At 42.1% G+C, this 72,089-nt stretch overlaps 1 protein-coding gene across 2 annotated transcripts; it reads left to right on the forward strand.

Moving 5' to 3' along the window:
* The first annotated feature begins 11,795 nt into the window (after window positions 1-11,795).
* LOC121582727 (zinc finger and BTB domain-containing protein 7C-like) lies at window positions 11,796-34,992 on the forward strand. 2 transcript variants are annotated; one of them, XM_041898783.2, is made up of 3 exons: window positions 11,796-11,976; window positions 29,212-30,583; window positions 32,847-34,992. In XM_041898783.2, the coding sequence occupies exons 2-3, from the start codon at window positions 29,232-29,234 to the stop codon at window positions 33,535-33,537; spliced, it is 2,043 nt and encodes a 680-aa protein (XP_041754717.1). In that variant the 5' UTR covers window positions 11,796-11,976; window positions 29,212-29,231; the 3' UTR covers window positions 33,538-34,992. The 2 variants fall into 2 exon arrangements, with proteins under 2 accessions (XP_041754717.1, XP_041754718.1); XM_041898784.2 differs by lacking the exon at window positions 11,796-11,976 and adding an exon at window positions 23,849-24,222.
* Window positions 34,993-72,089: the final 37,097 nt, after the last annotated feature.

Here is a 72,089-nt window from a genome sequence, read left to right on the forward strand (position 1 = left end):
AAATACTCAATTGTTGAGAAAGAGTGTCTGGTGGTGAAGTGGGCGCTAGACACTCTCAAGTATTATCTGTTAGGTACCCACTTCACCCTGGTCACGGACCATGCTCCCCTGGTCTGGATGGCCAGGGGAAAAGACACAAACGATCGGGTCACCAGGTGGTTCTTGTCCCTTCAGCGCTTCTCTTTTTCTGTTGTGCACAGGTCAGGGGCGAAGCATGGAAACGCGGATGCCCTATCGAGAAGGGGGACAGACGTTGCACTGATGACCCGGGGGCGTACAGCAGGTCAGCCCCACCAGGGGGGAGACTCGTCGAGGCCTGGTAACAGATGGAGTATACATCACGAGGCGGTGGCTCCATCTGCTGGACGTGCCAGGTCTCGACGGGCACCCCGGACAAGACTAATTGGGGCTGATTGTTAACTGACAAGTTAACTTTTTGTAATATTAGTGCACTATTTATTTTATTGTGCTTAATCGCATTGTCTGAAAGTGTTCAAAATACACTGAAAACATCCAAAATACATAATCAATACAGCTAAAAACAAGAATGTGATGTCAAAACAAGTTGACATCGAGGTTAAAGGTGTGACTTATTAATTTACCTGATTTTGCTAACCGTTATTTTGGACAAAATCAAGACATCAATATTCTTGTAATGCTTTTTATATAAAAAGCCTTAAATGACAGTTCAATTTGATCAAATATTTTTTTTTTTTTACATGATTTGTTCATACATATTTGTACATACATGTGTCTGAAAACCACATATTTTTTCTTACGTGTTTTTTCATGTGATTTCTTTTCATGTTTTTTGTTGTTGTTGTAAGGGCAGTAGCCACTCCTCGCTCTCCTCGCCTGGCTATTTTAACAGCTCTCCACAGCTAACCCACAATCATATTCACTGACCAGTCCAGCCCTCTCCTCCCCATAATCATTATGTAGGATATTGATAGTCAACACTGATGATTATGTACTGAATATATATTATATTGTCCCCACATGTAGCCACTTCAATCTGGAAACAGTAAGCAAATAATCATGGGTAACTACTGTACAAGTCTGTTTGATAATGACAGAGGTAGAGGTGAAGTCCCGGCTGACTGACCTACAACTGCCCTGGTGTAGATTACTGGTTTATTCTGTATTTTTAAGCTTCATTTACTTCATAGCGGTCCACAATACCCACAATATCCCCTTCATGCTCAGAATGAAAAATATTATGTGGATCCATCTTGTACTGTCTGTATACAGCACCAGTCAAAAGTTTGGACACACCTACTCAGTCAAGGGTTTTTCTTTATTTTTACTATTTTCTACATTGTAGAATAATAGTGAAGACATCAAAATGATGAAATAACACATATGAAATCATGTAGTAACCAAAAAATATATTTTATATTTCAGATTCTTCAAAGTAACCACCTTTTGCCTTGATGACAGCTTTGCACACTCTTGGCATTCTCTCAACCAGCTCCATGAGGAATGCTTTTCCAACAGTCTTGAAGGAGTTCCCACATATGCTGAGCACTTGTTTGCTGCTTTTCCTTCACTCTGCGGTCCAACTCATCCCAAACCATCTCAATTGGGTTGAGGTTGGGTGATTGTGGAGGCCAGGTCATCTGATGCAGCACTCCATCACTCTCCTTCTTGGTCAAATAGCCCTTACACAGCCTGGAGGTGTGTTTTGGGTCATTGTTCTGTTGAAAAACAAATGATAGTCCCACTAAGCGCAAACCAGATGGGATGGCGTATTGCTGCAGAATGCTGTGGTAGCCATGCTGGTTAAGTGTGCCTTGAATTCTAAATGAATCACTGACGGTGTCACCAGCAAAGCACCCCAACACTATCACACCTCCTCCTCCATGCGTCACGGTGGGAACCACACATGCGGAGGTCATCCGTTCACCTACTCTGCGTCTCACAAAGACATGGCGGTTGGAACCAAAAATCTCAAATTTGGACTCATCAGACCAAAGGACAGATTTTTACCGGTCTAATGTCCATTGCTCGTGTTTCTTGGCCCAAGCAAGTCTCTTCTTCTTATTGGTGTCCTTTAGTAGTGGTTTCTTTGCAGCAATTCGACCATGAAGGCCTGATTCACGCAGTCTCCTCTGAACAGTTGATGTTGAGATGTGTCTGTTACTTGAACTCTGTGAAGCATTTATTTCGGCTGCAATCAGAGGTGCAGTTAACTCTAATGAACTTATCCTCTGCAGCAGAGGTAACTCTGGGTCTTCCTTTCCTGTGGTGGTCCTGATGAGAGCCAGTTTTATCATAGCGCTTGATGGTTTTTGCGACTGCACTTGAAGAAACGTTCAAAGATCTTGAAGTTTTCCGGATTGACTGACCTTCATGTCTTAAAGTAATGCTGGACTGACGTTTCTCTTTGCTTATTTGAGCTATTCTTACCATAATATGGACTTGGTCTTTTACCAAATAGGGCTATCTTCTGTATACCCCCCCTACCTTGTCACAACACAACCGATAACAAAATAACTAATCATGTAAGCATACTGTGTCCATAATAAGTATAAAGGTTGTAGGTTGGGAGCTTTTGTGAAAGAGCACAGTGAGAAAGATATGGCATATAGAAGCAAACCGGATGGACATCATGAAAATGATCGGAGAGGTTGAGAGTAGAAGAAGTTCAGGAGAAAAAACAAACAAAATATAATTATTGTAAAATTGACTGTGTCCATAAAATGTATATAGTAAGAATAAGCTGGAAGTAGAGGCCTAAGCATTGTTGTTCACTAGTTTACTCCAATTAGGGACAGGGTGGTGGGGTTGGAAAGTAATAAAGGGGAATATATATATATTTTTTAAAGGATACAGTGGGGAAAAAAAGTATTTAGTCAGCCACCAATTGTGCAAGTTCTCCCACTTAAAAAGATGAGAGAGGCCTGTAATTTTCATCATAGGTACACATCAACTATGACAGACAAAATGAGAAAACAAAATCCAGAAAATCACATTGTAGGATTTTTTATGAATTCATTTGCAAATTATGGTGGAAAATAAGTATTTGGTCACCTACAAACAAGCAAGATTTCTGGCTCTCACAGACCTGTAACTTCTTCTTTAAGAGGCTCCTCTGTCCTCCACTCGTTACCTGTATTAATGGCACCTGTTTGAACTTGTTATCAGTATAAAAGACACCTGTCCACAACCTCAAACAGTCACACTCCAAACTCCACTATGGCCAAGACCAAAGAGCTGTCAAAGGACACCAGAAACAAAAATTGTAGACCTGCACCAGGCTGGGAAGACTGAATCTGCAATAGGTAAGCAGCTTGGTTTGAAGAAATCAACTGTGGGAGCAATTATTAGGAAATGGAAGACATACAAGACCATTGATAATCTCCCTCGATCTGGGGCTCCACGCAAGATCTCGCCCCGTGGGGTCAAAATGATCACAAGAACGGTGAGCAAAAATCCCAGAACCACACGGGGGGACCTAGTGAATGACCTGCAGAGAGCTGGGACCAAAGTAACAAAGCCTACCATCAGTAACACACTACGCCACCAGGGACTCAAATTCTGCAGTGCCAGACGTGTCCCGCTGCTTAAGCCAGTACATGTCCAGGCCCGTCTGAAGTTTGCTAGAGTGCATTTGGATGATCCAGAAGAGGATTGGGAGAATGTCATATGGTCAGATGAAACCAAAATAGAACTTTTTGGTAAAAACTAAACTCGTCGTGTTTGGAGGACAAAGAATGCTGAGTTGCATCCAAAGAACACCATACCTACTGTGAAGCATGGGGGTGGAAACATCATGCTTTGGGGCTGTTTTTCTGCAAAGGGACCAGGACGACTGATACGTGTAAAGGAAAGAATGAATGGGGCCATGTATCGTGAGATTTTGAGTGAAAACCTCCTTCCATCAGCAAGGGCATTGAAGATGAAATGTGGCTGGGTCTTTCAGCATGACAATGATCCTAAACACACCGCCCGGGCAACGAAGGAGTGGCTTCGTAAGAAGCATTTCAAGGTCCTGGAGTGGCCTAGCCAGTCTCCAGATCTCAACCCCATAGAAAATCTTTGGAGGGAGTTGAAAGTCTGTGTTGCCCAGCGACAGCCCCAAAACATCACTGCTCTAGAGGAGATCTGCATGGAGGAATGGGCCAAAATACCAGCAACAGTGTGTGAAAACCTTGTGAAGACTTACAGAAAACGTTTGACCTGTGTCATTGCCAACAAAGGGTTTATAACAAAGTATTGAGAAACTTTTGTTATTGACCAAATACTTATTTTCCACCATAATTTGCAAATAAATTCATTAAAAATCCTACAATGTGATTTTCTGGATTTTTTTTTCTCATTTTGTCTGTCATAGTTGATGTGTACCTATGATGAAAAGTACAGGCCTCTCTCATCTTTTTAAGTGGGAGAACTTGCACAATTGGTGGCTGACTAAATACTTTTTTCCCCACTGTATGTATGTGTATGTATGTATATGTATGTATGTATGTATATGTGTATGTGTGTATGTGTGTATGTATGTATGTATGTATGTATGTATGTATGTATATATATATATATATATATATATATATATATATATATAAAAACATGGGGGATTGGAAGTGATGCAGACAATTACATTGATGGAAGTTACAATCTATCTGCAATATTAAGTTGATCTACCCCCAAATTATAATAATTTGTAAAAAATAATGCTGGACTGTCATTTCTCTTCGCATATTTGAGCTGTTCCTGACATAATATGGACTTGGTATTTTACCAAATAGGGCTATCTTCTGTATACCACCCCTACCTTGTCACAACACAACTGATTGGCTCAGACACATTAAGAAGGAAAGAAATTCCACAATTTTACTTTTAACAAGGCACACCTGTTTATTGAAATGCATTCCAGGTGACTACCTCATGAAGCTGGTTGAGAGAATGCCAAGAGTGTGTAAAGCTGTCATCAAGGCAAAGGGTGGCTACTTTGAAGAATCTCAAATATAAAATATTTATTGATTTGTTTAACACTTTTTTGGTTACGACATGATTCCATATGTGTTATTTCATCATTTTGATGTCCTCACTATTATTCTACAATGTAGAAAATAGTAAAAATAAAGAAAAACCCTGGAATGAGTAGGTTTGTCCAAACCTTTGACTGGTACTGAATGTTCAATATCATGGCTGAGGACACTAACTGCACAAAACAGTAAAGAAAATGTTAGAATCCCTTTTTACAGGGTGTCTTCGAATTCTGTTAACCCCCTCATCTTTTAATCAGATTTATGAAAGAAAATAACCTTTCTTTCTTGTGGGAAAAAAAGTTATGACTATCAGACAATTGCCTCTTTTCTGAAAAGTGTGTCTTGTTGATTTGTGCAGCTCTGAGAAGATGAGATAGAGATGCTCTGATAAAGATCACCTCTCCTCCTGGGCCTGTTTCTAAACCACAACAACGAGGTGATGGTACAGTGAGGCCTGATAACAAACACTATAACCTTTAGAGATCTCTCTATTAACACAGACTCACATCCTGTCTCCCCATCACATGAGATCATTCTCTTACAGAGAACTGAGAAAATACCTCATGAGAGTTAAAAGAGTGAATGGGTATGATTATAACAATGTGGGGAATACTAAATAAAGTTAGAAAATAAATGTTTCATGATCGTCAAAGTGTTGAAGTCACATACAGTTTAAAATAAATAGTTGACCTTATTCATAAGTTACATACAGTATACTCTCGCTGTCTGGAGAGGGGAATTATCTTGGTCTGTCAATCACAAGATTATGGGAGGGACATGCTCCCTGGTCCCCATTGCCTGTGGTTCAGTAATAGGGCATACTTATCAAATACCATGTTTATCACATTGTATATCTAAATACTGTACATTAACTCATGTCCATACATTCAAATAAGTCCAGCCTGGTATATATATTCTCTCAACCACATGCAATGACAGGGCTAAGTTGATACAAGTGCTCCCTCCCTCCCTCTGTCTCTCCCTCCCTCCTGCAGCTGCCCACCCTACCCCTCCTCCAGCTACAGGGTGGGTAGGATGTATGTTGAGAGAGGGGCTCTGTGAAACTGTGTAGGAGAGGCTAAGAAAAACATTCCGGCCTGGCAGCAATATCGTTGGAGAGGAGGAGTGGAGGAGTATAGGGAGGGGGTAAACAAGGAAGAGAGAGAAAGAGGGCCAGGGCTGGTGGATGGAGTGGTGGGAGGTGAGGCGGGTGAGGGTGTGGATGCAGGGGGGTGAGGTAATAACTCGGGGAGAGAGCGTGTGGTTAGATCACATTCCTCTCCCTGTCTTCTCATGCCATGGGTTGTGGGCCTGGCTGGGAGAGAGGGAGGGAGGGAGCTGCTGGTGTGAACCAGTCCGACCACTCCGGGGCGTAGCCTTGGCATTGCCTCACTGAGAACTGTTTCAGCTCTATCCTACCCCTCCCTCTCTCCTCTCTTTCTCTACCCCTCCCCTCCCTCTTCCCCCCCCCCCTCTCACTCTATCTCTCTCACTCACTCTTTCTCACCTCTCATCTTTTGTAAGGGTGACATTGGTTTCCTAGCCAGACTTTGCTCGTGGTGGTGGATAAGGACCTGTTTTGCCGGGTTCTGTTGAGATTATGGTACATGGGACAATGTCTATGGCACATACCGGTACATATTGTTGCTTAGCATAGATGTGAATTGTACTGGTTTCACCCCTACTCCAATAGCAACACACCCTGGATAGCTTTAGGGCACCTAGTCACGAAACCCTCAGGGAGAGGGAGTTGGGTGTGTTCCACTTGACATGTCTATTGGTTAAGGAAGAGGATGTGGACTTTGTCATCTTGACTCTATAACCAGTACCACAGGATGGAATAGAGACAACTCCGTGAAACTCTGAAAGACATAGCCAACTTCGGAATGACATAGCCAACTTCGGAAAGACAGCTATCTTCAGAAAGAGATAGTCAACTTCAGATAGACAACTCCATACATTTCTGAAATAACAAAGCTACTTAGCCCACATTCTCAAACACTTCCCAAACAGTCTGGCTTTTTACAAGCGTATATTGTGTGATCTCCAGAATTACTAAGCCTATAGCACCCCTATTGAATAATAAACCTGACCTGAACTGTATGTACACGGCCATACTGTAATCCTCTCTTCCTTGACATGACACCTGTCATACTGTAACTATTAACCACATTTATGTGAATTAAAGTTGCCCCAATGGTGGCAGGTTGTCTGACTATGATAAGAATGTAGACACTGCACTTCACAGGTACTGCCATCCTTAAGGACAGGTTGTTTAAATACACTCTGCTGTCAGTCTTAGGTGAGTGTAGGAGTTAGGTGATGCCAGGTGAGTCCAGGGGCAAGGTGGGACAGTTGGCAGGTATGGGAGAGAAGCAGGGAGCAGAGTGTTTACCTTGGGTGTGTCTCTCAGCTCGACAACATCCTTACCCTCACCCACCCTTATCTTATACCCTACCATCACCCTACCCCTCACCCACCTACCCTTACCTTATACCCTGCACTCAACCTACCCCTACGCTCTCCCTACCTCTCACCGTACCCCCTACCATACCCTCACCCCAGCTCACCTTACCCTCAAAGACTGGGCTAACTGAGAAAGAGAGAATTTTAATAGTCCATTCTCTGTGCAGTTATTGTCCTTGGTTTGTGACCAGTCATTGAAAAGCCAACAGAAGTTAGACAGGAGTTTGAGACCTTGCTGAGGGGTTTTACGTTAATCAGTGTAGTAGAGTAGGACCACCGGTAATTGCATTGTTTTAAATGACTGTGATGAGAGGGACTCATTACTTTATCAATGTTTCACACTTGAATTACTGAACTTTGGAAATGTATTTGTAGAAGTTACAACAAGCAACAATTGGATAATAAACACATTTCATTTGAAGCGGACATTCTTGTTTGTGTGCTATTGTATTACATTAAGTATTTTTTATAATGCACAGCACACCAGGGCCCAAATTCACAAAACCTTCTTAGGAAGACATTTCTTCTTAACTGCAATTTTTTCCTTAACTATAGACTTAAGAAGAAAGTTAACCAAAGTTGCTATTCCTCAAAAGGGTTATTGGAAATGTTCTTTTTTTATGTTTCTCCTTAAGCAAAAAGTTAAGAAGAAATTAGATTCTTGAAAATAAAGTTATTGGAAATGTTCTTAATTCCAAGATAGCTAAACCCTTGTCTTAAACTCAGGGCAGTGAGAGAAAAGCTAATGAAAGCAATTGAACATGTTAAATTCACTCACAAACTTCATCTGAAAGTTTCAGTATTGATTATTTTAAACCCAAGAACATGTTTTAGAATAGTAATCTCAGTAAGAAATATGCTAACATGATTGCCTTTTCAAGCTATCCAACAAACATCTTAAGAAGATTTGTAAGAAGATATTTGAGAAGTTTGTAAGAAAATCATTAAATCTTAAGATATTATTGAGGAATTGCACTTACGAACTGTCTTCTTAAGAAGCTTCTTATGTTTTTGCGTAAGAAGTGTTTTGTGAATCTGGGCCCTGTTTTCTAAGGTAAGCAATGAAAACCAAACATCAGTTTTTGGGGCCATTTAATTGCAGTGCCCAACCTGATAAGGCCTCTCCCTTATATGTCTCTGTGCTTTGCGAGGATAATACTATGAGACATAATCTAGGTTTCCATCCAATTGGCGACAGGTTTTCATGTGAATATTCAAAACTCAGCATGAAGAAAATATGTGAATTTTTCCACCAGTTGGTGTGTTTCCACCAAACGGACTTGTTGCAAATAAAAATCATTGCATGATGACGTAGTGCACACAAAATGTACTTTTTCACTTAAGTTTTCATGTACCAAATAAAAATAGAAAGTTCAATGTGTTTCCATCACATTTTCAACTTAAATAGCAAATGTGCCTTCTCTGGTCTTGGCATGTGCGCTCTAGCCAACAGCTTGCAGATACAGTGCGGGGAGGCTGTGCGGGTAGGCTAGTCTACATGTTGAGATTATTGTGGATAAGAGCAAGATTATTTTTATTTGTCAAACGGAAGTTAAGCACCAATCGTCATGTCACCAGAATAAGGCCCTTGATATTTATTGGAAAGGAGCATCAAGCTCATCACCGTGCACTTTCACCACCCTGTGAAGTTCATCATCATTTATTTAATCTGTAGCCTAATAAACTGCATGGTTTCCTGAGTCGTAGTGGGAGGAACACACACCATATAATCACGTGTCTCCAAATGTACTTAGATATGATGGTTATTAAATCAATATTTGCGCATAAAGGCGTTTCCACCGCCATTTCTCATATAATACATTTTACATACACAAAAAGATCCCACTATGTCGAACAAACAAATATCTGTCTGCATTTATAAAATTGTACCGAAACGTCCTGTTTCCATCACAGCTGATTTTTTTGTTATAAGGTATGACTTTGCTCGCATAAAAACTGTGGATGGAAACGTGGTTACAGATGTAATTTGACAAATTAATCAAAAGACACATTTACAAAATGAGAAGAAAAAAAAATTAGGCAAAGATTTGTCATGTACCATTGTAATATTTAATAACTTGAATAATGTGTCAAATTAAATGCAATTTTGGAAGATCTTAAAACACATCACGTATCATTCCATAAAGTCTAAGGCCCGTCCTCAATTGACCCAAGGAATAACAGCCAAAATAAAGGAAACACCAACATAATGTGTCTTAAAGGCCCAGTGCAGTCAAAAAATAGTTTTTCCTGTGTTTTGTATACATTATACAGTATTTCCACACTATGAGGTTGGACTAATACTGTGACATTGTGAAAATTATGATAATGCCCTTTGAGTGTAAGAGAAATTTCATTATATCCAATTGCGATCCAATTACGATCTTGTCTCATCGCTGCAACTCCCCAACGGGCTCGGGAGAGGCGAAGGTCGAGCCATGCGTCCTCCAAAACATGACCCGCCAAACCGTGCTTCTTAACACCTGCCAGCTGCACCAATGTGTCGGAGGAAACACTGTTCAACTGATGACCGAGGTCAGCCTGCAGGCGCCCGGCCCGCCACAAGGAGTCGCTAGAGCGCGATGAGCCAAGTAAACCCTCCCCTAACCCAGACGATGCCGGGCCAATTGTGCATCGCCCTATGGGACTTCCGGTTGCGGCCAAACCTCTCTGCCAATAAGTTCGTTTTCAGTTTTCCCCTACCCACTCAGACCAGTCCCAGACAGTCCTAGCAAAATTCTTGCTTGAGAAATTTCTCTTTGCTAAGAAGCTTGTTTCTTTTTTACAATTTTAATTAAAAACAATCACAGTAAGTACTTAATTGATATCCAGAAATTATTTGATATTGAGATAAAAACGGCTGCATTGGACCTTTTAATAGAGCGGTGGTCCACCACGAATCGCCAGAACAGCTTCAATGCACCTTGGCATAGATTATACAAGTGTCTGGAACTCTATTGGAGGGATGCGACACCAGTCTTCCACGAGAAATTCCATAATTTGGTGTTTTGTTGATGGTGGTGGAAAACGCTGCATCGCAATGCTAGAGGTGTCACTACTGTGTCGCAATCGGCCGTGACCGGGAGACCTATGAGGCGGCGCACAATTGGCCCAGCGTCGTCCGGGTTAGGGGAGGGTTTGGCCGGCTGGGATGTCCTTGTGGCGGCATGAACGCTGACTTCGGTCGCCAGCTGTACGGTGTTTCCTCCGACACATTGGTGCGGCTGGCTTCCGGGTTAAGCGATCAGTGTGTCAAGAAGCAGTGCGTCCTCTGTTTCAGAGGACGCATGGCTCTCGACCTTTGCCTCTCCCGAGTCCGTACTGGAGTTGCAGCGATGGGACAAGACTGTAACTACCAATTGGGGAGAAAAAGGGGTAAAAAGTACCCCCCAAAAAAATGAATAAAAAAAACATCCCATGACTGTTTAATTCAGTTCAGATCTGCTGACTGGGGAGACACACACACACATACACACACACACAACACACACCCTTTAAACCACCTATGCGCCTTAATTAACTCAGGAACCACACCTGTGTGGAATATACTTTGTATCCCTCATTTACTCAAGTGTTTCCTTTATTTTGGCAGTTACCTGTATGTATACAGTAGGTCTATAGTTGGCATTGACATCACTGATCACACATTATTATGTTCTCATTATGTTTCTATAGAGCCTTCACAATGACGTGTGTGTTCTTACCTGCTACCAGGCACCGACCGACACACCAACCCACACCCAACACACACACACACTCTCAGATAGCCCACCACACCACAGCACACACCCTGACCCAACACACTGAGGTAGATAGCCCATTTATCTCATTCTCTTTCTTCTCTGTTCTTTACTTTTGTAATTATATGGCTTAATACCTGGTGGCAATGGTATTGTCTTGAGGCCCTGCCATCTCTGTTAATGCCCCAGCCCCAGCCCCAGCATCAGTTCCAACAGCCTTAATAACTCCAAACCCAGGCTCAGTCCCAGTTCTAGACCCAGCCCAAGATGATACTGTATAAGCCCAAGTCACAGTCCAAGTTCCATAGCCCAAATCCGAAATCCAAAATCAGTTCTAGTCCCAGCCCCAGTCCCAGCCCCATGCAGGTAATGTGTGAGCCCCAGCCCAGGAGCAGGTTAGTTACCAGGCTTTGCCTGTGAGTGCGTCACTCCCCTCAGCACAGCACAGGTGGACGTGTGGGGAACGCTGCCAAATACTTTTGGTTTAGAGGGAGGGAAGGGTGTTGGTTGGTGGGTGGGTGTGCACTTTTGTTTTGTCTTTTTATGTAACAGGTTGGTGGTAAGGTTAATTTTCCTCTCCCTCCCGAATAGGTGACACACCTTCAGTGCAAATTTGAGCTCTTCTCTCTTCTCTTTCTCCCCCCTCTCTCTCTATATCTCTCTCTCAGTTTCACATGCCTGCCACAGAGGACAGGACTCTGCTTCCTGACAGACAGGGACCGAGAGTAGAGTGAGAAGAAGAAACTGTAATCCGAAACGGCTGTCTGTGTTAAAAGGTCAGTAACATCTTTCTCTCTTTCTGTAATTTGTTTCTCACTTCAATCTCATGTTTTTTTCAATTTAGTTCTCACAGACTCATTAGTTGGTGGAGAGATTAGAGGGTTATTCAGTATTCATATATCATGCATGGTATACCCTCAGGGTTTGTTACATACTGTACATTATAGGGTCTGCATACACCCCACATCTACTGCCTAGACTCATCTACTATGTGCCTGGCCTCAGTATCAGTATCAAGTCATCACTCCTTTCCTACACACTGACAGAGTGAGTGCATTTCAATCAGTTCAACATGCTTTCAAATGTTTCCTAAGTGGGACTTTTTAGTAAAGGAGAGGAGAGACAACTTTACTAAAAAGTAAAACTGTATTTAGGAAGCCGTTCAATTGATGATGACTTTTTGAACAGATTGCAATGCACTAAATCTGGAACTGTGTGTGTTATTTATTTACAGAAGCAAGTAATGACTTAATAATTACAAAATTAAATCATGCACATGAATCTATTTTTGGTTACATGATAACTTGGCATGACAATATGACATTTTCTTATTGTCGTTACACTTCCTCAAGAGCTTTAGCAATGTAATACTTGAATGGTTTTAAAAATATGTAACACATTGCATAAAGACAGTGACAGGATACAAATTCTGAATTATTTATTCAAAATGTTATTTCAGAAAAACATGCTATACAGTTGGAGTTATATGTCCATGTCATAAAATGAACAGATTTTATATAAAATAAAATCATCTATCTATCAACAACCTTCTACAATATTGAAGGATGTCATTGCCCAGAAACAGCTAGAATCCAACCTGCTCAGAATTGTCAAGGCCAGAGATATCTATATATGGTTATATAAGGTGTGGATCAAAAGAGGACCATCACACTCTCCCAAAACCAGTGAGTGGGTGGGTGGGTGCTTGCGTGGGGTCTTTTGTTACAGCATACTGGATACTTTTACATTGGCTTGTTCACAAACATTTCAGAAGTAGCCTCCCTCGCTCTATTTGCACAGCTCTAGTGTGGTGTGTGGGAATGCAACAGGCAGTATAATACAATGCCCAGGCATACAGTATCTAGACTCTAGAGTGAGTGTGGTGCCAACATCACACATGGCAACTGCACTGCCTCTTTCTCTCATTCTCCCCTGGTGCTGTGACTCAAAATCACAATCTTTTTACTATCATATCAAGTCTCTTCATGTTCAGTCGGTTAGGGTTACTGCAGGACTTGCCCGAGGCAAGTAAAAAAACATCACGCAAAAATCACAATATCACACAATTAGGCTACTCCGATCAGAATTGGATCAGAATTGGATCAAAGTGTCCTCCGGATGCAATGTTTTTTTCACTGTCCTCCCAATCTCTGCACAGCGCATCAGAGTATTATTATTGTGTGCACTAGTTTTGGGAAATTCTCAGATTTTTCAGGGGGTGCTGCAGCACCCTCAGCACCCCTACGTCCCGCGGCTATGCCGATCAAATAAAAGAACTTCCCACCGACACTCGTGTATAACCGCAAATGGCCAACATGCAGTTGATACGGGTGCGCAGTTGATCAAACCAATGCTGCATACTCCGGTTGTAAAACCGTCTCTCAAGCACTCAGAATTGGCTAGGATTCTCGTCTATTCAATAGTGGTCATGTAATTCTTATAAAGTAAACAAATATTCTTAGAGTAGCCTAATTTACAAGTAACACCTATGCTGTCATAACATTACAAATATATAAACATCTTAGTTGGCTACCTCATCCACCTTAGCCATTTGTTCCCTGGTTCATTGAATTAGGGAATTATTTTATAAAGGCAAAAAAAGTATTTGGTTGTAATTGTAATGTTGCAGGGTGGCCAACCCTCGTTCAGGAGATTCCAGGAGAGCTACTGGGTGTGCAGGCTTTTGCTCCAACCCTGCTCGAACACACCACATTGTAAAAAAAATCAGCTGCTCAACAGTACCTTGATAAGCTGACTCTGATGTGTTTGAGCAGGGTTTGATAAAAAGCCTGCTCACCCAGTAGCTCTCTAAAATGGAGGTTTGACAGACCACATGTGTTTTATACAGTAGCCTATCAGTGCAGTATTTTACTTTGTCGGGGTTAACTGCCTTGCCAGAATGGCAGGAGATACAATACATGGGATCAGGGACCAGCAGCCTTCCGTAGTCAATACCAGTGATAATAATGAAGGTTATTTTGTGAAGTTGTTCACAACAGCATTTTCAGTCACCTTTTTGACCCTTTTTTATTTTTGGACAAATGACTTTAGCTTTCGGACAAGTGAAAAATCTGTCCAACTTGTCTGAAGGACAAATGGCTAAAACAGTTAATGTCACGCCCTGTACTATAAATGGCACATACTAGTTTAATGGTAGGATAAGAGTAATGCAGTATGGGAAGAGAGACAGGGGCTCCCGTAGGCCTACCACTGTCCCATCTCTGCACTGTGTGAGTGTGTGATCGTGAGCGTATGTGTGAGTGCTATCCTCCTCCTCCTCCATAGTGTGGACACAGGTTGTGTGTGTGTGTGTGAGTAAGCAGCCATCACAGAGCAGAGCAGCTGAATAGAGGGTGGGAGGAGGCTTGTAAGAGGGTATCGTGGGTGGGAGGTGTGATCCCAGCCAAAAAAGCAAGTTTGGGGGATTTGTGTACTTTGTGTTACTCACGAACAAACGCCTTTCTCAAACTGTCAGGCATGCACTCACACACCCAGAGGTCTCACCCTCCCTCTTTATCTCCCTCTCTCTCTCTCTCCTTCTTTCTCCCTCTTTCCCCTCTCTCTCTTTCCCTCTTTTCCTTTCTCTTCTCTCTCTCTCTCTCTCTCTCTCTCTCTCTCTCTCTCTCTCTCGCTCTCTCTCTCTCACACACACACTCATTCTCTCTCTCTCTCTCTCTCTCTCTCTCTCTCTCTCTCTCTCTCTCTCTCTCTCTCTCTCTCTCTCGCTCTCTCTCTCATTCTCTCGCTCACCCCCTCTCTCTCTCCCTCTCTCTCTCACTCCCTCTCTCTTTACCTAATCTGGAATGGAATGCCATGCAATAGTGTCTATATGGCTTAGTCAATCACTTGAGATTATCATCCTCCAGTCCTTGTCCTCAACTAACCCTGTCTTTACCCCAATGATAAAGGCATGTAAGATCTTTATAGTATGGTAAAATAATCATATTGGCTTTAGATCGGTATTGACATTTACAGTAACCTACTTATAATAATTTTAACTGAACTAGAATTTTAAACTCCAAATATGCATGACTTGACATCCAAAGATCTTCTTGAATGTCTTCTTCATTGTCTTGAAACACAAAGCGTTCTGTATCTGACGTGATAGTGATACTGTAAGTCCTTGAGAAGAGTTAGTTATGTAGGTGTTTCCTGTGTGGCCAACCGAGCTCATCAAAAATAGTCCTGGTAACCACTGGCAACCCCTTGTGCAGAGCTCACTTTCCACCTCTCCTAGCTTTCCTCCCTCCGCTAAATTACACAAATACCTTCACAGGCACGACTCTCAGACGATCAAGTAAGATTAACTCAAAGTGAATTAACAAGACAACAACAGATGTAGAATGTTAAGATTAGAGACATTTATTTATTTCTCTTTTTGTCCAGGGACAGAACAGAAACAGAAAATTAGACCGCATCATTTTGTAATGTCTTTTAAAGATCTGGGTTGAAGAAATGGGTCCACCCACCTGTGTGATGCGGGGAGGGGATGGCAGTTTAAAGAAGACATGAGTGTGTGGGTTAGCGTAGCTCTGTAGCGTGCTGTACTTCGGGAAGCTGCATTGATCCACCCACCCACCCCAGACACACAGCAGCTTGTGTGGTTCATGAAAGCACATTACTGTATATACCCATGCTCAGAGAGGACATGGTTACAGTCTGAAGATAGATACAGTAATGTACAAGGGGATCAAAGTAGACTCACACAAGATGGCTCAACATGTAGACCAAAAGCAACTGAAGGCATACTGTATGTGTGAGTGCTTGTTTTAGAGTGTCTGTGTGCGGGAAGGGGGGCTATGTGCGTGTGTATGTGTGTGTTCGTGCTTGTACATGTACGGATGTCTGTGTGTGTGTGTGTATATCCGCGCACCTGTGTATTCATATTTTGTGTCCGTCTGTCTATGTGTGTGTCTGTCTTTCTGTATGTGTGTACCTGTCTCTGTGTGTATGTTCTGTAGTTGTGTGTGTGCCTTGGCGTGACAGGCATCTGTCTCCCCTGCCCTGCAGCCTGGCTGCTTTTAATTAGGAGGTGCCAGAGAGCCCCAGGGCAGACAGAGGTTCTCCCTACTCTCCTGTCCCTCCTCTCCCCCCTCCTCCTCTCCTCTCCTCTCACTCCACTCCTCTCCCTCCATGCCTCAGCATTGCCTCCCCCACGTTATCACCAACAGCGCCAGGAGATGTCCTCACACAGATACACGCAAGCTCACAGACACACACAGTGTAAACACACACACTTGTACATAAACGCTTTTATACAACTGCGACCACCTGTGAAATAATCCAGCCAAAGTAGTGCCACCTCTTTCTGGCTGGCTATGCTTTATCATGGTTGTGAATAGATGCTGTCTTACAGAATGTTTCTCAAGAGCATGTACAGTCTGTATGTACGCGCCAGTGCCTCCTCTCTGGCAGAAGACTCCCGTCCAGATTAGGATGTTCAGAAACAGACAAAACAAGAGGAACTCAAAGCAGAAATAGATACATTATGTCAGCAGAAAAAAGCTCTGAACCTCAACTCACCCTGAATATTGGGCTGCTCGGAGGTGAGCTGTATATTGACCTTGCTGAAGTATGTGTGTGTGTCTGTCTGTATGTGTCTGTGTGTCTGTGTATGTGTGTCTGTCTGTATGTGTGTGTGTGCTGTCCTTGGAGATGTTTTTTAAGGAGGTCTGCCTGGCTGGTGGGAGATGAGAGTGGGTCTATCTACAATGGGCATAATAGCTGGCAGAGCTGAACTGTGGGGGTACCTCCACTGCCTCTGCCCTGTCTGCCTGCAGCTTCTTTCCCACAGCAACCTTGTCCTTCAGACAACAAGAGGCATAGGGTGGGGAGTGGGGGTTGTGGCAAGTGGGTGGATTGGGCGGGGAATAGTAATATGGCTGGCCTCTGGGTTGGTCTACTCTTACCCACAAAACAGCACAGACCCCTACAAGTCAAACAGAAACATACTGTTTTTGAATGACCTTATTGGTCTGAAGGCCTTGTCTCCCTTGAAATCAGTTAATGTTGTTGATGACCGAGATTGAGAGAGCCCTGTTTGCCTAACTAACTTCAAGGCAGATCTGTGCCAGTCTCCGTGCCAGTCTGCCAGCCCCGCCTCATGTGTAATAGATAGGGAGCCGATCTGGTGCTGAGTGATGAGTTCTCTGGCTGGGCTGCCATGCTGTGAACTCAGTGGGTGGCAGCAAACAGGTACACCAGTGCCCAACACTTACTCATACCCAGTCTCCTGCCTCCTGCCTCCTGCTCCTGAGCTGGGTGAGAACAGACTGCACAACGAACCCTGTAAGACAAGTCAAACTGAGATAGACCAGTAGTTAATAACCCCTTACAGCAGGGGAACTGTCTAGTGAGAGAATTGCAGAGAAGATGACATTTGATAACATTAGGAGATTATGGTGCATGCCCTTCTGTATGTAATATGGAAATCCAACACTTCAGATTTTTTTGGCGAAATTGACACTTCCCCGCATATTATGCAAGGGCTTGAAATTTCACCCATCACTGCACTATTTCTGCATAAAACAGTCAAATCATCGCAATATTATCGCATTAAAAATGACCCATCACCGCAGTACAAAAAGGGGGCTCGCAATTTCAACCAATCACTTTCACATTTACCGCATAACCTTTTTTCCCTCTTCAGCGCATTGCGCAATTTTTTAAATAAGTCTGTAAAATATTCTCAGATTTTTTATTAATAGATTTTAGATGTGTATTAAAATGGGGGTTTTCACTAAACGCTATACAAAACATTAAGAACACTTTCTCTTTCCATGACAAAGACTGACCAGGTGAATCCAAGTGAAAGCTTGGATGATGATCCCTTATTGATGTCACTTGTTAAATCCACTTCAATCAGTGTAGATGAAGGTTAAAGAAGGATTTCTAAGCCTTGTGACAATTGAGACATGGATTGTGTATGTGTGCTCTGTAGCTCAGCTGGTAGAGCATGGTGCTTGTAACGCCAAGGTAGTGGGTTCGATCCCCGGGACCACCCATACACAAAAAATTTATGCACACATGACTGTAAGTCGCTTTGGATAAAAGCGTCTGCTAAATTGCATATTATTATTATATTATGTGCCATTCAGAGGGTGAATGGGCAAGACCAAATATTTAAGTGCCTTTGAACGGGCTATGGTAGTAGGTGCCATGCGCACCGGTTGGTGTCAAGAAATGCAACGCTGCTGGGTTTTTCATACTCAATAGTTTCCCGTGTGTATCAAGAATGGTCCACCACCCAAAGGACATCCAGCCAACTTGACATAACTGTGGGAAGCATTGGAGTCAACATGGGCCAGCATCCCTGTGGAATGCTTTCGACAGCTTGTAGAGTCCATGCCCCGATGAATTGAGGCTGTTCTGAGGGCCTCAAATCATAGGAATGTGTTCTTAAAGTGGAAATTACAGCATTTTAATCATAATATCAATCATAAAATCAGTCAAAAATATCAAATTCTCAGTTTATGCTACAAAACCAACTTTATAAGATGTTTTAAAAATAGGTTATATTTGACCATGAGGTACACTAAGGCTTTGTTGGCAGAATAGATGGATGCAGTTCAATACATGATTACTATAATTCACCAATACATTTCTTGGTAGTCCAAAAAATATTGCTATCAGGTTGTAAATCACAGCTGGCCTGGTACATTGTTTGCTGCCTCCAATGTTTCAGTTTCCATGACTCAATATTTTGGACAAAAACAGACTAATGTAACTACGGCTGGGAATGTCAATACAATCAAATCAGCAAGGGGCAATGATCACAAGTCAGTCATAACGTGGCTAATAGGCTAGCGTATCAATTTTTTTAGCAAGCTATAAACACGGAACCTAACATTAGCTAGCTAGCTGCTAGGAGGATGTCATGTCATGTCATTGGAGGAGTGGGTGAGTGACTGACTTTTCCCCCTCATATCGTATTTCGGTGACTATACACAGCTAGAGATGCAGGTGTCATTTGGTTAGCTAGCAAGAACTTGAATGTCTGTTATCCAGTTAACATATCTCCTGTGTTCGTAAATTCACTCTGATTTCAGAGCACTCTCGTCTGAGTGTGCCAGTTGATGTGCATAACTGAGGGAGAGAGAGCCTACCTTTTCATGGTTGTTTGATCAATAGGACTGTGAAGTTTCCAAATGTAAGAGGACTCCTGTGGTATTGACATATTTACAGAAATCCGTTCAGGTGTATTTTGTGGCTTTTGGCAAATGCGTTCTAATGATCTAAAGTCGCGCGGTTGCAACTGCCTGTAAACACACAGTCCAGTTCAAAGTGAATGATGGCAGGCCTGTGTGGCTAATGGCTTGTTTGCATAAAGGACTACTGTATTTCTGATTGGCTATGGTACACCGGTCTGAGTAGACTCCGGTCCTGGATGAGACAGATGATTTTATTAGTTTTTATTTACTGCATTGTCTATTAATTGTCTTGCTGCATGACCCATCTGCGCTTCAGCTTCAGCTCACAGACGGATGGTCTGATATTCTCCTGTAGAATTCTCTGATACAGAGCAGAATTCATGGTTCCTTCTATTAAGGCAAGTCGTCCAGGTCCAGAGGCAGCAAAGAATCCCCAAACCATCACACCACCACCACCATGCTTGACCTTTGGTATGATGTTCTTACTGTGGAATGCAGTATTTGGTTTTCGCCAGGCATAATGGGACCCATCTCATCCAAAAAGTTGACTCAAGTTTGCCAAAAAGCACCTGGATGATCATCAAGACTCTTGGAAGAACATTCTATGAACAGATTATTCAAAAGTATAACTTTTTGGACGACATGGTTCCAGTAACGCCTGGCGAAAACCAAACTCTGCATTCCACAGTAAGAACATCATACCAAAGGTCAAGCATGGTGGTGGTGGTGGTGGTGTGATGGTTTGGGGATGCTTTGCTGCCTCAGGACCTGGACGACTTGCCTTAATAGAAGGAACCATGAATTCTGCTCTGTATCAGAGAATTCTACAGGAGAATGTCAGACCATCCGTCTGTGAGCTGAAGGTGAAGCGCAGCTGGGTCATGAAGCAAGACAATGATCCAAAACACACAATCAAGTCTACATGAAAATTGCTAAAAAGCAACAAATTGGACGTTTTGGAATGGCCTAGTCAAAGTCCAGACCTAATCCCAATTGAGATGTTGTGGCAGGACTTGAAACGAGCAGTTCATGCTTGAAAACCCACACGTCACTGAGTTAAAGCAGTTCTGCATGGAAGAGTGGGCCAAAATTCCTCCACAGCGACGTGAGAGACTGATCAACAACTACAGGAAGCATTTGGTTGGAGTCATTGCAGCTAAAGGTGGCACAACCAGTTATTGAGTGTAAGGGGGCAATTACTTTTTCACACAGGGGAATTGGGTGTTGCATAACTTTGTTTATGAAATAAATGAAATAAATATGTAATTGTTGTGTTATTTGTCCACTTCTGTTCCCTTTATCTAATATTAGGTTTTGGTTGAAGATCTGATAACATTCAGTATCACAAATATGCAAAAGTAGAGAAAATTACAAAGGGGGCAAATACTTTTTCATAGCACTGTACATTGATGTCACAAATTATTCATTTGCATAGTTCTTTTAAAAAAAAAGTTGTATTTGTCTGTGTAAAGCCTTGCAGTGCTACTTTTTTCTCTGAGAGTGAGGCGGATATATACTGTTTTGCTACAAAATGTGATTATTTGTTGTAAAACTTAAATGAAACCTTCAAGTGATTCTTGGTAGTCTTAAACAAAACTACTTTGAAACAAAAGTATACACCTCACACACGGTTATGGGCTTAAAAAGAAGAAGACACCTGTACCATGTCAGATATAGAGTTTAATTTTTGAGTTTGCATCCCAATATTACACTTTCTATACATCACAGAAGACTGAAATATAACAAAACTGTTTTGGGGGGGGATTATTCACGTTTTGCATCATCATGATGATGTGGCCGGTGACACTTTGCTTCTTGAAAGTCCAATATGTTGAAAACTTGACTGCTGACATGCAAAACATTTTGGGATTGAGTGGATTTTCTTTTTGACAAAAGGTAAACAAATACATTTGCTTTACAGAACTTCTACACATTTTACAATGACTTATGCCATGTTATTATGATATCTGAGTGAGAGTTATTAACAAAATCAATGTAGGCCCCCTGGAGGTCAAGGGATGCCGGGTCGGTAAGGTCAGGAGGTGACAGCAGCCGGGTCGGGGAGTTCGGGGTGCCGGGTCTGCGTGCCGGGTTGGTAATTCTGCCATGATTAGGCTACTACAAGTTTCGATAGCTGGCTAGACTAACTACACTAATTTGTTTAACCTACATGGGCTAATTGGTTCTCTGTAGCTCAACTGGTAGAGCATGGCGCTTGTAACGCCAGGGTAGTGGGTTCGATCCCCGGGACCACCCATACACAAAAAATGTATGCACACATGACTGTAAGTCGCTTTGGATAAAAGTGTCTGCTAAATGGCATATTATTATTATTATATTAATTGAGTGAATGTCAGTGAGTGACATATAACAAGAGTAAACTGCTGATGCACGACCAAGTTTTGAAATTGCACCTTGTGTATTCTACTATTCTAACTCTCAACAATAAATTGAGACCCCGACTGAGTAAAAAAATTAAATAATAATAATACAGAGATCCGGACCTCAGTGTCCTCATATTGTATGAAGCTGTGGACCTCAGTGTCCTCATACTGTATGAAGCTGCGGACCTGCATGCATACGTTGTGATTGTTGCTTGTCTAGCCGGCAGGCTGGTCTGCTAACATTTAGTGGCTTCCCTGTTTATATATACCAAACTCCATCTCAGTATACTTAAACTCTCGCCAACTACAAAACACTGCAACCACCAGGAATAAGGCTGTGGTCTCGCTACATACTCCCTGAGGGATGTTGGCCTATAAGCATGAGTACAAGTCTATCATACTACAGAATGTGAAGAAACTTGCGAGAAGCCAAATACTAGCATAACACATGCTTACTCCTACAATAACACAATCATTCACTTTAAACATGTCAGAACCATCTAGATTTTGGCAAGAACATTTTATAGAAGTTGATTTGATTTAACCAATACAGGCTTGTTTAACAAGATTTATTCTACTATGCCAAATGCCATATTTTAACGTTTTAGTCGTTTCTAAGAACTGACCCAGTGCACAATACTATTATGCTGAGCATTACATAATAAGCAGTAGTGTTGATGTCATGTAGGAAATCCGTAGTGTCCCAATGGGCCACTCTGTCAGTAACAGAAGCTATACTGTAAAAGTATCCTGTCATGGTAAAAGAGTCGGGAAACACTGGGAGAGGATGAGAGATCTGCATTGTTCTGTTAGTCCTGGCTGTGATGTCATAGACACTGAGTTAATTTTTATAAGACCTAGAAAAAACTGCTTTCTTTGCCGTCTCACATTTTCATTGTCTTAAAGCTTAAAGTTCATAGGAGAGCCCACCCCTCTGAGCGAATAGTTGGTTTTTCTCAGTGCCTCGCTCTCACCCACCTATCAAAGTCCACATGCCAGACGGATCATTTCCTTTTCTAAATTGAAGAGGAGGGCGACCACATCTTTTCTCTGTTTCTTCTTTCTGTTCTATGTAAACACCCTGGTCTAAAGAGTCTGTCCTCAACCTCTACAGACAGAGGGATCTGTATAGTATACTCCCACTGCTGTGATCACTGACTCAAACAGAAGAATCGGTCACCTCTCCTCTCTGATCCTTCAAACCTCCTAACTTCAGTTTGAGTCATATACAGGAAGTCAAACAAGAGGTCAAATAATTGATTAGATATACTGTCGATATCTAAATTAAAATGGTTTGTTTCTATTTTTTATTTAGTTTTGTACAAATGTATCTATATTTTTATAAAATAAAATATAATATTATTACAAATTGTAAAAACCATCCAATACATTTAGGTGAAGGATGCAGCAGCGTTTGACTAGACATGAATCAACAGGAAACAGACAGGTTGTTAAAGAATAGAGTGGAGAGCTGCTCCAGATTATAAACTCAGATTAGCGGTCTGTCTCCCAGCCCACACTGAGCACAGACTGAGTTTGTGGTAAAAACGGAGCTACAAGTAGGCAATATCCTTTAAGTGTGTGAAAGAACCGAATGACAGACAGTTGTCCTAGTTGAAATTTAGGCCATTGAAGGGCTACAATACTGTAATGTATCACGTCCAATTTGAAAAAATAAAACAATCATATTTTGGGTTTAATCTTAAATCTTAAAGTTGTTCATCAAGAGCAACAATGTTGCTTCATCTCTGATCTCTCCTCAGTTGAATTCTTAGGTGGCTAGTTTGAGGTCTTTAAACTTTTCTCCTTAAAAAAAAAAATATATATATATATATATATTTAAGTTTTTCTTCTTTCTTTTTTACCCTCTCTCTCCCTAAACAAGCCCTAGCAGCTTCACCCCACTCCCTCCATACTGAAATTCACTCTAACAAAACAAAAATGTCATTTTGTCTGACCTAAATCAGAGGGTGTCTGAGCCATGAGCTTATTACATAGTGTGCTTAACTTGTGTTGTGGAGGAGGGCTGAGGTATTATTATCTTTCAGCTACCCACCCTGCTATAAAACCCGACATCTCCACATTGCAGTAGTGCTGCTCTGCTCTGCTCTCCCTCCCTACTGTGAATCTGACAAGCCTGCCTGGTTTCCCTGCCTGCCTTCTCTCTCTCAACTCCACTGTTGCTCTGCTCACCAGCCTGTTTAAGCCTGACTGGGACACACACCTCTCTCCGCTCCGATGTTCCACTGTTCCACTCTACTAGCAGTTCCTTTTCTTTGTATTGGTGTTGGAAGGGTTGGATATTCCCTGTTTTTGTGAATGGGTGGCCAATGCGTGGTGGCTGTGACTGTGAATGTGCTGACTGACTGACTGACGGACTGACTGTCAGCTCTGGGTACACTACTCTGAAGAAGCAATGTGATAGGTCACTGGACACCACTGGTAGACTCGGAATAATAAACAAAAAATAAAGGAAGGAATTAAGAAGGTAGGCCATAATTATGAGGATTATAGTTTGGAATTTTGGACATTCTTCATCTTTATGTGTGTAAGTTTGTGTGAGAGTGTGTCTGCTTAGTGGTCTTTCTGTGCTGCAGTACATGTGTACAGTGCACCTGTTCAGTGTGTATGTGTTTGTGTACTCTGACAGAGACTCAGCTCTGTGTGTGGATATGGTAATTTGATGACTCATGTAATTATTTGGATAGCACTATGAGACGCCGTCTCAAGAAAATGAGGGTGCCAAGACCTTGTTCACAATACAAATGTGGAGACAACATGATCCTTGGCATCATGGCAGCCATTTATTTTACTATATAAATAAATGTTAAATACAGTATTTTTGCCGGAACCTTTTCTCTTATTCTCCTGTAGTCTTGTGTTGGTCCTCTGTAGCTCAATTGGTAGAACATGGCGCTTGTAACGCCAGGGTAGTGGGTTCGATCCCCAGGACCACCCATAGGTAAAAATGTATGCACACGTGACTGTAAGTCGCCTTGGATAAAAGCGTCTGCTAAATGGCATATTATTACTGTAGTCTTGGTTAGGTAGTTATAAAAGAGAATATGATCTCTTTAACTTACTTGGTTAAATAAAGGGTAAATGAATAGTAAAACGGGATACCTGTGTTTGTGGATTTGAGGCATAAAACCTATGAAATTGAAAATGTAAAAGTATTAACTTGTATTCACTAGTTCTCTTATTACTGATTCTGAAGTAATTCATGAAACAAAAGTACATGTTTTTTTAAAGCTAAAGTTAAAGTTGGAGTGTTGACAGAATAAGAACCTGTTATGGTGGTGAACGGTATAGAAGATTATTGTTTGTGACACTCTTGTTGTTTATTAGCTCATGAAACTCTTGCCTCATGTGCTTACAAAATATAATAATGATTAGGCTTGTTTGTTTCACAATGGTTGCTTGTTGTCTAGTTTAAAAAACAATGGGGTACTGTATATCTTCTAAAAAGAGATAGACGTTCATGTAATTAGCTGTATAGATTCGTTTTACAGAGTAGCAAATATGAAAATATATTTTGTAAAACAAAAATCTGTATCCATTGATTATAGCCTCATCTGCTATCTGGTTGACTTTTACTGATACTTATTATTATTATTAATAATTTGTCATAAATCACTAACACTATAACATGAGGAGAGGTGGTGAGCTTGATAAAAGTGGTTGTCAAGAAGACACCAACAATTCTCCCTAACTATAAAGTCTGCCATGTATCATCAATAATTTTATTCAAAGCATCAGTGGTCTAAATGAAAACAGAACAGCCCATTATAATAAGAAATATAAATTAATATATGTTTATTATAGATATATAATGTGTCTATAAATTAATAATAGCCAGTCAATAAACTATTTATGAACCCTTTATAACGGTAACCTTGTTGTAAAGTGTTATTGGAATGGAATCAATAATGGAATGTTCCGAAATGGAATCAATAAACCAAAGGTTGACCTCTGAGACCTAATAAACCACCAAAACAATAGCTATACTGTCTAAGCCAGATAATGGTGTGAACCTTCAGGCTCCGCTGGAGACTCAGTGGATGGCCCGATAATAAACTGCTGTATGATTGGCTTTTAGGTAATAATTTGTCCCCCACAATAATTCACTACTTTTAAATATTGGTCTATTAAATGTGATCACCCACTGTCACAGGTGTAATTTTCCCCTATTATAATGAACAAGACAGTAGTTCGATATTATTTTCCTCTATATTCTGTGTAACAGATTGAAATGGCATGCGATCACAATTTATGCTTGTATAAGCATACAGGGCCGTTTTTTCTTTTACATGTGGCAAAGTAATGGCATTTATCATTTTCTTTAAGAATCGATGGGTATACTGTTTCATTAATTTAAATGATGAAAAGGGCTGTACATATCACAGTGTGGGCTTTTAGAGCCAAGCTATTGGTGTGATGACAAGCATCTAATTCTAAACAACAGGCTGTAGATTAATTGCCAATTGTATAGTCAGGGTAGTTTAGTCTAAACGAGTGTTTCCCCCAGACAGTGGAGCTATTTCTATCCATAACCGACTCATTTTAAATAACAGGCTGTAAGTTTGGCTCTGAATGCCAATTGTACAGTGTAGCTTATAGTCCAGATCAGTATTTCCCCAGCCAGTGGCCCTTGGTGGCCCTGGGTTCACTAATCAGAGGTGGTGATGGGGAGTTTGGGGACACAGAGAGAAAGCTGTGTTACTGTTAGCCCCCTAGTTAGCCACTGTTTGGCCCCTGGCAGCCTCTAATGATGACACTACCTACCACAGGACTGGAGGCGAGCAAGGACACAGTGTCGGTGGTGGTGACACAGAGTTGGGGTGGGCAAATGGTGGTGGGCAGATAGTCACTCCCTGAGGGGTTGGAGCAGAGGAGCTGTGGATAGGCCAACCTGCTCTCTCATTGTATCCTTGTGTAGTGTATTTCAAAACATCAGATTAAGGCTTGTGCTTCCTGCTCACTATCAATGATATACAGTACTATTAGGATTTGAATTTAATTGAGTAAAAACAAATGTTTTAATCCAAAACAATAGTGATAGTCTTTTTTTTTACATAATTGTTTCTAATAGTTGTCTTTTCAGCATTATCTGGGACCCTTTTACAAAGCAGAGTGGAACAGCTTTGATGTGGTCTATGGGGTCTATTTAGTAAAAACACAGGATCAAAGGTGTCTTTCCATGGGCTGACAGACAGAACAGGGAGAGACTGCCAGAGCAAATCACAAAAAATAAGGGGTTATCAGGCCCTTTGAAAATGTTTTACAAGTGGAGTCCCCACCCTGACTGTTTTAAAGGGAGGGGGAGCGAAGGAAAGGAAAGGGTTAAGGCTTTGTGTGATGAAACAGTGATCCATCCAGGACCTTGCTGTGGAAAAGCAGTGCCCTCCTCCCCTCTCTGTCCATGTGGCACATCCTCCTCAGATCCTCTTCAGTACATAGTAATTAGCGCTGGTGTGTTAGCATTAGCACTGGAGCAGAGAGAGAGAGAGAGAAAGAGAGAGAGAGAGAGAGAGAGAGAGAGAGAGAGAGAGAGAGAGAGAGAGAGAGAGAGAGAGAGAGAGAAAGGTCGCAGTTGTAAATGAGAACTTGTTCTCAACTGGCTTACCTGGTTAAATAAAAGTTAAATAAAAAAATTAAGCAGTGCACTATATAGGGAATAGGGTGCCATTTAGGACACATATAGAGACCAACCATGAACTCCCTCCTGGCCCCTCTCTTATCCACTCTGTTGTTCTAAATGCCGCACCAATTGTTTGACTTGGCTGGGTTTTCCAGGGATGGGCTCCTAGTCCTTCACAGCGTTAGTGTTTGTGCAACCTGTTAGGGAACTTTTGGGGACATCTGATCCCTTTTTCTCTCACTCGCTCTCTATATCTCTTTCCCTCTCCTTCTCTGTCTCCCCCTCTCTCTCTCATCAGCAGTTTCTTATTTTTATACGTACAAAACGCTCCTTAAATGTGATTCCACTTAAGAGTAGAAAGGCTTTCGGATCATTTCCGTCATGTTCTACTTCCTCTTGTCGATTTTTACTCAAGAGCCCTCCTCTCCTCACTCTGTCTTTCCTCTTTGCTGAACAATGCTAAATGTTACTGTAAGGACATCTGGTGAAGTCAAGACCCTAAACCCAACCAACAAATTCCATTCCTCTGTCTCTTTTTTTTCTATGGTTAGAGCTGTCCTTTGACATGACACTCATGCTTTACAGAGGCCTTGAAGTATGATTAGGTCTCTTGTGTCAATATCAGCTGCTTCCAAGAATAATATTAATATGGTAAAGCAGATGATATATACTGTATGTTTGACCTCACTGTCCTAGAGGTTATAGCAGTCTATGTTAGGTGAAATTAGTGACAGTTTAGGCTAATATATAATATATACTCCTCGGCTACTCTTAGTGTGTACTCTTAGTCTCCATATTGACACTACAATACATATTTGACAATGCAGCAACTTGCTGTTCATACTGACTGTCATTTAACACAACTCTGAAAGCTTTACATCTACAATAATCAAACTGAATTCCACTTGGGCTTTTGTTGCAAGCTGCCCATCAACGTTTTTTCATAATGCACAGCATATCTCTAACCTAGGTCTTCTTCTATAGGCATCTTCCACTGTGTATAGATACTGTATCTGTATGATAATCATAGCAACTGTTCCCTAGCAACAAGATCAAGAATATTACATTTTTGATTGGTAACTGATCAGCACAATGTTACCAGGAATATTTCTACTGTATAACGTTTAGAGAGAGAGGTGTTACCCCTAGAGTCGATTTCCGCTGTCCTGCAGAGTTCTAATTAGCATAATAAAAAATCCCCTCCCCCCGGCTTAGACAGGGCTTAGACTGTAGATTAATATTATTAATGTGAAGTGGGAAACGCATAGCTTATTTACTCTGGCTTTATACTGTAACGTAACATAAGCTATGGGCCATTTGGATCCAGTCAACAATGCAGTTGTGGTAAGAAGCCATCTCAAAGTATCTATCCACATGCCTGCTGTAACCGCTGAGGAGCGGACAGCTACAAGTTTAAACTCTATTCATAGACAGGACATGAATGGGCGAGAAAACGGCCAAAACTATTTTATCACTCATTGTAAACATCTTAGAGAATCAACAAGTTTTCACAAGCTCATTCATAGGATAGCATTCAACACCTCACTCTTCTTTATAATCAAAAGATAATTCATCTTTCATCAACTGTGGTCTGTGCAGCTCTGCAAACCAATTTGTTTGATCTATAAATGAACTTGCCTGGTGAAAGAATAGTTTAATAAAATGAAATGTCTACCTCCATAGTAATAACACTTGCTTGCCACTGTGTTTCTGATTACTCTTTTGGATCTAGGCTGGGTAACGCTGTTTGTGCCAATTGTTGACATTAAAAGCTTAAGAAAAACATTTTATTGAAAATAAATAATATTGTGTTTCTCTCCATGTGTTGTAAATAAGCAAGAGAAGGAGAGGACAGGATGGCCCACACAGAGGATGACCTGATCGGGATTCCGTTCCCCAACCACAGCAGTGACGTCCTGTGCAGCCTCAACGAGCAGCGCCGCGCCGGGTTACTCTGTGATGTAGTCCTCATCGTACAAGACCAGGAGTACCGTACCCACCGCTCGGTCCTTGCTGCCTGCAGCCAGTACTTCAAGAAGCTCTTCACGGTGGCCTCCGACGGAGGGGACCAGCACGGGGTGTTTGAGATAGACTTTGTGGCCCCCAAGTCGCTGACGGCCATCTTGGAGTTTGCTTATACGTCCACGCTGACGGTGACGGTGTCCAACGTAAAGGAGATCCTTGGAGCTGCTCAGATGCTGGAGATTCCTTGCATCATCAAAGTGTGTCTGGACATTATGAACTCTGGCGAGGGAGGAGGTGGAAGAGGAGAGGAGGAAGAGGATGAGGATGTAGAAGAAGAGGAGGAAGATGATGAAGAGGTGGAGAAAGACATGGAGGAGGATGATGAGTCGAGGAAGGACGAGCAGGAGGATAACGAGGAGGATAATGCCAGTGAGAGGTCAATGAGGTCGTCAGAGAGTCAGGACCAGGTCGGGTCAGAGAGAGGAGCAGCTCCCAGTCCACCCAGTACCTCCCAGTACCAGCAGCAGTACGAGCTGCAGCAGAAGGACAGGAAGTGTCGAGACACAGACTCTCAGTGTGAGAAACCCCGGCAGGAGCATGACAGCATGGAGAGCCGAACCCTCAAGGACTTTTCCATTGAGTCCCTGCTACAGGAAGGGCTGTACCTTAAAATGCCATCAGTCCCGGACAGGAGGGCTAACTTTTCCCCTCTGCTCCCCGGCTTCTACCCTCCCATGTGGGCCGCAGAGTTCCCAGGCTTCCCCCCACAGGTCCTAGATCCCAACCACCACGCCCCGACTCCCCGCCCCTCCTACCCCCCCCAGCTGGACAACAGACCCCTAGACCTGGCTGTGAAGAGAGAGATCATCAAGGAGGAGCTAAAGGAGGAAGTCCCGCCCAGCATGCTCCATGGGGACTTCCTGAAAAACTTCATGAATTCCGGCCTATCAGGAATGGGGGTGGGGGTGGTGGGGTCTGAGGGGTCTCACCTCCACCTGGGCCAGATAAAGGACGAGGCAGACTTCCGCTCCTACATGAGCTTCCTGAGCACATCGAGCCACCTGGGGGCGCTGTTCCCTCCTTGGCAGCTGGAGGAAGAGAGGAAGATGAAGCCTAAAGCATCCCAGCAGTGTCCTATCTGTAACAAGGTGATCCAGGGGGCAGGGAAACTACCCAGACACATGAGGACCCACACAGGAGAGAAACCATACATGTGCACCATCTGTGAGGTGCGATTCACCAGGTATGACAAATTCATATACACTGTGTCCGAATACCCATACTTGTGTTCTAAATAGCAGGCTTTTTGTGTTAAAAAATATAATGTTTTATAGTATGCATACAGTGCCTTCAGAAAGTATTCATACCCCTTTACTTATTCCACATTTTGTTCTTACAGCCTGAATTCAAAATGGATCAAATATATTTTTTTCTCACCCATCTACACACAATACAGAAATATTGAAATACAGAAATAGCAAATTTACATAAGTATTCACACCCCTGAGTCAATTCATGTTAGAATCACCTTTGGCAGCGATTACAGCTGTGAGTCTTTCTGGGTAAGTCTCTAAGAGCTTTTCACACCTGGATTGATATTTTTTAAATTCTTCAAGCTCTGTCAAATTGGTTGTTGAGCATTAATAGAGCCTTGCCATAGATTTTCAAGTAGATTTAAGTCAACACTGTAACTAGGCTACTCAGGAACATTCACTGTCTTCTTGGTAAGCAACTCCAGTGTATATTTGGCCATGTGTTTAAGGTTATTGTCCTGCTGAAAGGTTCATTAATCTGGTGGAAAGCAGAATGAACAAGGTTTTCCTCTAGGATTCCATTTTTTTTTTTTCCTGAAAAACTCCCCAGTCGTTAATGATTACAAGCATACCCATAACATGATGCAGCCACCACTATGCTTGAAAATATGGAGAGTGGTACTCAGTATTGTGTTGTATTGGATTTGCCCCAAACATAACCCTTTGTATTCAGGACAAAAAGTTAATTGCTTTGCCACATTTTTTGCAGTATTACTTTAGTGCCTTGTTGCGAACAGGATGCATGTTTTGGAATATTTTCTATTCTGTACAGGCTTCCTTCTTTTCACGCTGTCAATTAGATTAGTATTGCGGAGTAAATACAATGTTGTTGATCCATCCTCAATTTTCCTCTCTCAAAGCCATTAAATTCACCATTGGGCTCATAGTGAAATCCTTGCGTGGTTTCCTCTCTGACAACTGAGTTAGGAAGGACGCCTGTATCTTCGTAGTGACAAAGTGTAATTAATAACTTCACCATGCTCAAAGGGTTATTCAATGTCTGCTTTTTTTATTTTTACCCATCTACCAATAGGGGCGTTGGAAAACCTCCCTGGTCTTTGTGGTTGAATCTGTGTTTGAAATTCAATGCTCGACTGAGGGACCTTACAGATAATTGCATGTGTGGGGTACAGAGATGAGCTAGTCATAAAAAAATCATGTTAAACACTACTTTCTGAAGGCACTGTATGCGAAACTTAGGAAATTCAATATGCTTTAAATGCCAGGATTTCATACTCATTTTGGCTTTTCATCTAGTAGAATTCGCTGCATGCGATTGAGAAAGATAATCGTCTTTCATACCCACGTGTGTTTCACAACAGCTGATAATTAGCTGATAATGAGTTAAGGGACGCGCTGTATCAAAATGAACGAATGGCGGGAAATCAGATGATGAATTCTCAGTATGAGTCTAGTATGTTGATACTTGTTGCTTACTGCGTAAGTATGTAGTACGATTAGTACACAGTATGTCGCTTTAGTAAGTAGTAGGCAAGACAGATTTCGGACACGGCAACTATCCTCACACTGTAATAGGTCTTATTAGTCCAATAGGCTATACAGAATGTGGATGCGTAAAACAAAGTGCTTCCCAATCATCTTTTTACAATCATCTTTTTACACACCAATCATCTTTTTACACTGCTTCCCAATCATCTTTTTTATCCATAGGAGTACCCTTTGAATAACCCTTTTTGGTTCCAGGTAGAACCCTTTTGGGTTCCATGTAGAACCCTCTATGGAAAGGGTTATACAAGGAACCCAAAAAAGTTATACCTAGAACCAAAAGGGTTCTACCTGGAACCAAAAAGGGTTATTCAAAGGGTACTCCTATGGGGACAGCCAAAGAACCCTTTGAGGTTCTAGATAGCACCTTTTTTTCTAAAAGTGTAGCAATCATGTTGACACCGGAGTTTGAGATCTTGTAAGGACGATGTTATTAGGGTAAGGCAACAGTGTGTTTTTGTGGTTCAGGCGAATTAATTTTATCCTCTCATCTGAATACCACTTGAGAGTCGAGACCTAAAAGGTGGAAACTGGAATCCCCCTTTAAGGGTTTCTCATTTCCTGCCTCTGTTCTGGCATGATAGTTTAACCTTCCATCTAGTACCCCAAAGTATACCTATCTACAATGCTTTCATCTCTCTTATATCTTTCAAAACACAGACTATAACTCATTTTTTGTCTTTCCAGGCAAGACAAACTGAAGATCCACATGCGGAAGCACACAGGCGAGCGCCCCTATATCTGTCTCCACTGTAACTCCAAGTTTGTCCATAACTATGACCTAAAGAACCACCTGCGTATCCACACAGGGGTGCGGCCCTACCAGTGTGAGCACTGCTACAAGAGCTTCACACGCTCAGACCACCTGCACCGCCACATCAAGAGGCAGAGCTGCCGCGTCTCACGCCCTCGACGGGGCCGCAAGCCGGCCGCTTGGCGCTCAGTCAACAACTTCCTGCAGGGCCCTCCGGGCTCGGCCAATCACCACGAGGACGGCAAGACGCTGTCTGAGAGGTCGGGCGGCTGCCGGCTCCTGCCCTCCCACAGGGGAGTTAGAGGTCAAAGTCTGGGCCTTGGGGAGAGAGAGAGACGGGCTCTGGTTCTGGGTGGTAAGAACCTGAGTTATAAGGACTTGGACAGTGACAGCAGAGAGAGCAGAGAGAGCAGAGAGAGCAGGGAGAGCCGGGAGGCTCGGCACCGGTCAGACAGGAAGCACGTGGTGGACGAGGTGGAGATGGAGAGACAGAGGGGCGTGTTCACCTTTTCCCTAGCGAGGCCTGGGGAGGAAGTCCTCACCCACTCTCCATTTTATACCCCTGACCCCTGGACCATGAGACTGGAGAACCACACCCCTCATATCCCTGAGCCGGCCAACTAACATTTTTCCAACTGACACTTCCAACTGATAGCTAACTGACACATCATTTCAGAGTTCTAAGAACCGCACAGAACAGAGAGAGTTCTCTGTCTGGTAGATTTTTCACCTGCTGTTTAGAGATATAAGGGGAGTGATGTCTGGGAACATAGGTATATAGTAAACAGGGTAATTACTTGGAAAACAGTTGACTTTAAACATCTCAGATCAAAATCTTTAAAGTAACCATATTTACAATCGCAGGGATTTTGATAAAACATTTAATTTGGGGAAGTAAAACTGGACGAATACATTTTGTATGTTACAAAAGTACTAAGGTGAAAAAAAGAATACTCTCAGGACATGATATAACTGTTTATTTTTGGATTATGAATGTAAACGTGTAATTCATAGTGTAATTAATTAAGGTATGGCAATACATTGTTTCCTAAATTCCCAGTATAAATAAATAAACCAATATCAGATATGAAAGCTCAAAGTTATTTATAAGCTACAAGCTACGGATTCCAAATGTACCCAAAATTGCAGACCAATATTAGTGCTAATAAACAGGGTAGTGTAAGCCACATTCAAAACCATGAGGAAATTATTCACTTGACTAAAAAAATCTACATCGAAAACTTGTTTTTACCCTTGTAATGCATTGTTCTCAAATTTCGTCTGCACTATTGTAAATATATACAAATGTTTTAAAGAATTTGACCATAGTTATATTGATTATTGTTGTATTATATTTGTTGTTGTTTTTTATAATTGATAACCCACCCAAAGATGTGGAGTTTGATATTGCACAAACTTGAACAGAATGTTCTGTGTTTCTTCTGAAGACCATAATGTGTAAATGATTTGTGATAGATTATTGCTTTAGCTATGTCCTGCTGGTGATTTGATTGCTGCAGTAAGACATTTAAAAGGGTTTCTACCCTATTGTCATTTACAGTTTTTTTCTGATCTGTGTATAAATGTTGTTATTCACAATTATTTGAATTGAAATGGGAAACTATTTTCTTGCTATTTATGCATATTTAAATGAGCCTTGGCTATATTTTGCAAATACATTGTTTTATAAAGACACTAAATGTTGTACTCCCGTGGGTCTGGGAGTTAAAATTCTGGTTTTGTGTGTGTGTGTGTGTGTGTGTGTGTGCGTGAGTGTGAGAGAGCGCGCGCCTTTGGTGCAAATCTTTCATAACTGGAATTACAGTTTGGATGCCATTTTAGAGAATGGATCTTTGACACACAACATTCTCAATAATCTATTGAACTATAGCTTGTATTCAAACATCAATATTATAGTCACTGTCTTCATAAAAGCATACACAACACCTCAACGTTGCTATCAAAATAAGCTGGTGTTTATAATATCACCATGAAACATCAAATAAATTGGATGCCTTGACTTTGAAAATATTTGATATCAATTGATACTTTTCCAAATAAATTAGACCTGTGAAATTTTGACATGTAAAGAATGTTATTTGATGGTTGGATAAAAATGTATTTGCATTAAACATTTATAATGCAGTAAAACAGAATATATATATATACTTTTTTCTTTCTTTCTTTCTTTTTTTCAAATTACCACATTTACTTAACTAAATTGACTAAATATGTTGAACACTTTAGTTAATGTTCCTTACATCTGATCTTCTTCATCTGAATTTGATTTCTCTTTATTTGACTGTGTAAATAGAAGTTCATCCATTATATACCAACAAGCTCTTACAGTCTCACCGCAAAATTAGACGTTTGTCCATGTTTCTCTAAACGTCAAATTTTGATGTGTTTGTTGACACCGCACTGCCTATCACTGGGATTGAACAGGCAACCCTAGGATCCTGTGTCCTAGCAAAACCCAAGCCTACTTGATAGTAATAGCAATCACCGTTGCCCATAGTGGCGACTTGGGTTAAGTTAAGGGTTTAGGCATATTTAAGGGTTTAAACCACTGCACCATCCATATTGAATTGGCAAGGCAAGTCTTAATAAATGCCTAAAGTGAACCTTGGAGTTTATCTGTTTGAATCCTATCACATCCTATCCAGTGGCGGCTCCTGAAAAAATTCTCAGGAGGGGCAATTTTTCTGATGATTTAGGTGACCTACACACATTTAAAAAAAGATATGTCCAGCAACAACATGAAGACAGGGGCAGCATATAAGTCAATACCAGAAGCATTTATTGACTGATCTCAAAAGTGTTGGCTTACCAGGGTTGGTGGAGCCCTCAGTTTCATCTTTGCCTCGCAAAGCTAACTCAAACACTCCGCAAAACTTCACACACTGGATTAGCCGGCTGAGGATGTGGCGGTTCTTGCTAATGTCGTAGTAAATATATTTGTTATAGTGAATATGGAATATGATATGTTGAGTAAAATGTTGTGCTAAGATCTATTTAGGTCAGGAGCTGGTTATAAGTTCTGTTCCTATCCAATAACAATGGACAAAAGGGTCCTATCTTGTCAGCCTTGTCAGCAGGTGGCCAAGGACAACACCCACGCCATAGGCCTCTCAGTTCTTCCAACTCACGAGTTCTTGCTCTGAGGACACACACACACACAAACACACACACACACACATCATCACTGTTAAACACACACACACACACACACATCATCACTGTTAAACACACACACACACACACACACACAAAAATCCCCTCTCTAAGGCTGAACATTTGAAGACAGAGAACCCGACTCAGAGCCAATGCAACAGTGACAGTAGCCTGCAGGGGACCTCGCCCAACTCATCAGGACCAATCAGAAGATCAGAACTACTAGATTGAACCTACTTCATTTATTGCATAAAATGTCTGCACACAATGTTTCGGGGCTCTCTTCAGATAATAATAATAATAATAATAATAATAATAATATGCCATTTAGCAGACACTTTTATCCAAAGCGACTTACAGTCATGCGTGCATACATTTTTGTGTATGGGTGGTCCCGGGGATCGAACCCACTACCTTGGCGTTACAAGCACCATGCTCTACCAGCTGAGCTACAGAAAGTGGATACTCATGGATGCGCATTGCAATTGTAAAATGTCAACACAATTGGAGACACCACGTCATTTTTGGAGACATGTTATTGACAGTAAACTATTGTAGATGCGACTGCTAACTAACTAAAACATTTTAGCTGGCTAGCTAATCATCTTAGCTAAATGTGGGGCAAACAATTCAGTTATTTACCGTTAATTTGAGGGATTGGGGTGAAAGAAATCGAGTTACATAGTGATACTTTACGATATACTGTATTGACAATATCGCAATATTTTAGCGCTAGTTGGCTGTACCTGCACCAAAACACCATTATTGTTCCTTCATAGCTTGTTCTCAATCTTTTCACATTGGGAGCCAATTTGTTTTCAGCACTTTTATTTCCATGACTGATCAAAACTCGTTCTCATGGCTTTCTGATCCCTCTGCAACAGACATATGGTGCGCAATAAAATCACAGTATCGAATCGCAATACGTATAGAATCATGAGACTCGCAATGCTGATGCATATATCTTATCGTGAGGTTCCTGGCAATTCCCAGCCCAAGTTCATTTGCCACAACAAATCTCTTCGCTAGCAAACGCGATGTCTTCTCCAAAACGGCAATGTGTCTCCAGCAATGTTTACTTTTTTGACGTTCTATGGCATCTCCACTTTCCAAGCATATATGACCACATGTAATATTTTGGTAAGTGATGCAAATAGTGAACTATGTAGGGCCAGGATGTAAAATATATGTAGCTGCAGCAATTTCTCTTATCTGATATGGTAAGTAATGGGGCTTAATTTATAGCTCCCTAAGAGTTTGACGAACGGGTCCGTGAACGCGATTCCAGATATATTTACCTCTGAATAAACTGCCTTTATTACACCATATCCACATCCAGTAAACTTGTGATTATCAACACTAACCTCATCGTTGTGGCGGCGGACAGCTAGCCTGTATCCCTCGTCATCCAGTTGAGTGAGTGGCAATGTCTTTTTTCGTTTCAGGCCAATTTTTGGAAAATCCTCGGGTGTAGGACTTTCCGCCTTTAGTAGAAACCTGTTGAATTATTAAATTTGGTCTGGGAGGTCCTAATTGTTTCGTTGCCAATTTATCTTCATTTGTTCGACGACAAAAAGGAACTTCTTTCAAAACAATCCACTCTTTTCTCAGTTACGTTCATGGTTACGTAACGTATGACGAAAGCGCGTAAGTGCAAGCCCACAGACACCCATTGAGATTGTATTGAAGGCTCTGAAATTTGAAAAAAATAGATTTTACATGGGAGTCTATGACAGAAGTTCTGGGCGATTTTCAATCTGACTGAAATCGCCCCAAAAGGGGGTGGAGCCATTTGAAGCACGACTTTAGCCTGATTCGACATTTAGTGGCAGTGTGGCACTGTGGCAGATCAGACGTATAGATTACAACACTGATAACTACTGTTGCCGTGATATAATTGATTAGAAAAAAAATCCCTTCCTTTTCCCGTTTGGCAGTGCGTCGCCCATATCGCCCTATTGAACAGGCCGTCCCTGATCCTATCCTTAATTTAACCAATCGGAACGAATGCCTGAATTGTTAACCTGAGGACCTTCAAAAACATTGAATTTCGACTTGAATCTGGAGTGATCTCACTGGATATGCATGTACTTGCATGTGCTTCCTTGTAGAGGTCTGTGCATGATAAATTAAAAGCCAATTTATGCTTGATCCGTTTATGTGGTCGGAGGCTTCGTATGGAGGGTATGACACAATTGGGGCGGCAGGTAGCTTAGTGGTTAAGAGCGTTGTGCCAGTAACCGAAAGGTTGCTGGTTCTAATCCCCGAGCTGACTAGGTGAAAAATCTGTTGATGTGCCCTTGAGCAAGGCACTTAACCCTAATTGCTCCTGTAAGTTGCTCTGGATAAGAGCGTCTGCTAAATGACTAAAATGTAAATGTGTTGCGGAGCCTCTGGAGTCATGCAGAGGCCAAATCAATCTCCATACTACATCCCTGTGGGCCTCTCAAATTGTATTAAAGGCTCTGCATGGTCAACCCGACATCTGCATTGGCCGTGCAGCATTTACGGTGATAAATCCTCTGCAGAAGTCAGGGCATTCATACTTCTTGCAGATCAGAGCAAAGCTTGAGCAGAGCTGTTGTCAAGGAAGTGAGTTTGTGTTTATACAGGACCTCCGGCCCCCACCTACCGTCAACCAATCATGTCAATGTGGAGCTATACGGAGCTATACGGAGCCCTCTGCATTGTTACAAAAGCTCAACTTGGCCTCTGCATGCCTCCAGATGCTCCACAATTGCATCACACCCACCATATGGAGCCGCTGAACACATTTTCGGATCAAGCATAAATTAGCTTTAACAATGCAGAGGGCACCATATAGCTCCATATAGCTCTGCATTGACATGATTGGTTGACAGTAGGTGGGGACTGTACCTCCTGTATAAACACAAACTTACTTCACAATAGCTGTCCTGCTCTGCTAAGCACAAGAAGTATGAAAGCCTTGATGTCTGTGGAGGCTGCATTGCAATAAATGATGTATGGCCACTTCAGACTTCAGGTTGACCATGCAGAGCCTTTAATCCATCCCGCTCCCCACCCGCACCCGCAGCTTTTCATACCCCACCGACCCACACGCACTGGCTTTCTGTCCGACTCCTAACCGCTACCGCCTCCTAACCGCTACCGCAGGAACTGGTCCCGAACCCAACCGCAGTCCCGCAATGTTATTTTAGGCATATGTGACACAGCTCACTTGGCAGCCATGGTCGCAGCCATTTATTTCGGCCTATAGGCAATATCAAAATGCACAAAAATAACCTAAGAAACAGGTTAAATTACCAGAGATTCTCACGTGACCCATTATATTAGGCTATTGGTATTACTGGACTATATAAGCCAATAGGCTAGCTAGACACAGTTTGAAGAGAGCAGAGTTGTAGACTTACATTTTCTCTTTAGCTACGTTTTATAGCCTACCTTTTAGGAGTGGGACGATTTTCAGACGGAGACAGATATGGGTGATCAATATTTATTTATAGGCAATGTAGTAAACTATAGCCTAATAATATTTATGAAGAAACATTTCTTGAAAAGATAACTGCCCTGTGCTTCTCCGCCCAGGCTACGGACTCTATTTAATTGAGACCTGATCTCACACTTCGGCTGAGCAGCCTGGTCTCATAGACTAGACGTAACATAGTAATTGTAAATCCGAGACATACAAATTAGTATGATATATTATGTTTGGTATGGTTACATATGACAGATGGTTAATTACGGCAAAAACGAAAGTAGGGTGGTTGATTAGGGTGGATGGGTGTGCTACAGAACTTGAAGCAACAAGAATAATGAGAGAGGACACTTGCACTTTCTTTTGAGCTACGTTTTGCTTATAGGATATAGCCTACCTTTTAGGAGGATGATTTGCAGGCAGAGACAAATAAATGGGTAATCAATATTGAATGAAAATGAAAAGGCACCTTTTACTTTTCAATGATTATATATTTGTTGCACCTCGAATCATGTTGGTTGAGCACCCTCCTCTTCTTTCCATTATCAATATTTATTTACAGACACTGTATTAAACTATAGTCCAATCCAGTGGTGTATTGATGCCTGGAGAAGTGGATATACTCCAATTTTTCCAAAATATTTCCAAACTTCCGACAAAGGAAAAGCGCCCTGTGTGAAAAATTCTATGAGAAACAGTGATGTACACTCTGAATTATCTAAAGTGACAAATCCCATATTGGTCTTTCACAGTCAGGCCAACCCAAGGCTAATAGTAGGCCTACCATTGAAACAGATACATTAAAAAAAAAAAGATTTTCCCAAATTTTTTCAGCTTTTCACTCTCAAAGTCACACTTTTTTAACAGAAAAACAACAAAATTGTATGTTCTAAATCAGTGTTTCCCAACCTTGGTCCCCAAGTACCCCCAACAGTTCACATTTGTATTGTAACCCTGGACAATCACACCTGATTCAACTTGTCAACTAATCATCAAGCCCTCAATGAACAGAATGAGGTGTGGTGTCCAGGGCTACAGTACATTCGGAAAGTATTCAGACCCCTTCACCTTTTCCACATTTTGTTACGTTACAGTATTATTCTAAAATTGATTAAATTGATTTTTTTTCTCATCAATCTACACACAATACCCCATAATGACAAAGCAAAAACAGGTTTTTAGAAATTCTTTCCCAAAAAATACATATATGAAATACCTTATTTACATAAGTATTCAGACCCTCTGTAGCACATGAGTTGGTGTTTGCAAAGGAAATGGCAACTGTATTGATGCAAATAATCATGTTATCATTCTGACGGGTAGGCGTAGGCTAGTTTGTAGCTACTGTATTTAACATTTAATAGAGGTTTGTTGGAAACCCTTTCCATCTACCAGAAGATGGGTTAGGCCCATCATTAGCATCTCTATATTTTTTCTATTCCTTAATTGTTTGAAACCTGGACATTTTACTTCATATTATGAGGCATGTCTTACCTTACTTGAAACTAGCCTATAGCCAAAATCCTGTACCTCCACTACACTACTTTGGTATGTATCAGTGGGGATTAAGAAGTGAGTATAAGCAATGCCCACAGGAAAATAGGTGGGCAGGCTATAGGCCTAGGGCATATACCTGCGTATACCCTCCATTACACCACTGGTCTAATCATATTTAATAAAATGTCCTTGGAAAGATAACTGCCAGGTGATTCTCTGCCCATGCGTAGGCAGCCTACTCTATTTCATTGAGACCACACATATAGGCTACATAGCGCACCTGATCTCGCAAACCCAACTAGAAGAGGAGTGGTAGGCTACTTAACTTGAAGAAGAGAATTCTGAGAGTGTGTGAATAATACGACAAAGATGTGCTTTTAATACAATAGGTAGACTAACGCATACAAATCAGAAAGATGTTTCCAAATAATCTGCAGGACAACAAAAATGTGTTCATCCCAAAGTCGTCTGTTTGACCGCCCGCTCCCAAACGCAGCATGATAAAAATAAAAATACATAAAAAATAATAATTCTGACGGAATGACCTGGGAGCTGCAGGTTCCGCATACTTCCCTGCCATGAAGCAGTGGGTCTTAATGTATCTTTCCTCAATTCCTCACATTCTCTCTCCTCGCCTCCTCAAAACGCATTGGAGAAGAAGGTCAGAGCAAGGGATCTTGGACCTTTTGGCAAAGAGATAGGGTGCGTGGAATCACAAATTGACACATTGAGAAAGAGCAAGTTAAGTTTTTGAATTAAAAAACAATTTTGGTTGAGGAGAGAGTTAATGAAATGGCTTTTGGTAATCAGTTACGGTCCACTGTCTGGTTTTGTCTTCCTGAAGGACAAGCAAGAAGTTGGGAGGCTAGCAATGTTTTTACAGACACAGGCATACATTTTCCTCTCACTATCTAGACTTTATTCATCTGTATCTCTCCACTGCAGTCTACTGGGTGATTGACTATACTACAGTTTCATTGTACAGGTTTGTTGCACACGACCTCTCCACTGTGATGCAGTTTCACCCCTTTAGAGGGTCCAGAGCGTGCTCGGTTTCTGTTATACCTGATAATAATTGCACACACCTGGTGTCCGAGGTCTAAATGTGTGCCAGATTAGAAGGGAACACTGAAAAAATTCAGTGGAACTGGCTTCGAGGTCCAGAGTTGAGTTTGAGGGTTATAGGGCATTGGCAGCACTCCGTTAAGCCCTGAATAAGTGATGCAAAGTAAAAGTAAAATTAAAAAGGTGTCCATTGACTAACAATAATTGATGAATAAGCAATAACAGCACTTGAAGTTCATTTTCTGTTCTCCCACTTTTGAAGACATGGGTCTTTACACTGACTGGCTGCATCTATATTAATACCAGCATGTCATTTTCCCGGCAAATATGACGGTCCCATCTATAAAACATTTTATGGGGAACCACATGTATGTCAGTATCTTATATTTAAGTTGCCATTTCAGAAACGTGGTCCCAAAGGAGACTTTTGTGTTTTCACTAGGAAACTAAACAGATACCAGTAGGATGCAAGTAGGCTACATGTTGCTGTAAGCTGTCTGACCCTAGAGCACAGAAACACATGTGATGTAGATTATGTTGTTTTGAGCAGGGAGAGTCTGTGTTACCCTTGAGGCTGGTTCCCAGTCATGATCATGGCAACTATTTCCTTATTATTATTTTCAGTGAGAGAATAAAGCTCATAAAGTATACTGAACAAAAATATAAACGCAACATGTAAAGTGTTGGTCCCATGTTTCATGAGCTGAAATAAAAGATCCCTAAAAATGTCCTTACACACAAAAAGCTTATTTCTCTCGAATTTGTTTACATCCCTGTTTGTGAGCATTTCTCCTTTGCCAAGATAATCCATCCACCTGACAGGTGTGGCATATCAAGAAGCTGATTAAACAGCATGATCATTATAATCATTACACAGGTGCACCTTGCGCTGGGGACAACAAAAGGCCACTCTAAAATGTGCAGTTTTGTCAAACAACACAATGCCACCGATGTCTCAAGTTTTGAGGGAGCTTGCAATTGGCATGCTGACTGCAGGAATGTCCACCAGAGCTGTTGCCAGATAATTTAATGTTGATTTTTCTACCATAAGTCGACTCCAAAATAGTTTTAGAGAATTTGGCAGTACGTCCAACCGGCCTCACAACCGCAGACCACGTGTAACCACACCAACCCAGGACCTCCACATCCAGATTCTTCACCTGCGAGATCGTCTGAGACCAGCCACCCGGACAGCTGATGAATCTGTGGGTTTGCGCAACCAAATAATTTCTGAACAAACTGTCAGAAACCGTCTCAGGGAAGCTCATCTGCGTGCTAATCGTCCTCACCAGGGTCTTCACCTGACTGCAGTTCGGCATCGTAACTGACTTCAGTGAGCAAATGCTCACCTTCGACGGCCACTGGCATGCTTGAGAAGTGTGCTCTGCACAGAGATACCGTGACGAGATCCTGAGGCCCATTGTCGTGCCATTTATCCGCCGCCATCACTCATGTTTCAGAATGATAATGCACGGCCCCATGTCAAAAGGATCTGTACACAATTCCTGGAAGCTGAAAATGTTCCAGTTTTTCCATGGCCTGCACACTCACCAGACCTGTCACCCATTGAGCATGTTTGGGATGCTCTGGATCGACGTGTACGACAGCGTGTTCCAGTTCCCGCCAATATCCAGCAATTTCACTCAGCCATTGAAGAGGAGTGGGACAACATTCCACAGGCCAAAATCAACAGCCTGATCAACTCTATGCGAAGGACATATGTTGCGCTGCATGAGGCAAATGGTGGTCACACCAGATACTGACTGGTCTAACAGAACAGATAGATAGCAATAAAAACTGTAACATAGAGGCTCAGAATAAATTAGAGGAAAAACAAAAATAAATGGAGAAACTTATTCAAGAAAGATGAAGTGTAATATGTTCTAAAAAATAAAGCAAACTGGATAAAATATGGGGGAAAATGCACCAAATTCTTTTTAAATCTTCAACATAGAAATGCTACCAAAAATAATTTACTGAAACTGGTTACAAATGACGGAGTCACCCATGATTCACCAAATTATATTTTGAAGGAGGAAGCAAAGTACTTTAAGCAGATGTTTTCATTTCAGTCACCTCCATCTCCTCTAACTGAAGCTAATTGTAGGGATTTGTTTTCTATTGATAATGTAAAATGAACAGCCATACAGAAAGACTCATGTGGAGGTGAAATTACAGAGGAGGAACTTCTGGATGCAATTAAATACTTTAAGTCCGGGAAAACTCCAGGGTTGGATGGCATACTAGTCGAGGTATACCACATTTTTTTGGATATACTCAGAGGACCGTTATTAGCATGTTTTAACCACTCCTATGTAAATGGTAGATTATCAGATACTCAAGAAGAAGGTCTGATTTCATTATTACTGAAACAGGATACAAGTGGGAAATATAAAGATCCAGTCCATTAAAACAATTGGAGGCCCCTTACACTTCAGTGTTGTGATGCAAAAATTCCAGCAAAATGTATAGCGCATAGAATAAAAAAGGTATTGTAGGACATTATTCATTCTAATCAGACAGGTTTTTTTTTACATGGACGATACATTGGAGATAATATAAGGCAGGTACTGGAAACAATAGAACACTATAAAAAATCTGGGAAACCAGGCCTGCTATTCATTGCAGACTTTGAAAAGGTATTTGATAAAGTACGACTGGAGTTTATATATAAATGCCTGGGGCATTTCAATTTTGTAGACTCTCTTATAAAATGGGTTAAAATCATGTATAGTATAGTAACCCTAGGTGTAAAATAGTAAATAATGGCTATTTCTCAGAAAGTTTTAAACTGTCAAGAGGAGTAAAACAAGGTTGTCCACTATCGGCATATATATTTATTATGGCCATTGAAATGTTAGCTATTGAAATCAGATCCAACAATAATATCAAGGGATTAGAAATCCATGGCTTAAAAACAACGGTGTCATTGTACGCTGATGATTCGTGTTTTCTTTTAAATCCACAACTTGAATCCCTCCACAGCCTCATATTTGCACATTCAGGTAACAAAAACATATGGAAATGTCTGCTCTACCCAAAATTACAACCAAATAATTGCAGCATTACCGCAAAAATGGAAGAGGAAAGTGGAAGGCGGAAAAAGTAAGGAACTTTTTGAGAATGACACAAATACAAATTTTCACAAAGTCTGCTGCCTCAGTTTTGATGATGGCAATTTGCATATACTCCAGAATGTCATGAAGAGTGATCAGATGAATTGCAATTAATTGCAAAGTCCCTCTTTGCCATGAAAATGAACTTAATCCCCCCAAAAAAAATTCCACTGCATTTCAGCCCTGCCACAAAAGGACCAGCTGACATCATGTCAGTGATTCTCTCGTTAACACAGGTGAGAGTGTTGACAAGGACAAGGCTGGAGATCACTCTGTCATGCTGATTGAGTTAGAATAACAGACTGGAAGCTTAAAAAGGAGGGTGGTGCTTGAAATCACTGTTCATCCTCTTTTAACCATGGTTACGTACAAGGAAACACGTGCCGTCATCATTGCTTTGCACAAAAAGGGCATCACAGGCAAGGATATTGCTGCTAGTAAGATTGCACCTAAATCAACCATTTATCGGATCATCAAGAACTTCAAGGAGAGAGGTTCAATTGTTGTGAAGAAGGCTTCAGGGCAACCAAGAAAGACCAGAAAGCGCCAGAACGTCTCCTAAAGTTGATTCAGCTGCGGGATCGGGGCACCACTAGTGCAGAGCTTGCTCAGGAATGGCAGCAGGCAGGTGTGAGTGCATCTGCACGCACAGTGAGGCTAAGACTTTTGGAGGATGGCCTGGTGTCAAGAAGGGCAGCGAGGAAGCCACTTCTCTCCAGGAAAAACATCAGGGACAGACTGATATTCTGCAAAAGGTACAGGGATTGGACTGCTAAGGACTGGGGTAAAGTCATTTTCTCTGATGAATCCCCTTTCCGATTGTTTGGGGCATCCGGAAAACACCTTGTCCGGAGAAGACAAGGTGAGCGCTACCATCAGTCCTGTGTCATGCCAACAGTAAAGCATCCAGAGACCATTCATGTGTGGGCTCACTCACAATTTTGCCTAAGAACACAGCCATGAATAACGAATGGTACCAACACATCCTCCGAGAGCAATTTCTCCCAACCATCCAATAATAGTTTGGTGACGACCAATGCCATTTCCAGCATGATGGAGCACCTTGCCATAAGGCAAAAGTGATAACTAAGTGGCTCGGGGAACAAAACATCAACATTTTGGGTCCATGGCCAGGAAACTCCCCAGACCTTAATCCCATTGAGAACTTGTGGTCAATCCTCAAGAGGCGGGTGGACAAACAAAACCCCACGAATTCTGACAAACTCTAAGCATTGATTATGGAAGAATGGGCAGCCATTATTCAGGATGTGGCCCAGAAGTTAATTAACAGCATGCCAGGGCAGATTGCAGAGGTCTTGAAAAAGAAGGGTCAACACTGCAAATATTGACTCTTTGCATAAATTTAATGTAATTGTCAATAAAAGCCTTTGACACTTATGGAATGCTTGTAATTATACTTCAGTATACCATAGTAACATCTGACAAAAATATCTAAAAACACTGAAGCAGCAAACTTTGTGAAGACCAATACTTGTGTCATTCTCAAAACTTTTGACCACGACTGTATATATATGTATGTATATGTATTTATATGTATGTATGTCTACAGTGGGGAAAAAGTATTTAGTCAGCCACCAATTGTGCAAGTTCTCCCACTTAAAAAGATGAGAGAGGCCTGTAATTTTCATCATAGGTACACGTCAACTATGATTGACAAATTGAGAGAAAAAAAATCCAGAAAATCACATTGTAGGATTTTTAATGAATTTATTTGCAAATTATGGTGGAAAATAAGTATTTGGTCACCTACAAACAAGCAAGATTTCTGGCTCTCACAGACCTGTAACTTCTTCTTTAAGAGGCTCCTCTGTCCTCCACTCGTTACCTGTATTAATGGCACCTGTTTGAACTTGTTATCAGTATAAAAGACACCTGTCCACAACCTCAAACAGTCACACTCCAAACTCCACTATGGCCAAGACCAAAAAGCTGTCAAAGGACACCAGAAACAAAATTGTAGACCTGCACCAGGCTGGGAAGACTGAATCTGCAATAGGTAAGCAGCTTGGTTTGAAGAAATCAACTGTGGGAGCAATTATTAGGAAATGAAAGACATACAAGACCACTGATAATCTCCCTCGATCTGGGGCTCCACGCAAAATCTCACCCCGTGGGGTCAAAATGATCACAAGAACGGTGAGCAAAAATCCCAGAACCACACAGGGGGACCTAGTGGATGACCTGCAGAGAGCTGGGACCAAAGTAACAAAGCCTACCATCAGTAACACACTACGCCGCCAGGGACTCAAATCCTGCAGTGCCAGACGTGTCCCCCTGCTTAAGTCAGTACATGTCCAGGCCCATCTGAAGTTTGCTAGAGTGCATTTGGATGATCCAGAAGAGGATTGGGAGAATGTCATATGGTCAGATGAAACCAAAATATAACTTTTTGGTAAAAACTCAACTCGTCTTGTTTGGAGGACAAAGAATGCTGAGTTGCATCCAAAGAACACCATCCCTACTGTGAAGCATGGGGGTGGAAACATCATGCTTTGGGGCTGTTTTTCTGCAAAGGGACCAGGACGACTGATCCGTGTAAAGGAAAGAATGAATGGGGCCATGTATCGTGTAATTTGGAGTGAAAACCTCCTTCCATCAGCAAGGGCATTGAAGATCAAACGTGGCTGGGTCTTTCAGCATGACAATGATCCCAAACACACCGCCCGGGCAACGAAGGAGTGGCTTCGTAAGAATTATTTCAAGGTCCTGGAGTGGCCTAGCCAGTCTCCAGATCTCAACCCCATAGAAAATCTTTGGAGGGAGCTGAAAGTCCGTGTTGCCCAGCGACAGCCTCAAAACATCACTGCTCTAGAGGAGATCTGCATGGAGGAATGGGCCAAAATACCAGCAACAGTGTGTGAAAACCTTGTGAAGACTTACAGAAAACGTTTGACCCGTGTCATTGCCAACAAAGGGTATATAACAAAGTATTGAGAAACTTTTGTTATTGACCAAATACTTATTTTCCACCATAATTTGCAAATAAATTCATAAAAAATCCTACTATGTGATTTTCTGGAATTTTTTTCTCATTTTGTCTGTCATAGTTGACGTGTACCTATGATGAAAATTACAGGCCTCTCTCATCTTTTTAAGTGGGAGAACTTGCACAATTGGTGGCTGACTAAATACTTTTTTTCCCCACTGTAGATATCTTAATAACTAAATAGATTCAATGTTGCTATCGAAGTCATTCCAAAGGGTAGGTTTAACAGAGCAAAGTAAATGTAACCATACTTTATGTCATAAATCATAAATGATACTATTAAGGCCTATATAGCATTTGCGAAGTCATCAACAGCTATTGTTTTAAATTCAACAAAAAATTGACAATACATATAGGCCTAGGGTTTCAAGCTTTGGTAGATTTCTATTTGAAGTTAGTGCTGAATGTTGTATTCACTTCTTCATCTCAACCCCCCAAAAAAGAAAAAAATAGGATTCAATAACGTTTGATTTGATTTAGTCCTATTCCTTAACTTAGATTTTTGGTTGAGATGGAGATGTGAATCCAACATATCAATTATTAATTTGTAGACAAACTGGAATTAAAGCCAGACTAAGTCAGTGGCACAAAATATACATATTCAAATGTTGATATCTGGTTGCATTGACAACCAAACAAAATTCAATATCACTTTGCAATACAGTAAATAGCCTATTAACTTGTCGACAAGTTAACAAATGATATGTTGGATTCACATCTTCAACTAAACCAAAAATAAAAGTTAAAGAATAAGATTACGCCAGCGGATCAGATGAAACTATCCAAGCATTAGATACATCTCTTTTAAATGTTGATATTTGGTTGCGTTGTCAACCAAACACAATTTAATATTACCTTTGTAATACAGTAAATAGCAAAAGTTTAGACTATCTTACAAACTAATGTAACATTATTTATTCAACCTTAAAATGAGTAACACATCCATGGCCACATTTTGAGGTTACTGTAACTATAAATGTCTTCTTATGTAATAATAGAAAGCGTGTATGTTCCATATACAGTGGGGAGAACAAGTATTTGATACACTGCCGATTTTGCAGGTTTTCCTACTTACAAAGCATGTAGAGGTCTGTAATTTTTATCATAGGTACACTTCAACTGTGAGAGACGGAATCTAAAACATAAATCCAGAAATTCACATTGTATGATTTTTAAGTAATTAATTTGCATTTTATTGCATGACATAAGTATTTGATACATCAGAAAAGCAGAACTTAATATTTGGTACAGAAATCTTTGTTTGCAATTACAGAGATCATACGTTTCCTGTAGGTCTTGACCAGGTTTGCACACACTGCAGCAGGGATTTTGGCCCACTCCTCCATACAGACCTTCTCCAGATCCTTCAGGTTTTGGGACTGTCGCTGGGCAATACGGACTTTCAGCTCCCTCCAAAGATGTTCTATTGGGTTCAGGTCTGGAGACTGGCTAGGCCACTCCAGGACCTTGAGATGCTTCTTACGGAGCCACTCCTTAGTTACCCTGGATGTGTTTCGGGTCGTTGTCATGCTGGAAGACCCAGCCACGACACATCTTCAATGCTCTTACTGAGGGAAGGAGGTTGTTGGCCAAGATCTCGCGATACATGGCCCCATCCATCCTCCCCTCAATACGGTGCAGTCGTCCTGTCCCCTTTGCAGAAAAGCATCCCCAAAGAATGATGTTTCCACCTCCATGCTTCACGGTTGGGATGGTGTTCTTGGGGTTGTACTCATCCTTCTTCTTCCTCCAAACACGGCGAGTGGAGTTTAGACCAAAAAGCTCTATTTTTGTCTCATCAGACCACATGACCTTCTCCCATTCCTCCTCTGGATCATCCAGATGGTCATTGGCAAACTTCAGACGGGCCTGGACATGCGTTGGCTTGAGCAGGGGGACCTTGCGTGCGCTGCAGGATTTTAATCCATGACAGCGTAGTGTGTTACTAATGGTTTTCTTTGAGACTGTGGTCCCAGCTCTCTTCAGGTCATTGACCAGGTCCTGCCGTGTAGTTCTGGGCTGATCCCTCACCTTCCTCATGATCATTGATGCCCCACGAGGTGAGATCTTGCATGGAGCCCCAGATCGAGGGTGATTGACAAAGGATACACGTGACTCCGGGGAAGTGCAGCTCCTACCTGGAGATTTATCGCACAATCCCCCGGACGATGGGGTGGTAATTTAGTCGCCCTCTTTTGACTGAAGACGATAGCCAAATCGGCATACTCGGATGGAATGTGCATGGTGGAAACCTGGTTTGGACTTTCCACCGAAGTTGCCCCTAAGGAAACTCCTAAACACCTCCCTAAACACTGACTGGACCATCCCTTGAGAGCCCTCTGTTGCCATGAAATCGTGGGGTCATGAATGGCTAACCAGGGAAGTCCCAACACCACAGGATGCGCAGGAGAATCAATCAGATAGAGGCTAATCCTCTCCTCATGACCCCCCTGCGTCATCATTAGCAGTGGAGCGGTGACCTCCCTGATTATGCCCGACCCTAACGGGCGACTATCTAATGCGTGAACAGGGAAAGGTTTATCAACAGACACTGTGGGAATCCCTAGGCTACGTGCTTACTGGCGATCAATAAAATTCACAGCCGCGCCTGAATCTGCTAGCGCCTTATGCTGGGAATGGGGAGAAAATTGTGGAAACATAATGTCGATACACATATTAGCAACAGGGAACTCAGGGTTAGTCGGGTGCCTACTCACCTGAGACGGTCGACCAGTGCTCTGCCTGCTACCTCGACCTCCTGAGAACCCTCCCCTGCACCGACCAGCAGTGTGTCCTCTGCGGCCACACTTGGTGCAGGGGACATTCTCTCTCCCAGTCTCCCTACCTGCAGCACCTCCGAGCTCCATGGGGGTATGCTCGGAGGTGCTGGGGGATGGAATGGACAGACTCCCATCAGAACGTCCGCGGGCTGCCAACAGGTCATCCAACCTGATGGACATGTCCACCAGTTGGTCCAGGTTGAAATTGGTGTCCCTGCAGGCCAGCTCCCGACGGACGTCCTCCCCTAAGCTGCAACGATAGTGGTCGATAAGGGCCCGCTCATTTCATCCCGCGCTGGCTGCTAAAGTCTTAAACTCCAGCGCAAAATCCTGCACGCTCCTCATCTCCTGTCGTAGGTGGACCAGACGTTCTCCCGCCGCTCTCCCCTCAGGTGGATGATCGAATATTGCCCGGAAGCGGCGGGTGAAATCCTCGTAGCGGACAGTTCTCGAGTCTATATTCCCACACTCGGCGTTTGCCCACTCAAGCGCCTTCCCCGATAGACAGGAGATGAGGGTGGACACGCTCTCGTATCCCGAGGGCGCCGGGTGAATGGTGGCCAGGTAGAGCTCTACCTGGAGGAGAAATCCCTGGCACCCGGCAGGTGTAACGTCGTATGCCCTCGGTAGCCAGTGTAGCAGGTGGTGGTGTGGTAGGACATGGTGAAGGGATACCACCTCTCTCAATTCGCTCCATCATCTGGAACACTCGTTCCATCGTAGCACAGAGATTCTGGAGTATCGTCCCTTGACGTTGGACTCGTTCCTCCATCGTCTCGGTAGATCCAGTCGTTCCTGCTGACTCCATAGTGGTGCGTGTTTCTGTCACGATGTCAGTTGTGTCCGGCAGGCGAGGTGAGTAGTCATGCTGTACTTCGCTCCGCAGGTAATATGACACATTACATTACAATGGAACGATTTGATTAGTGTAATGTTGGCTAGCTACATAGTTGTATTTGTATCAAAGATAAAGGTGTAGTATAGAGTAACTATCGAGGTTAGCTAGCCAGCTACATTCGTTCGCAGCGACGCCGTTTTTCAAACAAAGTCAACACCGCAGCCATTGCTAGCTAGCCAACACTACCAGCTACCAGCTAGCAGTACTGTAGCAACTAAATACAATATCCTTTTAGCCAGCTACATTCGTTCACAGCGACGCCGTTTTTCAAACAAAGTCATCACCGCAGCCATTGCTAGCTAGCCAATGCTACCAGCTAGCAGTACTATAGCAACTAAATACAATATAATTTTAGCCAGCTACATTCGTTCGCAGCGACGCCGTTTTTCAAACAAAGTCAACACAGCAGCCATTGCTAGCTAGCCAACACTACCATCTAGCAGTACTGTAGCAGCTAAATACAATATATTTGTGCTAGCTAGCCAACGTTTAATTATTGCTGCGTTATGAAAGGAACTAGACACGGACACGAATGATCTGTTTAGTGTGTTAACACACTATTGGTAGTTTGTTGTAACCAAGTATTGGTGCTAAACCGTGTGTTATTGGATGCTAGCATGCTAGTTAGCTATGGCGTCATAGTCTATTCCTTGAAACATTGAACCGCTGTAGTTTACAACAATTCTAATTTCTAAAGTGGAAGTTGGGAGAGTTTTATTCGGGTGTTTCAGTGAAACAATTATAGTCTCTGAGGTGGAAGTTTGGAGAGTTATATTTGGGAGTTGTGGTGAGGGAGGCCCCGCTCTCTCCTTTCCCTGATGTTTAGTTCATTTCATTCCGATCTCCTCTGCATTATTGTAGTCATTTGCTACAGCCTGTCAACTATGCCTCTGCCTATCCCTGTTCTCTCCTCTCCGCACAGGCTACACAAACGCCTCACACCGCGTGGCTGCTGCCTCTCTAACCTGGTGGTCCCTGCACGCACCACACACCTGGAGTTCCAGGTCTCAGGCAGCCTCTGGAACTGCCGTTCTGCTGCCAACAAGGCTGACTTCATCTCAGCCTATGCTACCCTCCAGTCCCTCGACTTCCTGGCGCTGACGGAAACATGGATTACCACTGAAAACACTGCTACTCCTACTGCTCTCTCCTCGTCTGACCATGTGTTCTCGCATACCCCGAGAGCATCTTGTCAGAGGGGTGGTGGCACAGGAATCCTCATCTCTCCCAAGTGGACATTCTCAATTTTTCCCCTAACCCATCTGTCTATCTCCTCATTTGAATTCCATGCTGTCACCGTCACTAGCCCATTTAAGCTTAATATCCTTGTCATCTATCGCCCTCCAGGTTCCCTTGGAGAGTTCGTCAATGAGCTTGACCCCTTGATAAGCTCCTTTCCTGAGGATGGCTCACCCCTCACAGTTTTGGGGGATTTCAACCTCCCTACGTCTACATTTGACTAATTTCTCTCTGCCCCATTCTTTCCACTCCTCTCCTCTTTTGACCTCACCCTCTCACCATCCCCCCCTACTCACAAGGCAGGCAATACGCTTGACCTCATCTTTACTAGATGCTGCTCTTCTACTAATCTCACTGCAACTCCCCTCCATGTCTCCGACCACTACTTTGTATCCTTTTCTCTCTCGCTCTCCTCCAACACTACTCACTCTGCCCCTACACAGATGGTAATGCGCCGCCGCAACCTTCGCTCTCTCTCTCCCACTACTCTCTCCTCTTCCATCCTATCATCTCTTCCCTCTGCTCAATCCTTCTCCCCTCCAATCTCCTGATTCTGCCTCCTCAACCCTCCTCTCCTCCCTTTCTGCATCCTTTGACTCTCTGTGTCCCCTATCCTCCCGGCCGGCTCGGTCCTCCCCTCCAGCTCCGTGGCTTGATGACTCATTGCGAGCTCACAGAACAGAGCTCCGGGCAGCTGAGCGGAAATGGAAGAAAACTAGACTCCATGCGGACCTGGCATCTTTTCACTCCCTCCTCTCTACATTTTCTTCATCTGTTTCTGCTGCTAAGGCCACTTTCTACCACTCTAAATTCCAAGCATCTGCCTCTAACCCTAGGAAGCTCTTTGCCACATTCTCCTCCCTGCTGAATCCTCCCCCCCTCCCTCTCTGTGGATGACAGGTTTCAGGACTGGTCATTCAACTGAGACTGCTCTTCTCTGTGTCACGGAGGCTCTCCGCACTGCTAAAGCTAACTCTCTCTCCTCTGCTCTTGTCCTTCTAGACCTGTCTGCTGCCTTTGATACTGTGAACCATCAGATCCTCCTCTCCACCCTCTCCGAGCTGGGCATCTCCGGCGCGGCTCACTCTTGGATTGCGTCCTACCTGACCGGTCGCTCCTACCAAGTGGCGTGGCGAGAAGCTGTCTCCGCACCACGTGCTCTCACCACTGGTGTCCCCCAGGGCTCAGTTCTAGGCCCTCTCCTATTCTCGCTATACACCAAGTCACTTGGCTCTGTCATATCCTCACATGGCCTCTCCTATCATTGCTACGCTGACGATACACAACTAATCTTCTCCTTTCCCCCTTCTGATAACCAGGTGGCGAATCGCATCTCTGCATGTCTGGCAGACATATCAGTATGGATGACGGTTCACCACCTCAAGCTGAACCTTGGCAAGACGGAGCTGCTCTTCCTCCCGGGGAAGGACTGCCCGTTCCATGATCTCGCCATCACGGTTGACAACTCTGGCGTGACCCTGGACAACACCCTGTCGTTCTCCGCTAACATCAAGGCAGTGACCCGATCCTGCAGGTTCATGCTCTACAAAATTCGGAGAGTACGACCCTGTCTTACACAGGAAGCGGCACAGGTCCTAATCCAGGCACTTGTCATCTCCCGTCTGGATTACTGCAACTCGCTGTTGGCTGGGCTCCCTGCCTGTGCCATTAAACCCCTACAACTCATCCAGAATGCCGCAGCCCGTCTGGTGTTCAACCTTCCCAAGTTCTCTCACGTCACCCCGCTCCTCTGCACACTCCACTGGCTTCCAGTTGAAGCTCGCATCTGTTACAAGACCATGGTGCTTGCCTATGGAGCTGTGAGGGGAACGGCACTTCCGTACCTTCAGGCTCTGATCAGTCCCTACACCCAAACGAGGGCACTGCGTTCATCCACCTCTGGCCTGCTGGCTCCCCTTCCTCTGCGGAAGCATAGTTCCCGCTCAGCCCAGTCAAAACTGTTCGCTGCTCTGGCACCCCAATGGTGGAAGAAGCTCCCTCACGACGCCAGGACAGCGGAGTCACTCACCACCTTCCGGAGACATTTGAAACCCCACCTCTTTAAGGAATACCTGGGATAGGATAAAGTAATCCTTCTACCCCCCCCCATCCCCTAAAAAAAATAAAAGAAAAAAATAATACAATAAAATTGTAAAGTGGTTATCCCACTGGTTATAGGGTGAATGCACCAATTTGTAAGTCACTCTGGATAAGAGCATCTGCTAAATGACGTAAATGTAAATGTAAATGTAAGTGTATGCGGTAGACCGAAGTCAGGCGCAGGACACAGAACTCAAGGAAAAAACGTATCTTTACTCAAATCACGTAAAGAAACAAGAAGTCCCACGCAGGGAGGAATAAACCCGCTCACCAACGACATCCGAGAACAAACAACAAACACGCACAGAACACAATGGGAGCCACAGGGTTAAATAGGGGCGGAGTAATCACAAGATGGCCAACAGGTGTGAAACAATCTGACACAACAGGTTGAACATAGAAACATAGAACATAGATCGGCAGCAGCTAGTACTCCGGTGCCGAAACCTGCCCGAGCAAGGAGGAGGGGCAGCCTCGGCAGAATCCGTGACACCGGTCTGTGAGAGCCGGAATTCTTACTGGTTGGTAGGTGATCAAATACTTATGTCATGCAATAAAATGCAAATTAATTACTTAAAAATCATACAATGTGATTTTCTGGATTTTTGTTTTAGATTCCGTCGCTCACAGTTGAAGTGTACCTATGATCAAAATTACAGACCTCTACATGCTTTGTAAGTAGGAAAACCTGCAAAATCGGCAGTGTATCAAATACTTGTTCTGCCCACTGTAGCATGCAAAGGTCGCAGGTCTTTGGAAATCTTCACAATTGCTATAATAATCTGTGCAGAATCTCGAACAGAATTGATCACTTGCGCTATGTACTTTTAATGTAATCTCAACTGCAATCCATATCATTTTGTTGTGCTATTAGATGAAGAACAGTGATAACACATTAAGTTGTTGTTGAAATACAAAATATTTGACATTGTATTCCCATTTGAACTTTGTTGTGCTTTTAAATGGTTGAAATCGCAGTGAAAATACATGTAGAAAAATCTGACATTTTTCTATTGGAATTTGGTTATGCTTTTAGATGGTTGAAAGCATTGTGATAACACATTGGGAATTCAACAAACTTCTGGCTGTCCTTTTTGAGTGGGTGAATAAAGGTTGAAATCTCATTGATCAATGTCTAAACCAGATATTACCCAAATGTCCATGTTGAAATGACGTGGTGTGCCCAGTGGGTAATGATAGTTAAGCATTTTTTGGGGGATATTATTCAATTCAAATTAGTTTCTTCAAACTACAGGAGACGGAGGAGGTAGATTATATGTATTGTTTTCTTGGTTTTAGAACTTTATTTTTGTGTTGAGTTAGTGCCATTTATTTTAGTTTGCCCTGCTAACTTTAGTAGCTACCAAAGTGCAGTTTTCATCGCCAGAATGGCTAGCTAACGCTAACGACAATGCAGTGGATTTTTTGTTAAAGAACACACCAGATTCAAGCTTCTGGGAAAAAAAATGCATCAATCATGTAATGGACGAACGTCTGCGTATTCAACTGCACAACACAACAAGATAAGAAGAAAGAGATTTACTGCATTTTTGGGCATGTAAGAGTTGGCTTTTAGGGGGCACGTTGCTTCGTTGAGGAAGGAAGCGAGGGGGCACAATGAGAGGGAAAGTTCCACTAACAAGGGCAACTATAAGGAACTTTCAGAGATAATTGCACGTTACAATACTTTACTTGCTCAGCATATGGAAGTTTCTACTGTCTTTGGGATGTCGAAATGAATTCAAAATGATTTGATAGCTTCCGTCGCATCATCCATTAAAAGTGAGATTAAAAGAGAGGTTGACGCAGCACATTTTTCGCATGGCAAATGGATGAAACAATCAGCTGTAACCCCACTTGTTAGTTATTGTCAGGTATGTGGATGATCAGGGCTTTCTTCAGGAACGTTTATTGTGTCAAGTGGGCGAGATGCGCAGTCTGGGTTTAACTTTGTGTATTCTGAGATGTATGAGTTTAACTTCATGGAGGAACTTGTTGCCCAAACCTATGATGGCACTGCTGTAATGGAATGTATCTGCTGGATGACCACTCCACTCCACTACCAGAGCCAACATTCTCCTGATATGAACTGAAGCCATCCCACTGGGCAAACCACATAATTTCAACGTGGAAATGTGGGTAATATTTGTTAGAAACGTTGATCAATGAGATTTAAACCTTTATTCACCCACTCAAAAGTCAGCCAGAAGTTTGTTGAATTCCCAATGTGTTATCACTATCACTACCAAATTCAAATGGAAAAACAATGTCTGATTTTTGGTATAGTTGTAAATGTGTTATCACTGCGCTTTCAACCATTTAAAAGCACAACAAAGTTAAAATGGGAATACAATGTCAGATATGTTGTATTTATAAAACAACAATGTGTTATCTCTATGCTTCATCTAATAGCACAACCAAATGACCTGGACTGCAGTTGAGATTACATTAAAAGTACAAAGTGCAAGTGATCAATGCTGGTTCAGATTCTGCACAGATTTGTATGGCAATTGCTGGTCGAGATTCTGCACAGATTATTATAGCAATTTTGAAGATCTCCACAGACTATCTTGAACATGCACCCTTTCTATGATTACATAAGAAGACATTTATAGTTAGAGTAGGCTAACCTCAAAATGTGGCCATGGATGTCACTCATTTTAAGGTTGAATAAATACTGTTACATTAGTTTGTAAGATATCCCTAACTTTAGATTAGTTACATTATTACAAAAGTAATATTGAATTGTGTTTGGTTGTAAACACAACCAAATATAAATATTCAAAGGATATCTAATACTTGGATAGTTTCATCTGAGCCACTGGTTTGATCCTATTCTTTAATTATTTATTTTGGTTTAGTTGGAGACATGCATCCAACATATCATTTGTTAATTTATCGACAAGTTAATAGGCTATTTACTGTGTTGCAAAAGTGATACTGAATTGCTTTTGGTTGTCAACACAACCAAATATCAACATTTGAAGGAGATGCACCTTTTGTGCCACTGATTTAGTCTGGCTTTTACTCCAGTTTGTCTACAAATTACTACTTGATATGTTGGATTCATGTCTCCATCTCAACCAATAATCTCAGTTAAAGAATAGGAATAAATCAAAGCAAAACATTTTTAAAAATGCATTTAAAGTTTGATTAGATGACATTTAGTCCTATTCTTTTACTTTGATTTTTGATTGAGATGGAGATGTAAATCCAACATATTAATGATTAACTTGAAGATGACATTTGAAATCAACCATAGCTTGAAACCCTAGGCCTATATGTATTGTCTATTTTTCGTTGAACCCTGGGTTGAATTAAAACAATAGCTGTTGATGACTTTGCAAATGCTATATAGGCATAAACATTGATGATATATAATTTATAAAGTATGGTTCCATTTAATTTGCTCTGCTAAACCTACCCTTTGGAATGATTTCGATAGCAACAGTAAATATATTTAGTTGGTAAGAGATCTCTCAATAATCATTCTCACGATAGCACATTGGTAGTAGTCAGTGATAAATATCAGAGCTAAGCTTGGTTAAAACCCTGGATGGGCGATCAAATGATTAGCTGTAAGGGCCTCCCGAGTGGTCTAAGGCACTGCATCGCAGTGTTGCGGCGTCACTACAGTCTGGGGTTCGATCCCAGGCTGTGTCATTACTGGCCGTGACCGAGAGTCCCATAGGGCGGCGGGGCTTTAGTTGGCTCGTCGCACTCTAGTGACTCCTTGTGGTGGACTCGACCTTCACCTCTCCCGAGCCCGTTGGGGAGTTGCAGCGATGAGACAACATCGTAATCACGAAAAAGGGGGCCAGCGTCGTTTGCCTTGATGACAGCTTTGCACACTCTTGGCATCCTCTCAACCAGCTTCATGAGGTAGTCACCTGGAATGCATTTCAATTAACAGGTGTGCCTTCTTAAAAGTTAATTTGTGGAATTTCTTTCCATCTTAATGCGTTTGAGCCAATCAGTTGTGTTGTGACAAGGTAGGGGGGGGGGGGATACAGAAGATATTTGGTAAAGACCAAGTCCATATTATGGCAAGAAAAGCTAAAATAAGCAAAGAGAAATGACAGTCCATCATTACTTTAAGACATTTAATTTAAAGAACTTTGAAAGTTTCTTCAAGTGCAGTCGCAAAACCCATCAAGCGCTATGATGTAACTGGCTCTCATGAGGACCGCCACAGGAAAGGAAGACCCAGAGTTCCCTCTGCTGCAGAGGATAAGTTCATTAGAGTTACCAGCCTCAGAAATTGCAGCGCAAATAAATGCTTCACAGAGTAACAGACACATCTCAACATCAACTGTTCAGAGGAGACTGTGTGAATCAGGCCTTCATGGTCAAATTGCTGCAAAGAAACCACTACTTAATCAAATCAAATTTATTTGTCACATACATGTGTTTAGCAGATGTTATTGCGGGTGTAGCAAAATGCTTGTGCTTCTAGCTTCGAACAGTGCAATAATATCTAACAAGTAATATCTAACAATTTCACAACATATACCCAATAAACACAAATCTAAGTAAGGAATGGAATTTAAGAATATATACATATATGGACAAGCAATGACAGAGCGGCATGGACTAAGATACAGTAGAATATTATAGAATACAATATGAGTAATGCAAGATATGTAAACATTATTAAAGTGAGTAGTGTTCCATTTCTTAAAGTGGCCAGAGATTTCAATAGGCAGCAGCAGCCTCTAATGTGCTAGTGATGGCTATTTAACAGTCTGATGGCCTTGAAATAGAAGCTGTTTTTCATTCTCTCAGTCCCAACTTTGATGCACCTGTACTGACCTAGCCTTCTGGATGATAGCAGGGTGAACAGGCAGTGGCTCGGGTGGTTGATGTCCTTGATGATCTTTTTGGCCTTCCTGTGACATCGGGTGCTGTAGATGTCCTGGAGGGCGGGTAGTTTGCCCCCAGTAATGCGTCTGGCAGACCGCACCACCCTCTGGAGAGCCCTGTGATTGCGGGCGGTGCAGTTGCCATACTAGGCGGTGATACAGCCCGACTGGATGCTCTCAATTGTGCATCTGTAAAAGTTTGTGAGGGTTTTAGGTGCCAAGCAAAATGTATTCAGCCTCCTGAGGTTGAAGAGGCTCTGTTGCGCCTTCTTCGCCATACTGTCTGTGTGGGTGGACACTTTCAGTTTGTCAGTGATGTGTATGCCAAGGAACTTGAAGCTTTCCACCTTCTCCGCTGCGGTCCCGTCGATGTGGATAGGGGGGTGCACCCTCTGCTGTTTCCTGAAGTCTCCTTTGTTTTGTTGACTTTGAGTGAGAGGTTATTTTCCTGGCACCACACTCCCAGAGCCCTCACCTCCTCCCTGTAGGCTGTCTCATCATTGTTGGTAATCAAGCCTACTGCTGTTGTGTCGTCTGCAAACTTGATGATTGAGTTGGAGGCGTGCTTGGCCACGCAGTCAAGGGTGAACAGGGAGTACAGGAGGGGGCTGAGCACGCACCCTTGTGGGGCCAGTGTTGAGGTTCAGCGAAGTGGAGATGTTGTTTCCTACCTTCACCACCTGGAGGCGGCCCGTCAGGAAGTCCAGGACCCAGTTGCACAGGGCGTGGTTCAGACCCAGGGCCTCAAGCTTAATGATGAGCTTGGAGGGTATTATGGTGTTGAATGCTGAGCTATAGTCAATGAACAGCATTCTTACAAAGGTATTCCTCTTGTCGTGATCGGATAGGGCAGTGTGCAGTGTGATGGCAATTGCATCTTCTGTGGATCTATTGTGGCGGTAAGCAAATTTAAGTGGGTCTAGGGTGACAGGTAAGGTAGAGGTGATATGATCCTTGACTCGTCTCTCAAAGCACTTCATGATGACAGAGGTGAGCGCTACGGCACGATAGTCATTTAGCTCAGTTATCTTTGCTTTCTTGGGTACAGGAACAATGGTGGCCATCTTGAAGCATGTGAGGACAGCAGACTGGGATAGGGGACAGCAGACTGAATATGTCCATAAACACACCAGCCAGCTGGTCTGCGCATGCTCTGAGGACGCGGCTAGGGATGCCGTCTGGGCCGGCAGCCTTGCGTGGGTTAACATGCTTAAATGTCTTACTCACGTCGGCTACGGAGAAGGAGAGCCCACAGTCCTTACTAAAGGACCAATAAGATGAAGAGACTTGCTTGGGCCAAGAAACACGAGCAATGGACATTAGACCGGTGGAAATGTGTCCTTTGGTCTGGAGTCCAAACTTGTGAGACACGGTGTGGGTGAACGGATGATCTCCACATGTGTATTTCCCACCGTAAAGCATGAAGGAGGAGTTGTTATGGTGTGGGTGTGCTCTGCTGGTGACACTGTCTGTGATCTATTTAGAATTCAAGGCACACTTAACCAGCATGGCTACCACAGCATTCTGCAGCGATACGCCATCCTATCTGGTTTGGGCTTAGTAGGACTATCATTTGTTTTTCAACAGGACAATGACCCAACACACCTCCAGGCTGTGTAAGGGCTATTTTATCAAGAAGGAGAGTGATGGAGTGCTGCATCAGATGACCTGGCCTCCACAATCCCCCAACCTCAACCAAATTGAGATGGTTTGGGATGAGTCGGACGGCGGAGTGAAGGAAAAGCAGCCAACAAGTGCTCAGCATATGTGGGAACTCCTTCAAGACTGTTGGAAAAGCATTCCAGGTGAAGCTGGTTGAGAGAATGCCAAGAGTGTGCAAAGCTGTCATCAAGGTAAAGGGTGGCTATTTGAAGCATCTCAAATATAAAATATATTTTTGATTTGTTTAACATGTTTTTGTTACTACATGATTCCATATGTGTTATTTCATAGTTTTGATGTCTTCACTATTATTCTACAATGTAGAAAATAGTAAAAATAAAGAAAAACCTTTGAATGAGTAGGTGTTCTAAAACTTTTGACCGGTAGTGTATATAAGGACTGAGAGGGAACGCCCTTTTCAGAGTTTTCATCAAGCTTGGATTGAGTTTGTGAACCTCTCCAGCCGTGATAATAAAGATTGATTCATTTACATTGAGTTTGAGTCCTTATTGGTGAATTTCCACGACAGCGGCATTGAATGTGTCACTGTCTGTCACCTTGATTACTCAAAATTCTCTCGACCTGTGCTCCTACGTTGTAAACTTTCATTCATAGGCTAGGTTGTAGCAACCTCATGATGGGTACAGGGAACATTCAAGCATCATGTAGTATTCTAAACCTATCAATGTTACATTGAGCTGGGTGAATGGAATATGAATGACAGTCATCCAAAATGCTGTAATAGAAATAAGGCCATGTTCATAAAAAATGAATAATCTTCCCTCATCTTAAACGGCACTGACCGCCACTGTCATGTACTGTACCTAGGTCACCAACACACTGTGTCTGTTGAGTGACAAGTCTGAAATAAGAGGGATTAACCAGACAGAATAAATAACATTATGTTTAGGTATTGTGTCCGTGTTAAGGCTGGTCCTGAAACATTGGAACAGCTCAAATGACTCAGTGTTCACAGATTGGATGAATATATTGATAAAAACAACATCATATGAAATCATGTTAGCAAAGAGGCTAGAGAAAAATAATACAGACTCCAAAAATATATTGGAACGATTCTTGTGCTTCTTTAACGGCACATAAAATAATATCATGTCCATGAAATAGCATATAATTTATCAGGGAAAAATCTCCCTATGTATTTCTATTTGTGTTTTTTGTATTTGTGTTTTTTTGTTGTTTAATATGTTGGTTGTTGTTTTGTGTTAAATATTTTTTTTTTAATGAAATATATTGTCTGCACAAATAAAGGAGATTTCATTATAGACAACAGAAGCTCTCTCATCTCTCAACTTGGAAATATGTTGAGGATGCTGTGCTTATAAATGAAAATACTTTCATGAGAAATGTCTGGTATTACCACATCCCATGCTTATGTAGCACTGCTACCAGCTGCTGTTGATAAATCATGACATGCTACATAGTATCCTAACTTTATAAGTCCATTAAAACTTGTACTTTAAGAGTCCATTAAAACCAAATTGAACAGATAGAGTGAACTAAGATCATTGATCCAACAACTGGACATTTAGGAGATCTCATTATTGACAACAGAAGCTCGCTCACAAGTGAAATATGTCTACTGAAGCATTTACAATAACTGTCTTTATAGGACATACATAGTCATAGGGGATACAGTCAAAATGTCAACAGAAATGTTATGTCATGGTGTTGAAGTAAAGTTGTTGAATATTGTTAGTTTTAATGATGTTACTGGCTTATCAACTTAAAGAAACTTATATGAGAAAGAGTCTACTGCAAGATCAAGCACCATCCTATGCTCCTGTACAACACTTTTCTTTAGGGTTTTCTCTTTGACTCGGACAGGGACGGCTTGTTCAATAGGGCGATATGGGCGACGCACTGCCAAACGGGAAAAGGAAGGGATTTTTTTTATAATCAATTATATCACGGCAACAGCAGTTATCAGTGTTCACGTCTGATCTGCCAGCCACTAAATGTCAAATCAGGCTAAAGTCGTGCTTCAAATGGCCCCGCCCGTTTTTTGGGCGATTTCAGTCAGGTTGAAAATCGCCCAGAAGTCTCTCATAGCCTGTCATGTAAAATCTATTTTTTCACATTTCAAAGCTTTCAATACATTCTCTATGGGTGTCTGTGGGCATGCACTTACGCGCTTTCGTCATACGTGACGTAACGTTGAACGTAACTAAGACAATGGCGGCTAGCAGCGTCTATGTTGCGACCTGCAGTGTGGCGTTATTTTATGTTTTTAATTTGTAGACTTAGTTTACAAACATTCTGCAAACATTCTGCTTTGGACTGATCTTCGGTTTTGGACTGATCTTGTTGATCGTGTACATACCCGCTACGAACGGACTAAATAATGAAAACGCTGCTGGCAGCGGAATCCCAATACAGCTGGGAGACTTGGCTGGATGACAGAGTCCCGGACAGAGAGGTGGAGCCGGCCGGCTTCACCCTGGTCAGAGCGGACCGCGATCCTGGTAAGAGAGCGACTCTGTACCCCGACATTGAACTGCTTTCTGTGTCATTGAACCTTACTATTGTTGATAAAACAAGTTTACTGGAGAACGGAGACCAAGTAGAGACTTTTGGACAAGGTGGATAATTGTATAATATAAGGCAGTTTATTCAGAGGTAAAGATATCTGGAATCGCGTGCACGGACCCGTTCGTCAAACTCGTAGGGAGTTTATCAGAAGAGCCCCTAAACATTGTGTGCTGACATTTTATACAATAAAATGAAGTAGGTTGAATCTAGTAGTTCTGATCTTCTGATTGGTCCTGATGAGTTGGGCGAGGTCACCTCCAGGCTAGTGTCACTGTTGCATTGGCTCTGAGTCGGGTTCTCTGTCTTCAGATGTTCAGCCTAAGAGAAGAGGATTTGTGTGTGTGTGTGTTTGTTATCAGTGTGTGTGTGTGTGTGTGTGTGTGTGTGTGTGTGTGTTTGTTATCAGTGATGATGTGTGTGTGTGTGTGTGTGTGTTTATCAGTGATGATGTGTGTGTGTGTGTGTGTGTGTGTGTGGGTGTGTGTGTGTGTGTGTCCTCAGGGCATGAACTCGTGAGTTGGAAGAACTGAGAGACCTATGGCGTGGGTGTTATCCTTAGCCACCTGCTGACAAGGCTGACAAGATAGGACTCTTGTTCATTGTATTGAATACAAAGGCCCAACACAAAATGGGTCATGCACAAGATTTTAGTCAGACCAAGCTATAACATTATATATTTACTACGACAGTACATTCAACCAAAAGCTAATATAACAAAGGCATCAGAGATTATTTATAATCTGTCACAGAAACTGGAATCCATCTCCCCAGATCAGTCAATAAATGCTTCTGGTATTGACTTATATGCTGCCCCTGTCTTCATGTTGTTGCTGGACATATCTTTTTTAAAATGTGTGTAGGTCACCTAAATCATCAGAAAAATTGCCCCTCCTGAGAATTTTTTCAGGAGCCGCCACTGGACTCGGAACAAGACAATGCATAGCTGCTGAGCTAGAAATCTCTAACGACTTGCAGCACGTTGCAATTTGGGCTTTTTCTTTGTGGAGAGAAAGTGAGCGACAAAACCTGAGACTTAATGGTTTCTCTGTTGTTTCTGTTGGATTCACTCTAGTATCTGGCCCTGCCTGGCCACGTACAGTTAATGTGCCTCTGTGTTCAATATTCCCTTAAATATTTTTGTTCTTGGGGAGCATAGACCATCTACAAACTTTTTTTAGTAATTACCAGAAAAAGCCAAACGCCCAACGGTACTGTATACAGAACCTTTACTACACTGGGAAGACGATGACATCCCCCATATGTTGAGAGACTGTAGGTACTTATTAAAGGGATTAAATCAATATACATAATGTGCACATACAGGAACTGAATTACCAACACCTCAGACCACTTCCATTGAGCTACTGAGTGAAGTAACCTACAGTGGCTTGCAAAAGTATTCACCCCCCATGGCATTTTCCCTATTTTGTTGCCTTACAACCTGGAATTAAAATTGATTTTTGGGGGGTTTGTATCATTTGATTTACACAACATGCCTACCACTTTCAAGATGCAAAATATGTTTTATTGTGAAACAAACAAGAAATAAGACAAAAAAACAGAAAACTTGAGCGTGCATAACTATTCACCCCCCCCAAAAAAAACTATTCACCCCCCCCCCAAAGTCAATACTTTGTAGAGCCACCTTTTGCAGCAATTACAGCTGCAAGTCTCTTGTGGTATGTCTCTATAAGCTTGGCACATCTAGCCACTGGGATTTTTGCACATTCTTCAAAGCAAAACTGCTCCAGCTCCTTCAAGTTGGATGGGTTCCATTGGTGTACAGCAATCTTTAAGTCATACCACAGATTCTCTATTGGATTGAGGTCTGGGCTTTGACTAGGCCATTCCAAGACATTTAAATGTTTCCCCTTAAACCACTCAAGTGTTGCTTTAGCAGTATGCTTAGGGTCATTGTCCTGCTGGAAGGTGAGCCTCCATCCCAGTCTCAAATCTCTGGAAGACTGAAACATGTTTCCCTCAAGAATTTCACTGTATTTAGCGCCATCCATCATTCCTTCAATTCTGACCAGTTTCCCTGCCGATGAAAAACATCCCCACAGCATGATGCTGCCACCACCATGCTTCACTGTGGGGATGGTGTTCTTGGGGTGATGAGAGGTGTTGGGTTTGCGCCAGACATAGCTTTTTTCTTGATGGCCAAAAATATCAGTTTTAGTCTTATCTGACCAGAGTACCTTCCATATGTTTGGGGAGTCTCCCACATGCCTTTTGGCGAACACCTAACATGTTTGCTTATTTCTTTCTTTAATCAATGGCTTTTTTCTGGCCATTCTTCCGTAAAGCCCAGCTCTGTGGAGTGTACGGCTTAAAGTGGTCCTATGGAAAGATACTCCAATCTCCGCTGTGGAGCTTTGCAGCTCTTTCAGGGTTATCTTTGGTCTCTTTGTTGCCTCTCTGATTAATGCCCTCCTTGCCTGGTCCGTGAGTTTTGGTGGGTGGCTCTCTCTTGGCAGGTTTGTTGTGGTGCCATATTCTTTCCATTTTTTAAATAATGGATTTAATGTTGCTCCGTGGGATGTTCAGAAACTTTTTTTATAACCCAACCCTGATCTGTACTTCTCCACAACTTTGTCCCTGACCTGTTTGGAGAGCGCCTTGGTCTTCATGGTGCCGCTTGCTTGGTGGTGCCCCTTGCTTAGTGGTGTTGCAGACTCTGGGCCCTTTCAGAACAGGTGTATATATACTGAGATCATGTGACAGATGATGTGACACTTAGATTGCACACAGGTAGACTTTATTTAACTAATTATGTTACTTCTGAAGGTAATTGGTTGCACCAGATCTTATTTAGGGGCTTCATAGCAAAGGGGGTGAATACATATGCCCGCACCACTTTTCCATAATTTTATTTTTTAATTTCACTTCACCAATTTTGACTATTTTGTGTATGTCCATTACATGAAATCCAAATAAAAATCAATTTAAATTACAGGTTGTAATGCAACAAATTAGGAAAAACGCCAAGGGGGATGAATACTTTTGCAAGGCACTGTATACCATTTTGTAGCTCTGAATCTCTACTTTTATCCAATGTAAGAAACATAATTTCAAATGTTGCTACATAAGACCAAATCGAGTTGGTCAGTGAAATGTATTTTTTCCCTGCCAAAAGGTTTCCTTTCATCCGAAAGTATGTTTCTTAAGTCCTTTGTTGTTGTTTATTTTTGTTAATAAAACAAATATATATATATATGTATATATTTTATTTTATTTTATAACTGGTAGAAACACTGTCAAGAAGTATTATGACCATCATAATCATATAAGCCAGATACGCCTATCACGTACATGCCCTTATGTCAGTAATCTGTAAAAAAAGTAAAAAGAGTGTGAAGTCCTCTGAAGTCATCAGAAACAGAGCATTGGGGTAGGTGCATGTCTAACATCAATGTGTGCACAATTACAATGATCATTTAATATGATAGATTTCAGAAAATGTTATATAACATAAACATAGTGTTGACAAGTAGGCTATGGTGCAATGGAATGTTTTGCCTTGTGTGGTAGGTTTTGTGAGTTTTTACACTCTTTTGTAGGAGTCATAACCAGCCATAAAATAACGCAATATATGTCATAACAGGTCTAAATATATGTGTCATGACAGTTATGGCGATATTATGTCTGGTTATGACAAGTTATGTCAGCTGTTATGACATATTATGACAGTGTCATAATGTGTTATGACGCTGGGTATGTTGTAAAGTGTTACCTTAATAGACATGAACAGCTCAAGGATAGAACTACATAAATTTAAAACAAGAAAAATATAACTAAAATGTTCTGTACTGACTCAATACTGAGGGGAAAAAACCACAGAGAGACCTATTATTCTAGGCCTAGATTCATCATTTATATTTTCATATATTAAATTTACATTTAGTAGCATCTAGGCTATCAGTTACACAAACATATCAGTACATACACATACAAAATGTAGGTCAAATAGGAGAGAGGCGTTTGCCGTGAGGTGTCGCTTTATCTGTTTTTTACAAACAGGTTTGCTGTTCACTTGAGAAATCTGAGATGGAAGGGAGTTCCATGCAATCATGGCTCTATATAATACTGTACATTTCCTTGAATTCGTTCTTGATTTGGGGACTGTGAAAAGACCCCTGGTGGCATGTCTGGTGGGGTAAGTGTGTGTGTCAGCACTGTGTGTAAGTTGACAATGCAAACATTTTGGAATTTTTAACACATTCATGTTTCTTATAAAAACAAGAAGCGATGCTTCAGTCTCTCCTCTACTTTTAGCCAAGAGATACTGACATGCTTAGTATTGATATGAGTCCTCTGATTACAGTGAAGAGCAAGACGTGGCACTCTGTTCTGGGCCAGCTACAGCTTTTCTAGGTCCTTCTTTGCAGCACCTGACTATATGACTGGGAAATAATCAAGATAAGATCAAACTAGAGCCTACAGGACTTGCTTGACAGCGGAGCATTTTTAGTTGTTTTAGAATTAATTTCATGCAATTCTACTCATTTTGCTCTGAGGTGGAGAGAAACATTTGCAGTTTTACATCTGATTTCCTGCAATTCTACCTATTTAACATAGGGTGGAGAGAAACGTTTGCAGTTTTAATATGAGTGAGAGTGACTAACAAAATCAATGGAGGCCCCCTGGTCGGTAATTCGACCATATGATCACTAGGCTAGATTAATTTACCAATCTAAAAATGTTTAGCTGACATTGGCTAATTCTGTGACTGTCAGAGAAAAATTGCTGATGCAGAAACACATTTTGAAAGTTCACCCCCCCCCCCAAAAAAACTGATTAAATCAACAACAGTTGGTAAATATGTTATTTCTGAGTATGTGTCTTGTGTTGACAGATTCCTGTAACCTACTGTAGATTCCTACTGTACTATTCTAACTCTCAACAGTAAGTTGAGATCCCGACTGAGACAATGTATTTACTTTTTGGAAATTGGTCCGCGGGCCAACAAAAGTTTGCCCTGCCCTAGATAAGGCATCACTTTTGACCAGAGCCTCATGGGCCCTGATAGTGCACTAAGTAGGGAATAGGGTGCTATTTGGGACTCACAATAATGGCCCATTTCCACCTGGCCTTACCCCAGTGTTTTAGCAAAAAGACTCAGACTTTTGTGTTTCCACCTACACGGCCATGGCCTCATTGGACCTGCTCTGACTTGGGGCCAAGGCCAGGCCACTGGTACTTTTCAGCTTTTATTTACGTAACAATGGCTAACTGTCAACATGGGTTAACAACTTCCATGGTTAACGCCTTCTCACAAAGCAACTGTCATGATGATGCAGAGGTTGTTTATTCACACTCCTGTTGGAAACACAGTTCCCAAAAAATAACACTAGATATTACATTAACATAATCATTGGCGACACACTGGTGCTGTGATGGAAAAAGGCCATAAGGCGTGAAGAAAACCTGGCATGAGGGATAGAATTCACAGCTGTGAAATCTGCTACTGTGGAGAGAAAAGACAAGGGTCTGCACAACATTAAATGAGAGGCTGCAGCTCTGAGGTTTAGGTTAAAAAATACTATCCAGAAGGAGACTCAACTCCAGTCCAGTTAGCAGAGGTGGGACAAAGTCATTGTTATGCAAGTCACAAGTAAGTCTCAAGTCTTTGCCCTCGAGTCCCGAGTCAAGTCGAGTCAAAGATGAGGCAAGTCCCAAGTCGAGTCAAAAGTCAAAGCCATCAAGTCTCAAGTCGAGTCCAAAGTCCTACATTTTAGTTTCGAGTCATTTCAAGTCCTCTTAGCAAGCCTTTGCAAGTCATTACAAGTCCTCGTAGCAAGTCATCTCGAGTCATAAGGCGCAAGTCCAAGTCAAGTCACGAGTCATTGATGTTAAAGTCCAAGTCGAGTTGCAAGTCTTTGTACATTTTGTCGAGTCGAGTCTGAAGTCATCAAATTCATGACTCGAGTCTGACTCGAGTCCAAGTCACATGACTCGAGTCCACACCTCTGCCAGTTAGTGCACTGCAGCGGAGTGGAGACTAAAGATTATATTGCTGATAAAGATGAAAAGAAAATGTGACCCCAGAAACCACAGCGATGGTTGACTACAAAATAATATTTTGTGAGGGTGCAACCCCTATCAACCAACAAAAGTATCAACACACAGCACCGTAGTTAAGGTTCCATATTTTGCTTAGGGTTCCAAATTTCGCCAGCAAGAGTTTTTGTCCTTACAACCAGCGGCGCAACTTTCACTGGGGACGGGGACGGGGACGGGGACATGTCCCCCCCCCCCACACACATTCTGAAATTGCATTTTTGACAAAACAAGAAAACGGTGTGCTTTAGGACCATGCGGACGCCTCCGAGCGTTTGGGTAGGCTGCTTGGAGTGTTTATCCGACTGGATAAAAAATACAAATAATAATAACATTATGTCCCCCCCACTTCTAAAACCAAAGTTGCGCCCCTGCTTGCAACTATTATAACTTCTCCTCCATTGTAAACCACAGCACATCTCAATGATTTTCATCCATGCTTGCAACCAGATCTGGGTTCAAATACTATTTGAAATAATTTCAAATACTTTATCTCTGCTTGATTGAGTTTGTCTAGTTTAATGCACCAAGGGCCTGATTCAGACTTAGGAAATGTACGTCTTCCCTACACACGCCTTTCCTACACAGTTCTCAGTAGTTGGTATTCAGACTTACCTTATGCAGGTGCAGAATGGGCTTTGCAGGTGTGGTTCCCTTGCACGCACTGAATAAATGTAATTCAACCACTGAAAACCCTCCCACTTGCTGGCCAACAGATTTTCTTGTGTAGTTTGCATTCAATAGGATTTTCAAAACATGTATCTTAAGCCATCCCTTTAAATATGGTGTACCTTTAATAAAAATGTTGTCGACAGACACTAGAATACATCGAGAAAACGGGTTCAGAACATAGGGATCAATGAAAGAAAGCCATCTAAATATGCATATTTGTCTCTGTTTCAGCACAAACTGGTAGATTTACAAATTATTATTTTATCAAAACGTGTTTTTTTTGTCAGAAATGCCTTCTGAAACGTGAACTTTCATGTGCCATAATAACAAACTTGTATGTGATCTGTAAATACGAATACAATTGTTAAATTACGAGCCTAAATGGTTTAGCCATGGAAAAAGATAAGAACCTTCCTGCTAGCCATGATTGGCTGAGATAATGGATGGGCTGGACATACGAGAGATGAGTTCGGATTGGTCTGCCATGTAGCACGCTTCTGTCTATAACATGAGCTGGCCGGTATGTGTAGGTAATCCTTTCTAACGCTGCTTTTTTAAAGGATATCACGTAGTAGAACTGCAAAAGGGCTGCTCTCCACTATCTGGAGGACCAAGTTTTTATTTTATTTTTTAACATTTTATGTCATTTAGCAGACGCTCTTATCCAGAGCAACTTACAGTTAGTGAGTGCATACATTCTTTTCATACTGGCCCACCGTGGGAATCGAACCCACAACCCTGGTGTTGCAAGTGCCATGCTCTACCAACTGAGCTACACGGTGGAATTAGATAGATAGCTAAGGAGATGGCTACATTTCTGGCGTTTGATTGCAAATATGCAGAGGGAGTCAAAAAGAGAACACACAGAAGGCTGTTGTATAAAACACCTGTATCCGGATCACATCTTCAAACTAAGGGCAACCATGGCATCCGTGACAGAGAGGGAGAAGCGTCCATCCATGTATACGGGTAAGATAGCCTAGCTAGCTACATTTTCAGATATTATACATTTCTAATTTTGTCAGAAAGTCGTTTTC

Source organism: Coregonus clupeaformis, chromosome 15, assembly GCF_020615455.1.
Source record: "Coregonus clupeaformis isolate EN_2021a chromosome 15, ASM2061545v1, whole genome shotgun sequence".
NCBI classification, from domain to species: domain Eukaryota; kingdom Metazoa; phylum Chordata; class Actinopteri; order Salmoniformes; family Salmonidae; genus Coregonus; species Coregonus clupeaformis.

What these genes read in the sequence shown, in the direction of transcription:
- LOC121582727 (XM_041898783.2), top strand. Translation starts at nt 29,232, where the DNA reads ATGGCCCACACAGAGGATGACCTGATCGGGATTCCGTTCCCCAACCAC. An exon ending in TGTGAGGTGCGATTCACCAG is followed by an intron (nt 30,584 to 32,846) that starts GTATGACAAATT and finishes TTGTCTTTCCAG; the next exon opens with GCAAGACAAACTGAAGATCC.